This window comes from Poecilia reticulata, chromosome 1 (genome assembly GCF_904066995.2).
Source record: "Poecilia reticulata chromosome 1, P_reticulata-male-v2, whole genome shotgun sequence".
Taxonomy (NCBI): domain Eukaryota; kingdom Metazoa; phylum Chordata; class Actinopteri; order Cyprinodontiformes; family Poeciliidae; genus Poecilia; species Poecilia reticulata.
Window position 1 is genome coordinate 15,992,028 of NC_088830.1, and position 60,691 is coordinate 16,052,718.

A 60,691-nucleotide genomic window follows, 5' to 3' on the forward strand; every position below is an offset into this window, starting at 1 on the left:
GCGCCGATGATTGTTTTCCCATACACTTCGGCGCGCCTTACGCTCCTTCACCTCGCGCACATAACGAGGTAAATGTAGCGAGTTTTACCCTTCACGTATCGTCGGGGGGGGGCGCCGATCTATGTTTTCGCATCCACCTGAATAATGTGTAGTTGCGCCACTGACGCTGAGTGGAGTGGTGGACCCCTCCAAGAAGGCCGCCCTAAATCTCGTCAGCGACAATAGGCGAGCGGTCCATGAGGCGGGGCCCATGATTGTAATCCGTTTTTAAGAACTGTTTGGTTAGTTTTAATGCTGTACAGTTAGATGTCGTATAAATCTTCCAACAGCAATGTAAACTGGTGTGAGATGTATGCACGCACCAGTAGTTCATAGACTAGAACAATGTCACACAAGTCTATAGAGCTATTTGAAACACGTTAAATTGGTAAGACAATATATTTATATACTCAGTTCACTGTGTTCATTTAGCTGTGACCAGACAGGAAAGAAGTTTTGCTGTTGCACAGCAAACACTCTTTCTCTGCAGACTGCTGACTCAGCCAAGTAGCTATTTCTCAATTCTTCTTTACAGATAACTTCTCTTGTTATTGAGTTCCAACTTGAAAAGGGGAAGATAACATCCAGAACAGAAGCCCAGCTTTAATTCATTCTGCCCGCCCTCCCCCTTCAAACACGCCCACGCACTGAAAGAGTTTAGCCTCCGCTAGCTTTTTTCCACATCTTGAAAACAAGATTAAAATGTTATCGTTTGTACCACCTGCACGGAGCTGCTCCGACTCCCGCCACAGATAAACCATCAGGCTTAATCCTGAGCTCGAGCTACACACACTAGATCAGGCACAAAGATTGGCTAAAACAGCACCAAGAGATACTTGTTACCACAAATTCTTTTCTTTGGTGGGTTGTTTTTCTTTTTTTTCTTTTAATAGCTGCACTGTATGAAGCAATACAAGGAGATAAGCAATCGTCTGAAAAGCTCCATTAAGCCATTGTTGGGTGGAAGAAGCGGAAAGGGTGACATCTAGTGTCCAAAAAAGTATGGTGCAGTACAGCTGTCGTCTTTTTTAATACATCTCACATTTGTGAATTCAACCAGTAAATTTTTGTTTCTTTTTTTGTCACAGAAAGCTGAATTTTTAACAGGGTATGTAGACTTTTGGGTGCCACTGCATAAGTTTTCCTTCTTGAAATTATTAATGCAATAAACTAACTTTTGAATGCTAGTCTAATTAATTGAAATGCACCTGCAAATCTGACTTAAAAACATATTTAGCATAGATTCAACAATGTGTCAAGCTCAGAAGTTCAAATCTCTCCAATACTTTTTGACTAACATGGCAAGCAGACTGCTCCTTGCAAGTCAGCTGTCGAATTGATAAGAAATATCGTTAATACTGCGAGACCTGGTGCCAGGAACACTTGTCACACACATAATTGTACATATAATACGTACTCACACACACATCTTTCATGTAAACTAGTTAAGAAACAATTGTTCAATGTTTATAATTTAATAAGATAATAAAAATATTTTAAAATATTACAATGTGAGACATGTATATATATCAAGACAATTTTACATCATATAACAATGCTGGAATTTTAATTTGGGATTAAAACAAAGTTGAGCTAACAATTATCAGTCACTAGTGATCATTCAGAATAACTTGTGTAAGAAACTGCTCTAGCTCATGAGTGCTGCGGTCATTAATACCATAAGAATCAATATTAAATAAGAGATGGTTTTAGGCCAACTCATTTTTCCTGACGGGAAAAAATTAAGTTAGAATCCTTTTTCACTTTGATAAAAAACGGGATGCATCTGCTTTTCCTTTCTAGTCACACTTTAATGTTTGAAATTAAACAAATACCAGACCACCATAACCTGAGAAAACACAAAAAGTTTTCAAATTATGATTTTATGCATAAAGAGAAGAAAGTAAAAGGTTGTGTCATATGCAGCAGTATTTCAACCACATTTAGGTCTGAACTTTGACCTAAAGTTCCTGACAGCAAAGTTCAGACCTTGGGGTGGTGACTATACCACCCCCAAAACCTTCATGATGCTATTTTGAGCCTTAGGATTTGGACATATTAGCACACCTTGGATCATTGTCCAGCTGTACAAATGTGCTTGAGCTGAAGGTCATAAACTGATGGCTGGACATTTTCTAATGGAAGTAAAAGGACACAGAACATTTACAGAATCTTTTCCCAAAATTCAAAGTAATGGGTTCAAAGTGATGTTAGCAACAGTTTTGGCCTTGAAACTCTCCCATGGATGACTCTGCTGCCCAGCTTCTCTTTGTTTGAATGGTGCAACGTCATACACAAGGTATGGTGTCGCCTTTCCTTTTTAGTGTTTAATCATGAACACTGCTTTTCACCCGAAGTAAGGCTGGCAGTGCTTTTAGATGTTGGTCTTTTGTATTCTATTGGTAGACCGACTACACCTGGGAAAGTTCACTACTATTCCACATTTTCCCGCTTTGTGTGGATCAAGACTGAATTTTGTTTCTCTGGACTCCAGAAACTCTAGAAATGACTTTGTAATCCTTTCCAGGCTGTTGAGTACTATTTCTCATCTGCTAAGTTTGTGCAGACAAGGGAATAATGTGTTGCTTTTTGAAATCCAAGAAATTATTTCATGTTATCAGACAAGTTCCATTTGATTATCTTGATTGTTGACATCACTTATCAAAAATATAGGCAATTCCTGTCAGCAATAAGTTGTGACTATTCAACCAAATCAATCCAAATCAACCTGGGATAAGGTTGCTTTTGATTGGTTTTAGTCTGATATTAAAGTTGATTTGAAACATGAAACTGCTTCATCATAGCAAACATTTTTAAGGGAGCAAACACTTTTTCATGGCACTGCATTTATAAATAACTTGCGGTCCACATAAGAAATAACTCTAAACATTTAATTTCTGGTATGACTTATTAGCTGGTTCATCTAACAATATGAAACACACACCACACACAGTGTTTGTCATCCTACAGTGAGCCCAGCACACCTGTAGAGATTAGCAGGTGAGCTTCATAGGAGTGCACAGAACTAATCAAATCTAGAGGTGTAGTCTCGTGATGCAGCCCACCAACTGTGCTGCACTGCAACATGAGCTCCGACCGTCTCAAGCTAAAAACACAAAACACTCATGAATTTTCTTTCTCCTCCAGACCTCTGAGGTCAAACGTCCAGATGGATCCTCTGGTGGCGTTTCAGGTTGCATTTCTGGGTGAAGCGTTTGCCGCATGCCAAGCAGCAGTAAGGTCTCTCGCCTGTGTGGACGCGCCGGTGGGCTTTGAGGTTGCTGAGCTTGGTGAAGCTGCGGCCGCAGAGCGGGCAGCAAAACGGCCGTTCGCCTGTGTGAATCTGCATGTGGGCCTTCAGGTTGCTGGGGTGGGGAAAGCTCTTGTCACACTCCTCGCAGCGCAGGAAGGGCCTGTAAAGCGGAGAATCGGGAAGGGAGACGGGGTTGCGGGCCGACTGATGGCAGTTTGCAGGGTGATGGTGGGATTTGATGCCGACCCACGAGGCGCTGGCGCGATGCAGAGCTGCAGTCTGCTTGTCACCCAGGTGAACGCGCTGCAGTGGCTGCAAAGACGAAGCAGCTTTGGATGTGGAGGAAACCCTGTTAGGGTTATTCGAAGGTGCAACCTGAGAGCGAGGGTCGGAAAGCGCTGCCGTTGTCATGTTGGACAGTCTGTGTGGAGGCCTTTTCGGTGGTCGGTGGAGGTGTTGTATGGCTGCCTGTAGCCTGAGTCCTGAACCCCTGTGAGACTGGAGCTTCACTCCCTCCTGTGCTGAGGATCTGTGGTAAAAGTGGTTTGGTTTGTGTACCAAGTTCACCCTTTGTCCCTGTAACGATCCGGTGAATGATTGTGTCCCAGCTTTCTTTTCTGTACTCGCCCTGTCTGTGAACCCATCAGAATCGATAAGGACTTCTTCTTTAACGATCACGCTCAGAGTGTTGTTGGCTCGCAGTCTGGCTTTGGGAGATTCAGAAAGGGAAACCTGATCTCTGACTGAGGTAAGCTGAACATCTACTCTGGCAGAGCCAGGAAGCTCATGCTCCAGATAATTCACAGAACCTTTAGGTGGGCCTGGAAACTCGGGTTCTGTGCCAAGCTTGTGATTCTGCTGGAGCCCAGCTGCTGTGGCCGGCAAGTCAGCCCACTTGGAATCAAGTTCAAAAGCTTCTGTTTCGTCCTGGGTCTCGGGATACGCACAATCAGTGGACATCTGTGGGTCGCTCTTAATGACATTTCTCTGCAGCTCTTCACCGTTTGCTTGGGCTGGTGTCGGCTGTGCCTCTAGCAAGTCACCTGCATTCTCTGGTCCAGCTTCACCTAGAAGAATTTAAACAGATTTACAATAAGCTGAACAACCAAAAACTTTGAAGTATTTTATTTGGTTATTACCAAAATAATGGCATAATAGTGGGGTGGATGGATAATGATATCTGAATATTTTTCAATAATTATTGCAAAATAAATCTGGAAAAAGTGTAGTGTCCTTGCTCAGGTGGGAGAATTTGTCGACATGACAACTATGAACTACGTACTCCAAAAATCTTTTTGTCATGGTTCATCTCTATGGTGGTGACAGCATTACACTGTGGAAATGCCTTTCTTGACCAGAATTAGAGAAGGTAGCCACAGTGCACCCGTAAACTATTCTTTTTTTTTTTTAAAGTACTGTTCATTTTTTGAATTGGATACTTACGATCAGAAGTACTGCTCCACTCTCTCAAATGCAAAGAACAGGAAGACGGTTTGGTTAGTTCTTCCGCTTTCATTTCAATAGATGCCATGATTTCCTTCTCGCCTGTGACCTGAACAAAGAATATTATGTGTGATGAAAACCAAGACACCGTATGACATCATCTTAGTTAACGTTTTACGATCTGTACATTCTCCTCAAGTTTATTCCGACTGAAACAAGCTTTGTAAGTAACATTTTCGAGCCTTGTTGGGTGCCAAACAAGTTCAACGTTCCACTATAAAAATAAAAACGAACCAAAAACAAATGTGCTGTGCTGACGGTATCAAGATGACAGTTTTAGAGGCTATCCTGCTCCTGCACAGCCGTACCAATATCGGTCAACACCGATATGGAGGCCAAGATATTTCAAGTTAAAAATATTATCCGCATATGACGTGTGCTGCTACAAAAAGCAAGGATGGATTAAAATACCCGACTAATCAACTACTCATTTAACATTTTGATTAATTTATTGACTGCCAAATAAATATTAGCTGTAGCTTTAGAATGTGATGAATAGTGTATATCTGCTCCTTAATTTGTCTCTGTTGGAAGCAAGTTGAAAATCAAATTGGTTGCTTTTCAGCAGCACTGCCTTACTGTCCTCTATTCAAGCCAGTGTTCTCTTTGGTTTCCTCTGAAAGGATTTTAAGCCGTAGAATCTGTGTGAGTGAGTATTTTAGGAGTTCGATTGATGCTGTTTTTGAAAAAAGGCTACACATACACGCTCGTGCACACACACATTTATTTTTTTTATTTTTTATTTTTTTTAAAGCTGCCAACCTCCAGTCAGCCGAGTGACATCTCTACTTCAACAGTCATGTGCCTCACCTTTGACCCTCTTCCAGGGCTCTGGATCGGTTCTGGATTGTCTGCTGACCCCGTCTTGGATTCTTCGCTGCCATTTGACAACCAATGTTCAACTGCACCGTCTGGATTCTTCACCTCGCAGTCACTCATTGTGTCTGCAATAAAAAGGGAACTGTAATGCAACCCAGAGTAACCCATAACCTTCTTTGAAACTCTTGCTGTACGTTCTTACCATGCTCCTCCGTTTTTGCTTTTACCACGACAGGACTCTGATCCGCTTCACTGCTCTCCAACTCAACAGACCCGTCGGTCCGTCCTGCATCCCCGCCGTGTTTGCTCCCAGTCCACTGCAGCTGCAGCCTCAGAGAGTCCACCTCCAGTTTGCTGCGCCTCACCTCCATCATGAAGACATCCTCCACCAGCCTGGTCACCTCGAACATCGCCGTCTTCACTACGGCCTCCATCACGTCGGAGAGCTGGGTCTGAAAGGTCACGATGAGGGTGTCCAGGTCCGACATGATCCACTGTGTCCTGACACCCTGCGAGTCTGTCCTTTAGTGTCCACTTTCAAAGACTGTTTGGGGGAAATCTTTAAGAGTGCTTTTGGTTTGGATCAGCCAGTCATCTGTTTGTCGGTATCAGATTCCCTGGTTAGCAGGAGGTGGCGTGACGTGATTTAGCGCTAAATATTATTACTGATTACTGCTGACATCAAATATTCACCTCGTGATATTAGCATGACGCTAGCGTCCCGTTAGCTAAATCTTGTTAGTAAAATAAGCGAGAGGCAACAAACCATGGAGCGCAAACGCTAAAACGCAAACGACCCGAACGTTCCGACGTTTTAAATGGGATAATCTGTAATTAGGAGCAGATGTTGGGATGAAGAAGGCAATCAAAACCCACTTTGTGAACCTTGTTTTTGCTAATGACGTCACAGCTGACGCAGTACGGTGGCCTGAGGTTAGAAAATGATTGCGAAACGTTTTCGGAAATCTCTAGATGCAATAATGTTTATATTTAATTTAGAATACGCTTCACGAGCTTTTTTTTATTGTTTATTCAATGTTACATGATTGTGTTTTTGTTTTTAATTATGTAAAGCACTTTGAAATGCCTTGCTGCTGAAATGTGCTATACAAATAAAATTTGATTGATTGATTGAAACAAAAATTATGGTCTAGTTTATTTCTAGATCATGGTGGGAGTTTTGCTAAATAGGGTGTCTAATGCCAAAAGCTTTCATACGTCTTAAACATATTTTCAAATTTTGATACATAAAATAAAAACTAAAAACGAGTCAAAAAAAATTCATACATAAAAAATATAAATAGTACTAATACATAGAATTAAAAAATATATATTCTACATATTTCCACTGTTTAGAAGTCTTATCGCAGGAGAGATGAAGCTGTATTTTCTGAATTTGAAGCTGCTGAATCTTTTGCCAGAGGTCAGCAAGGAGAACAAACAATGGTGAGGGCTGAAGGGGTCTTTTGTGAGGCAGTGACTGTGAGCTGTGTCAAAGATGGAAACCAGTCCTGATTATTCTCTCAGCTGTCCTCACCACTCTCTCTACATAATGCCAATCTGAGGCATTCCACGTCCCAAACCAGACAGAGATGCCGTTGTTCTCTCTAGTGCCTCTGTAGATAGTGGTGAGAATGGGAAGGGAGAGGTTTGCTCTTCTCATCCAACACAAAATGTGCAGACGTTGTTGTTCTCTTGTCAGCTGACCAAAGGTATGGAGGGACCAGGTCAAGGTGTCTGTGATCTGTATCACAGACACATAATCCTGCCGACCCGCTCGACAGCATCAATGCTAAGGGAGGAGGGAGTGACTTGGTTGATTTTTTTTCTAAAATTGACAATTTCTTTTGTTGACATTCAGGATTAGATTGCTTGCATCACACTAGACTAGTCCATGAGGCGTCTCACCTCCTCTCAGCAAGCCAGTTCATTGTTGTCCTGGCATAGCAGTCATGGTTCATCAAGGAGAAGAGCAGTGGGCTCAGTACATAGAAGGAGCCAGTGCTGAGAGAGATGACCCGTGAGATATTTTTGCCAACCCCCACAGACTGGGGTCTGTTTGTGAGGGAATCAGACAGCCAGTTCCACAAGGGGGGGGTGGGGAGTTGAGTCCAAGGGGAGCTAGACCATATCCTAGACCATTAGCATTACACATTGGGATGTGTGTAATGCTGACACACATCCCACAGTCCAGACCCTCACCTACTTCTAAATGGGGTTTCCTCTAGTAAACAGGGGCTAGCATGCAGGAATTATCATTACAGAATGATGGTCTGATAAACCAAGGCGAGGGCTGTCATGAATGCTGCTTTAATATTTGTGAAAACTAATATTTTGTTGGTTTATATAAAATCATATTTGTGTGGCAGAATGACCCACTCATACCTCAAGTTACTTGCAGCAGTAAGTCCACCAAAATATATTTCTATAAGAATCAGGGAGGCTGAATTCAAATGCAACCTACAGTTAAGTATTTGGAAAATGTCTTGAAAGCCATGTATTCTTTCTTTCTTCTTCACAATAACGTGCCACTTTGCTTTGGTATATTCTATACACCACAATAGATGTTTGTGGTTCTAATGTGACAAAATGTAAAAATGTTCACTGTAAATGCAACGTAATTGTGCAGAACATCAAGCAAAATCAAGTAAAATCACAGTAATAGCATCAAAATGAAAAAGAATTCCACAAATAAAAAATGTTGATCAGCATTTCAGAGTCTATTTCCTTCTTTAAGAAAATGAACTTACTATAAAGACAAATGACAAATTAGTTGTGGAATACAAAACAACTAATCTTAAATGCACCAATAAATCTGTAATATATCAATTAGACAAAATATATAAACAGAATCAGATCTACTCATGCCTTAGTGATACTTCATGTTCCATGATAGTGATTGACGATCTTCTCAATTTGAAATGCCTTGTTGCTGAAATGTGCTATAGAAATAAAATTTGATTGACTTTATAATCCACTTAAAAAAGGTCGTTTATTCTGAGTCAAAAAAAAGTTTAATTTATAAATACTTGATTAAAGCAGTTTTGATTGCTACGGTTAACTAAAGAAAATAACCAAATCATGTTCCTGTATATGTCAAAAACCTCAGTTTCAGGATACACAACACACCTACCTGATCAAACAAGTTGAATTACGAAAACATGTACCACAAGCTTCTCTTGAACTGGCAAGAAAAGCATTCAGTTCAGCTCAAAAATACTTTAATAATCCCAGAAGGAAATTAAATAAAATGCCATGATTGGCTGCCATATATTAGGTTGATTGTTCTATTTTGGAAGCAAGAAGAAGAAAATAGCCAAGCAATGACATCCAAAGCCAGTTTTAATTTTTATGCAGTCGAGAATTCACATTGAGTACATTCTAATCAAATACAGTGAATTAAATATACAAAGTGTGCAGGTGTTAAGTTGAAGACATCAATTTAAACTTGAAAAATATTACATTTTGTAATTTATTTTCATAATAAAACATACTTAAATAATTGCATTAAATAAATGCAACCGACAACTGAAGAGTTTGAAATTTAGCAGTGCAAGCGTTCATTCGTAGATTACCAGATTGAAAGACGGAGAGCACCATTAAACCCAAACTCGCTCGCTGTAGTCCTACAGGTCTGTCACATGTTTGCGCTGATGTGACTTGAGGTGGTCCAGGCGTTTGAAGCTGTGGCCGCAAATGGCGCAGCAGTATGGTCTTTCCCCCGTGTGGGTGCGCTGGTGCACTTTCAGGATGTCTGCCCTAGTGAAGCTCTTGTCACACATGCTGCACTGGTGAGGTTTTTCCTGCGTGTGAATCCTTTGGTGCAGCTTCAGGTTCCAAAGGCGGCTAAACTTGTTCCCACAAACAGCGCAGCAATAAGGTTTGTTGCCTGTTTGGCCACACTTGTGAGTTTTTAAGTTGGCAAAGGATGGGAATCCTTTTCCGCAGTGGCTGCACAGATGGAGGCCCTGCCCCAAATGGATCCTCTGGTGGACTTTCAGATTACAGGCTTGAGTGAAGGTCTTTCCACACTGGTTGCAGATGTATGAGGATCCTTGTCCTGTGCCTTTATGAGACTGTTTGTGGGGCTTAAAAGAAACCGAATTAGGCAACGTGGTAAAACAATGGTTGTGGGTGCTGCTCCTTGCTTCATTTTCTGAGTTTTGATGATGTAATCTTTGTTGCATGTTTAAAGTGTCACTGTATGAAGCCGAGGATTCATATGATGCAGTGGGGAACTGAACTTCCTGCCCACGGAAGCTCATTCTGCTGCCCAAATCACCAGATATCTGCTCGGAGTATCTGATATTTGGTTCCTGCAGATATCCTTCTTCATCAATAAGCAAGCCGCTGAATTCCCCGCTCACATCACTGTTAGTCCTAACAGGGGAGCTCTCCTCAGTTCCTCTGTTCTGTGGAGACCCTGCTGTATAACACTGGTGCTCAGCTCCTTCGGGATTTTTCCTGTTCTCGTTAAATTGATTAACATAACTAAGGCCGTCAGGTAGATGGGTTGGAGAATCTTGTAGCCCATCATAGTTATCCATCTCTCCATATCCAGGTTTGCCAAAGCTACCCAAGTCGTTCAAGATGTACCTGTTCTGGAAATTTGATTCAGAGAGGACCTCCGATTGTCTGTCTTGGCTCAAGGCCGGTCTCTGGTCAAAGCCAGGTTCCCAGTTCACATGGCAAGCTGGGTTATTCTGTTCACTGAAATGCTTACTTGGTCCTGGTAGACTTGACTCTGAAATAAGATAAACAAACTGTCAAGTTGGTCTCAGTAACACACCTAGCATATGAATAATGTAGTCAGCTTCCAATGTGGATCATGTTAAATTTTCTAACACAAAGATCGCAAGACGTGTTTTTCTCTATTTTTTGTAGTCTTTTCATAAATAAATACTGTTTTCATCACCAACTTGCATAGAAACTCACCTTCTTTGCAGACACTCCACCTGTGGGATTCCTCGTCTCCTGGCTGGATGTTCTGAGGAGTTTCTTCTTTGAGTTGTCTCTCACATGTGTCCTGCTGTACACTTACACCCTAGAAGATAAGCAATAATACAAAAGTTGCATTTAGGGTTTTTTTTGTTTGTTTTTTTTATCAGTGGCTGGAGTCTTAAAGGATATCTCTACTTGAGTTATTTTGCCAAGTGAGATTCAGAAATTTGCCATTGTTTCAAAATGGTTCAACTTGAACTATTTTTTACTGATATACATTTTTTAAAAATATTTTAATGAATAATAATTAATATCGTTTTTTTCTTTTATTTACAAATTTGATAATGACAGAAACAACTAAAGAAATTAGTATGTTTTTTTGTTTTTTGATGCCCCCAACAGCTGTCCAGGTCAATTGAGAACTTGTGTACTATCTATATATTCCCTGCAATTTACAAAAATAAGATCTCTCTAAATAATAATTTCTTTATCAGTAGCTCATCATTGCCAATCCAAAACTATTTTTGAGTTTTTCTGCTGCTCTGGATCAGCCTTAAAAGAAGAAGTTCATGATATCATATTTTGTGGGGCTTGAATCCAACAACTCTTTTGACAGCAAGACTCTGTATAAGCGGCTCCTAGAATGAAACTTTATTGCCCAGTAAATTAAATTATTTCTCAAGTCATAATACAAATCTGACTGATCTTATTGTCTGCGATAGGTAGATGTTCCAAACGTGCATCCCAATACACAAGAATGAATCCCCAAACCAAATACACACATGACTGAAATGTGTGTACTGAAACTGAAATGTCATACCGACATTTCGGTTGCATTTGTAAATAATACTGGGATCTGGATGCTGCACATGCAGATTGTTATGAGTGTTAATAGAATGTGACTAAAACAATTACCTAAAAAGTAGCTACAATTAATGTTTTATATCATTCTGATTCTAAAGCAGGTTCTGATGCTATTTAGTTTCATTTTGATTCATTTGAGTATAAAACACATCAGCCTTTTTTGGGAATTAGAAGTCTTACATTAAAAGCTGACTCCCAGTTGAGCTACGGCATATCTGTTGTACACACCCAAGAAAGTGTGACATAATTTTTAGCCTAACATTTGGTAGGACATCATTAGCATAACAGACAACATTTAAGACATAAAGTGTCTTTTGTGCATCATTAATCTTAGGGTGTTATATTGTCACTTTAAAATCTGTCTAAAGTCTTTTGTTCTATCAATGATAAAAAAAAAAAGTAGCATCAGATTGTAAACTGAAATCTAAAATGCCTTTAGGCTGCGCAGGTCATTTATAGATGTCCATCTATTTGAATTCTGACTCTTTTAACAGTTTGACTTTGTGGGTTCCAATAAGTGTATTTGTACCTCACAGGATGATGTAATCATGTGGGGTGACTCTTATGAAAGCCAGCAATAATTAGATCTAATATGAACGCCTGGAAAATAACTACTGTCAGCACGATTTTACGTTTTATTCCACCTGCTAATACGGCAAGGTCATTTTGTTTGTGTCTTATTTGTAGCATAAGCCCATATTAATTTATGTAGATATATTTGTATGTGTGTCTTTAGTTTTCATAGTGATCCAGAAGATCCATTACAACTGTGGTGATGGGAGATGTTGAAATAAACAAACTTTAAATCACCCGTCAAGGCCATGCTAAGCTTGGTATCTGCTGAAAATTAGCTGTGCGTATGTGAATAACTGTTTCCAGCTGTCTGAATTATCAACACCTATTGTTCATACTCTAGTATTAGCTACTATGCTCACCATTTTATAAAATCCCACAAGGAATATGACCTGCGATTATTACTGCTCCCAAAGCTACATTACTATGCAAGTTTGTTGCGTTCAGAAAAAAGAAACTCAGTAAAGTATAAAATGGCATGCAACAAACACAAGCCAGTCATACAAGACTAAACCTAACAAAAACGATCTTTGAAAAAAAAATATCTTCAATATCTTTTTCAAAGTTTCCAGGTACAAGCTTGAATCACATTAGCAATACAAGAAGAAGGTGGTCCGTGGAAAGAACTGAAGGTTAAAACCGAAGCTTTTACAATAAATTCTGAAATTAAAAGGTAGCTAAAGCTCTATTCGACCATGTCGGGAGTCTCCGTGTAGAGTCCTGGACTACCTGAAGATAAACTAGCCCTTTCATTATGAGATAGATTAGTGTGGAGACAAAATCATTAATAAAAATCCAAAATCTATGTATTTCTAGATAAATTAGGTCCAATGTAATCTCAGGACTCTTAGACTAACAGCACACAGACTGTCAGATTAATAAGGGCCAGTTAACATCTGTAACCAGCAGTGCTAAGTGTGATCACCATGTGAAGATAAGTCAACTCAAAGTGGGACGGAGCAATGTCTAGCAGTCTGGTGTGAGGATTCCAACCTGAACTGTAACATCCAAATAAAAACAAAGGGATTGTGGAGAATTTACTATTGTGCAAATTTAGGATTCACATATGCAGTTCAACTTTGTGAAGCTTTGAAAGACATCAACTCATCTCTCACCCAGAGAAGTTTTTTTTTTCTTTTTCTACTGCGTAAGAATATAACTTGCACCTGTAACAAAGGGCAACTTATCTGCTGAACTGAATGAATTTAGATCAGTTGCTTTTACTTCACAATTAGTGAAGTATTTTGAATAAGATTTTGTTCTACAATACCTACGATGGTTTTAAAGAACAAAGTATCGGGTTTACTTGACCCAGTGCAGTTTGCCTCGTGCCTAATTTGAACGATGGAAGACAGCTCTACTGGAAAAAAAAATTTTTTATTAAGTTTTTATGTTGAATCCTGAAAGCCCATTTGGATCACTAATATTTATCAAAGAACAGTTCTGAGTACTGTAATAAGTCTGATTAATCCCAAATTTATCAGCTCAAAAGCACAGAAAAACTTTGCATAGATAGCACACCAGTGTGAGTTCTTAAAAAAACCCACCTGTGCCTCACTGCTCGTCTCTTGCGTCGCCTTTTCAGCGTTCTTATACAGTCTCTTTCCAACAGTGCTTTGGTAACTGTGTGCCTCTTCTTGTGTCACTCTCTCCTGTTTCAGGCTTTTGTCTGTGTAGAAGACAGAAAAAATACACCTCACTCAATGCACAAAGGGCCAAATAGTTTTGATTATTAATATAAGAACGATCTAAAGATCTTAAAACACTTTTAAATCAATTATGAAGTTAGAAACATGTTTAGATATCATGCACATCATGCAGAAAGGTTTGCATCCCTCCATGATGTTTTGTTAGTTACCACACAGTAACATCTGAGGTATACCTCTCTCTGTAGGACTTTTTATTTTTCTTAACCAGACAAACTAATCAACTAGAATACGTATTTATACTTGTGACTGACTTGTGAAGCCGACTTTCCCCATGTTCATAATATCTAGATTATGATGGAAACAATTACTGAAATGGTTCTTGCATTATGTGTAGCATAAGGTGTAAGCAATAACTCATAAATTCCCCAATAAGCAGTCCAGCCAAACGATTCAGAATCGCTGAACTATTTTTCTTGAAAACTACAGCTGTGCCACAGTTTCACCAAGAGTAAGTAAGTAAAAGTAAGGTTGCCAGTGCCTTAACCAAAACGACCAAAGTGGCATCATTTCCAACAATTCCATCTAAGCATGGATTAATATTTAGGAATTAATAATGTGAAAAAGAGATTTGAATGTCTCAATTTATCATACTGCCTTGCAAAGCAGTAGATGAGGATCCTTGACACACCTATAGATTGAAGCAGAAATCATTATTAGTAATTGTTTCGAATCGAAAATCGATTTTGAATAAAACCGTGGTCCCCAAACGTAGAATGGAATAATGAGATGGTAAAAAATCCCCATGTTTGAATGAAAGGCAATGAAGGAGCAGCCAATTTAGCACATCCTATAATCACTTATTTTAGATATTTGTGAGCAACCTGTGAAGATAGCTTTCCTTCTGTGAACGTTTCTAATTTTTGAGAAACTACAGTGGGGTGATTGATTGGGTTTATTTACCATGATGCATAAGACCTAGTGATAAAATAACTAAAATGATGACGTAGTTTTCGAGGGACATGAGAAATCACCCACCTGTCAGGCTTTTGTCCTCTCCAGCAGTTCTGGCTCTCCCGCAGTCAACACACATCTCCTTCCCGTTGTCTTGCCTATCTTTCCGTCGGCTCTCTGCCGACTTCAGCCTCTTCTCCAGGGATTCCACCTGCTCTCTACACCGCAGCACTTCCTCCACAAAGCTCTCCTCCACCAGCCGGGTGATCTCGTAGATGGCAGCCTTGAACACCGTTTCCATCACTCCAGAAAGCTGGGACTGAAAAGACTGAATAGTCTCTGTCATTGTGGCGACCATGTGTTAAAATTTATAGCGGCTTTAACGCTGAGCGAGAAGGAAATGTCCAAATTAAACTTCAAAGCTCACTGGAAAAAATTGCTCATACCCAAGTAAAAAAAAAAGGGAGGGAACTACTACAAATTAGTTTATTAAGCCACACAAAAAGGCCGTAAAGGTTTAATGTTCAGCTGATTTCCATGTCAGTAAAGCACAGCTAAATAAATTATCAGGGTAAATATGAATTGTTAGCCACCTAGCTTTTTACACTAACTTTAGTTTATCGCAAACCCACCGTTATCTGAAATATCTCTTACCCTTTCCATTCTTTATGCGGTCTACTTTCAACCGATACATTGGTGTAAAGGGTTACCTAATAACTTAACAGCTATCTTATCCCTTAATAGAAACTGTTTATAATCGCAACTGTTATATTTCCCAGCATAACAGCCTGACTTCCTGCTTTAAAAAAATAAAAATAAAAAAATACGACTTCTTCGTCTATTTTTATGGCGGCTGGCAAACAACTTAATGTGCTATACCGCCACCTTCCAGATTGGAGTATGGATCATATTTTCTATTACTACCATACATGTACAATTTTACTATACACTTATTTATTTTTTTTACATTCAAATCAACAGTATTCTTTTTTGCAGCACTTTTAGCAAAATTGCCAGCCAACTAATTACGATTCCGATATGGGGAGTGATCCATACTAATTTGAAAACTGAGTGAGTTATATCCAATATAATATATAGCCTTGAATACTTGTATGTAATCCCACTTAGTTTAAATACTTTAGATCAACATTATATCATTTTTCTTTTTTTCTTTTTGCTCTTTCTTTTAGTTTGTTATTTTGTTTGTAATTTCTTTTAATTCCTGTAAAGCACTTTGTATTGCCTTGTTGCTGAAAATGTGCTATGTAACTAAAATTACCTTTACCTTTGTTAATGTGGTATTTGAGTCTGAACAAATCACAACCGTCTTTTCTCTAACTTCCCCCAATCCACTGGAAAATTAAATTGCCATTAATGTATCTGTAATTATTTTTGTTTTTCATAATATTTAAATTTGGAATTATAATAGACATATCTGTTTTATTATTTATCATTTTAGAGGCATCTGTATAGATCTGTATATACTCTGAATATGTCCTTCCTACTTATATATTCCATCTCATTTCTTACTAATTATTCTGGCGGAGGAAATAAATGCGCGCATTACCGCCCCCAACTGGTTGAGTGTGAATTAGATCGACAGTCGACTTCTAATTTTCATTTTATCCTTAAAATATATTTCATATTCTCTGCTTTCCTTGTATTTTATCATAACAGAATGTTATTCCCTCTGGGTGATATGCAAGGTAAAAAAAAATACTAAAAACCTTTCTAGAGCATAAAAAATATAATGCGGTTACGTTTTAAATTACTTCCTGGTAAATGTGTTGTAAATTAGTGTGGTCATGTTCACGGTTAAACAGAAAAGTCCAATAAGTTAGTGTGATAAACATGAAACTCTTCAAGACTAGATTTTTAGGGAAAGATAAAAAGTTTCACAAATGTCTTTGGATTACAATTCTCTTGAGACGAATCAGAATTTTTTCCAATTTTTAAATTTGACAATGATAAATAAATAGATAAACTAATAAATAAATACTTATTTCACGTTTAATTTTAACTAATAATGTCCACATATTTTAATATGTATTTATCACTTTTATCAACAACATATGTTTTTTAATTGAAGATTTTCCATATGTAATTTCCGGGTGTTTGCATTAATAGGCTTGACTGAGTTGCTGTCGTTGAATTTATAAGCTTTCGGAAAATTTAAAATTAAAAGAAAATCTCGTTATTCTGATGTTTTTCACGGTCCCACACTGGTGTCCACTAGGTGGCAGAAGACGGGATTATTTTCATTCACCAAAGAAGAAGAAGAAATAGGCGGAAGTAGACACGTTTTAGCCACATTGTGGCATTGTGTGTGTCACGGAATGGCGCGTCTGTAGTTCCGGAGGTTTACGTAAACTGAAAGGTAATTTGCTGCTAATATTGGTTTTAATTTATTCTGGTGGTTTAGGTAATTTAAAATTACAAATAAGGATGAGAGTTCGTGACCGGATATTAGCTCAACTCCAACCGTCATTTGATGTGCGTCACACAAAGCGGAGTCCGCGTCCTGTGCGTGTGAAGGAGCCATATTGGGTCAGCCGTTAATACCCTGTTTTTAATGCTTTCGTTCCACAGCTGAACTCGTCTGGGCACAAACGGAGGGGCCTTTAGGTTTTATCAAGATGTCGGCGGATGATTTTCAGTCGAAGTATGCCTCCGTCATGGAGAGTATGTTGAAGAGCGCCATCGCGGAGACGACTAAACTTTTTGAAAACATGGTGGATGAGCTGAAAGAAGAAATATCCAAGATCAAGAAGGAGAACGAGGACCTGAAAACGAGATGTTTCCAATATGAGACTGCCAAAAGCAAACCGGTTTCTCACACAGGAGAAAGTCACTCTGTTACAGAACCAGGCGATGCCTCTGAGAAATGCGACACTGCTATACAGTGTGGTGAGTAGGTATCTTTATTACATTAAGCATAGCGCAGGACTAGTATTATTGACTGTGTTTTTGTCATTTAGATTTTATAATAAGGCGCGGCAGAATTTCCACGTTATTTTGCTGGGTAACATAAGCTCACGACCGTTACGTAATCGCGGCGTAAGGCCAATCTTATCAGGAGGGTGGGATACGTAAAAGGAGGGAAACCGTACTGTGGTCTTTCGGTGGAAGGAACAGGTGAAAGCAAAAGCGATTCTGCAGCAGTCTTATGGCGCTATAGCTACTTTTACTAAATTACATGACAAATTTCCTCATACGTTACACATTGACATTTTCTGTCCTTCTCAGTTTCTTTTTTTTTTTTTTGTCTAGAGCGTAAAGAGATTAACCAACTAAAGGGCCAAGAACACATTAAAAAGTTGTTGGATATAGTGTTAGACGCTGGTTGTTTCTCAATTTCCAACTTTATTATTATTGTTGTTCGTTTGGTATCCGACTGCATCTAAGTACTAAAGTCAAAGCAAACGAGCAGTCTGGTACAGGACGTCTTGTACCGTTTTCTTACCCGCCTCGAGGACGTTTTGTGCCCACAGTAACAACCACTAATTAAAGTAGTTTCTTAAAATTGGCTGTTGGCAAGGAAGCGTTAGGGGCCTCAAATATTTATCTGCAAAGGGTTTCTTCGCTATTAACTGGCCATAACCGGCATAAGAACCACAATCGAAGGAAGTGAGTTGTATACAACCTTCAAAAATAATACAGTATTACGTTAAATTGTATTACATTATACCTTTGATTATTCCTCTGCAAGTCATCAAAGTACTTAACAAAGAAGATAAACTCACACATTGTTTTGTTTTTCATGGGTACTAGTTATGGTCTTAAAAAGATGTATTATTATTATTGTTTAGTTTTATGTCATGGTATGTTATTCCCTCATCAAAAACAGTCACTTGATTGTGCTGTGGAATGGAAAAATATATAATTCCAGCCTTTAAAATTTGTCTACTATAATATATTTTTGTCAATTATAAAATTTCAAGTTTAACAGAAAAAGATTCCAAATATATTTCAAATAAATTACATTTAAAATTATGTGCTTAAGAACATTTAACTCTTCAGTGTTTTAGAAATATTCTTGCTAAACCTGCAGCAGGTAACTTTTTAAATATGTTTTTTTTTTACACATTTGTTAAAACGTTCATTGACTGGATTAGACAGCACCTGACTGTTGTCATACATGTGCCATCGCTATGCACTGAATCAGGAATATTGGTGATCAGGAAAAAGTCACAATCATACAGAAAAATCTGAAAAAGGATGCACTGTTTTGCCATTAACTGTCAACACTATAACTAGATAACATCCAAGGGTATCACTTTTAACACAGATCAGTAAAAAGTTTTAATTAAAAAATGGGAAGGAAGTGGGAAGTAGTTACAGTTGTTTGCTTTTTGACATGTGCTGCATTATTTAGTGTTTATCTTTATGTTTTGTGCAAATTTTGACATTTTGTGTAAATTTGTTTACATCTACATTATTTTTGCCTGAAACTGTCTCACTGCTGCCCCTCTTTCAGTCAAATGATGATTAAGTTTGTAAATTTTCCTATTGGTTACAGCAGTACAGCTTGGTACAACTTTGTCACAGAACAGGTTGAGGTATTAAAGCTTCTCACCCACACACACAGTCCCACCAGTGCTTGGTGGTAAATCACTAGTTGCCACCAGGCAAGCTCCCCGCTGTGAATGCACAGACTAAAAAATATGGACACTGATGATGATGGGTAAAAAGTTTCCCCTTAATGTTAAGATGTTTCTCCACCATTAGCTTACATGTTGTGCGGAAGAGGCTGTGAGCAGGGCATACACGAGTGTGATTGAAAGTGCTAAGACCCTCCTCCTGTCTCTTATTGGTTGTTTCTGACCAGGAGCTGTGCATTTTCCACAAATCGCAGTAGAATCACTTAGGAAGAGTCAGAGTAGATTTTTTTTATCTATCTTTTAATTTACAGTCAGGACATGGTAACGGTTGTAACAAGTATGTTTTAAAAAAGAAAGTAGGTACTGTGTATTAACTACAAAGTTTCACACTTGTTTCATATGAGAATGAGAAACAGACCCTTTTGTCAAAACTAAGTACTTTTAAACTATATACTTAAAATGCACACTATATTTCAACTGTCTGGTTAAGTGTAAGGGACAGCGTTCCTGCTGTTATTTTTGCTTACTTTTTTTGCTAAAATTTTATATTCCTACTGTTGCCATATTGGGACTTTTAAAAAGGTGATGTTTTACTCTTAACACCTCTCCTTTGTCGTTCATTTTCCATTATTTACTTCTAAACCACTCCCTCTATTGTTACAAATGGTTTTGAAGTCTCATAAAAATGTGTCAGACTTCTGCTGTCGATCTTGGATGGTAGAGAAGGAATATGACAAACTACATGTTTTTTGTAGCTACTCCAGTTAGTCATGTGCTGAGTAAAACTTATGCAATACGTGAATTGTGTTCCTGTTTCATATACTAAGCACTTTTCTCTGAACACTATAACAATTAATGGAAAGCGCTAAGCAACATGCTTGGTAGGCCTACATTCCTCCTGACTATTAACCAATCAAAAATACAGTATGCTGTTGCAGACATTTTTGAATTTGAAATGAGAAAATATGAGCAGTTTTGGGGCTTTGAATTATATTACTCAGTTCTTCTAAAAATTAAGATATTCTAAAGGCAGTAATGCATATTAACTGTTATTCAAAAATTTCCCAATTTTACTATTAATTTCAGTCTACCATGTGAAATTGTGTTTGAGTGTGAAACAAATTATTTTTACTGACGTTTTTATTCATGTTTACAGATCTTGTTCCTTGCCGAACAATTCTGGTGGAGGAATGTGAACCATTAATGCGCACAGAACTGGAAAGCCATGGTCAGCAATGCAGCTATAAGTGGAACAACTACAGTTTACAAGAGCACAACTATGTCAGTTACAGAGACAGAAATTCTCAGATGGAGTTTGTAGTTGTCAAGGAAGAGGTGTGTTTTAGACTTGGTGCTTAAGATAATTCCCATATTTTTCTTGGAAAATGTATTATTTGTTAAATTCCTGCAATAATCTCACTGCCATTCTTCTCTGCAGTCCCAGTTCAAGCAAGAAGATGATGACCCTGAATTTGAATCAGGTGGGGTGTGGGAATTGGAGCCTGCATTTTTTTATGTTGCATTCTCTAATTTTTAAGTACATTGTACATTTTTTTAAACTAAATTCCCTTTCTCATTTATCATTTTTGTGTTAACCAGGTTCATTTGGGGCTTCTGTTGGTGGAGCTCCAACTGGAAGACCTAACGTAAATAATTCTTCAACTGCCCAAATAACAGTACCTCAAAAAACAAACAACCCAGTGGTTTTACAGTTACCCTGTTTAGAAACTGAAAGTTCACAGGTAACACACAACCAGTCCACTGACATGCAGCATTCCTTGGTTATTTCACTTAAAGATGCCCTGAGGGATGATATTAAGGAAGAGTTGGAAATAGTGGAAGTGGCAAAACAAGGGCTTGCAACATCTGAGGGCAAACAAATCGTTCCTCAAGTATGTCACATGGACAGTGCCACAACACATAAAGAGCAAATCCATTTAGAGTCTGCATCAGTCAACTCAAACATGGCAGGTGAAGAATTAAACAAAGAAGCCCTTAAAATGGAAGATAATTCCAAGCCCAAATCTTTAACGGGTCGCAAAAGAGGACGCCCACCAAAGAAAACTAGGCAAAAACGAGCTCTTCCTACAACAGATAAAGATCCAAAACACCAGGTGGAGTCAACACATCCTTTGGTGACTTCATCTGTGATGAGTTTATCAATCAAAGAAAGTGCAGATACTTCTTTGAAAGACGACATCATAGATGTTGAATCTTTGAGTTGCAGTTTTTCCTCTGGAGAGCAACCCACATTTGGATTGCAAGATCTTTGCCCAGAAGTTGAAAAAGATGTGACAGCAGATAAAACACCAGCCACCTCATTGGGTGTACCACTACAAGCATCTTCAAGTTTGCTCAAAGCTTGCCAGACTTCAGTTAGCCTTCAGGATGCCTTGCTGCTCGTTGAAGCTATGAATCAGACAACTTTGGAAAAGAATGATCTCCCATTAAAAGTCACATCACAGCCTCAGATCACCTCCAGTCCTGTTTCTTCTTTGGGTTCCTTCAAAGCAGTAGTTGAGACCCCAGCAGTGCAACAGATGGCTCCTGTTGAAACTCTGACCTCATCTGCATCTGCCGATTTAATGGCTGTCTCTTCATCAAAAGTCGTAGACCTTAAAAATGTTGTCACACTACAACCGTCACATTTGCCTCCAAGCCGTACCGCATCATCTTCTTTGTCATCGGCTTCTGCTACTCAGACTGTCATTAAGTCACTTCCACTTCCTCTGATCCATAGACCAGCACCCAATAAAGGACCTCGTACAATAATTATTCTCCCAAGACCTTCTCTTATATCTGATATTGCCAAAGCAGGGTCTCAAACCCTATGTTCTCCTGTTAACCCAGCAACTTTGAACAAAAGTTATCTACCTCCTTCATCTACATCAGCTACGCCTCCCCTTTCTTCAGTTTCTAAAAAAACTATTAAAGTTGTCTACAGGAAACAGGATCCTGTCATGTCTTTACAGTCAAGCACCATCTTTACAGATCATCAGTATGTGGCACCTCAAACAATAACTATTGTTTCAAAAACAATGCCATCTGGAGTCTCCAGAGAACCTGAGACGATTGCTCTTGCAGCAAGCCTGGATGACAAGGAACTCGTAGCTGCTGTTCATCCAGAATCATCAGAACGCCTGATGTCGGAGTTACAAGAATCAAGTTCATCTTATTCAGGTCATGCAACATCATCTGAAAAATTACACAACACAACTGACGACCTCAACTCTTCTGGACAAATTAGCTCTAATGCTGAAAGTACAATAACTTCCATTCAAGAACATTCAGGTTCAGAATTTCCAGCTGATGGAGTACCACCATCAGTGTCTTCGGCATTAACCCAAGGTTCTGAGCGCAAACTCAGAGCAGTGGTCAGATTAACTCGACTCCCGTTGTCCATTTCCACCAAAGAATCTGTCTTAATCTCAACGTTAGTATCAAAGGGTATCATCCAAGAAAAGTCATATGTTCATGTCTCAGATGAGGCAGATCTACTAACTCCTGATTTGGAACAGGACATTTTATGCAGTGATATGGAGGACGAACAAGAAGGTGCATTCATAACACAGGAGGATACATCTGACCCTCATGTTCAAATGAGTAAAGCTCAGTTTCTGGCCAAACTCTCTGTGTCACCTTTGGAAAATGAGGTAAGCTGTGCAATTCCATAAATATAGTGAAGTATTTCTATTTTCTTTTTGGATTGTACTAAATTCATATTTTCTTTTTTACAGTCCAATATTAATGAAAGTTCAAATGCCAAAGGAACCAAATCCATTGTTTCCCGTCTACGTAGTCATCTGCAGGCTCATTTGGATGCAAAAAGAAGTTCGACAAAACAAGCTGCAGGAGAAGAAATGCGGACTGAGAACAAAAACAACAAGAAACCACGACTAATTGCTCAAGATTCAACCAAAATACCAGCTCAAGCTCTTTATATTGTCTCTCCAAGTAAGCTTGCTTGTATGCAGAGTTTAGGACTGCACAAGGGCGGTGGTGAACTAAGTGATGCTTTTAGAATGTCAGTATCTACAAAAGAATCACCTAATGTAGGTTTCAAGAAGCCTTGTTCAGGTAGACATAGTGTTACAAAATCTATATCTGAAATTCCAAGGCAGTCGAGCTCTCCAAAAGAAAGTACAAGCATAAATGTAACTAAATCAACTTCTGTAAGCCCAAAGAAGTCCCCTTCAGATGAAAATTATACAATTTCAGGAATCAAAAGGTCCAGTTCTGTCAGTCCCAGGAGACCCACTTATATAAGTTTTAAAATAACAGGAGATGATTCCACCCCTAAAAGTACAAAATCCAGTTCACTGAGTCCTAAGAGGTTAACCAAAGTAGCTTCTAGTCCTGAAAAGACAAAATCTAGTCCAGGTGAAAGCAGCTCAAGCCCTGAGATGTCGAGCACTCGAAATTGGTCTACATCACCTAAATCCAACCCCAAGACAAAACCCATGAAAAGAGAATACAGTTCTTTCACTCCTAGGAGGTATATCGTTACTGCAGACAGTTCTATTACTGAGATAACTAAGAGTGAACCTGAATCCCCCAGTCCAAAGGGTTTTAAAATGGCAAAAAATGATCCCAGTCCACCAATGACTGTAGAATCCAGTCCTAAGAAACCTCAAGGCCATCGTGGTCGGAAAACAAACCATAAAGTTGCAAGTGCCAAGAAATTGACCAATGCAGCTAAAGGTAGGAGAAGAGTTGGGAAGAAACGAGGTAGCTATAAAAAGAAAAAGCTGGAGTTACCAGTGATTTCATCAGGGGTTGTGAAGAAGTGGAGAGCTAAAGTGTGGTATCCTCCTACACTTCCGCCCAATGAAAAACCTATGACGGATATAATAAGGCCGCCACCTCTAAAGGTTGAATACAGGATTCCAGATATACCCCTTAGTGCACCACCTATTGTGTCACCCTTACAGCCATTGGCTGTCATTGGCAGGCATCTGCTGAGGAACCAGTGTGGAGAATGTGGCCGTGTTTTTAGCAACAGCAATGCACTCGAGAGCCATGTCAGTCTCCATAAAATATACCGGCCTTTCTCCTGTAAACTCTGTGGGAAGTACTTCCCAGACTCAAAGACTTTTAAACGTCACGATCGGGTACATCGCAACGGCAGGATTCATGTGTGCCAGCATTGCGGGAAGGGCTTTGTTTATCGTTTCGGTTTAAGCAAACACATCCAAATGGTCCATGGCAGGATAAGACCTTTTATCTGCCAGGTATGCGGCAACGGCTTCTACACCAAACGGGATGTAGAAATCCACATACGGATCCACACCGGAGAGAAACCTTTCCAATGCCACATCTGTGAAAGGAGATTTACAAGGAAAGTGGAATTGAATGTGCATTTGCGGTGGCACAATGGAGAAAAGAGACACTGGTGTCAATATTGTGGTAAAGGATTTTTAGATTACAATAACCTGAAGAGACACAAATATACCCACACCGGGGAGAAACCATATTCCTGCCCACACTGCCCCAAGAATTTCTCTCAGACTGGTCACCTGAAAAAGCATGTTAAAACTGTGCATAAAAAATAAAACTGGAATAATTTTTTTAAAAATAAGGGCCCACCCTGTTCCTCTCGGTGCTTGCACTGTAAGAGATAAAATCACCTAATTGTACATGTTTATTCAAAAGTAATTTTTTCTCTTTGTTTTGTTTTAGTAATGACTTGATGCAAGCTGTACAAAAGTTTACTGCTTTAGGAACTGGTTTTATTTTTATTTTGAAAAAGAAAAGTAATTATCTTGTTTTATGCATGTAAGAGTTTAAGAAAATAAAACCAAAATGGCAAAGTGTATAATGTGAATATAGTTGCATTGACGAGCCCTAAAATTTCAATAGAATTTGCACAAAATAGATGCAACTTTTAGAAGATGGGTCGATGTCTTTTATTTTTTTAAAACTGTTATGTAACTGGCACAGTGTGCTTTTTATAGTGTAGCAAGAAAAAAAACATTTGTTGGTATATTTGCTGTTTAAAATAATTCATCTGGAATTTAAAGACAACGTTATGCAAACTTGTGCTTTTTTTTTTATATTTTAAGGTGGGAAAGTAGTTGGCTTTACTTAATTTGTGAGTAACAATTACCAGATTAGTGGTAACCTGTATTTTCATTGCTTGCCATATCTTTTGAGGAGTATGTTATAGAAAAATTATCTTACATACTGAATGCTTTGTAAATTTCCAAGAGTCTGCATGTTGTAGCTCTTAGACACTTGTTTTAAATTATCCAGTGATGCAAGTATTTGACTCACTTTCCCGTAACCTCACAGTTAAAATATTTAACGAGAATTAAAGCTACATTGGAATTTGAACCAGCAGTGAACACATTGTTTATCTAAATATAATTATTATTTAAAATAATTTTTTAAATATTGTAATTTGTTTCATTATGTAACTTTGTCCGACTTATTGTTTGACCGTTGAATTGACTTGCTTTTACAGTTTTTCAACACAAGTATGTAAGCACTTAATGTATCGACATCAGAAGAGCTGTAAATGTTTTTTGCTTTATTTCCCGTTTACACTGCTTATGGCAAGGATTTTTCATCAACAGCTTATAATTCACATAGATATCAGGATTTGAGCAGAAACAAAGTGTTCTGACATCAGTGTGTGATTTTTGTGCATGCTTTTAGTTTGTTTTGATTTCATTTCATGCCTTGGTTAAACCTTTTTGTCAAATAGGAAAAAGAATAACTTTGACGATGCTTCAGTGTCTGCTGACTGAGTTAAAGAAGAAAGCAGAAAAGTATTACATTTAATGATTACTGTTGCTTTGTAAAAGTAATATTTACTAATTGCCTAAGTTTTTTTTTCAGTGCACAAGATATTAAAATGTTTTAGCAAAACGAACTTGATATGTAAGTTATGAAAGACTGCTGTATATATTGTAAAGTTACTGATTTCTGTCAATTTCAGATGGATATTTTGTTTGAAGAAATAAATGAAACATTCTAAAGTCTTGTTTTTATGTTGTTGGAATTAAAATGTATCCTATAGACTTGGATTTATGCTACTAGGTGATATAAAACTTAGAGCTGTGAAATGACTTCAGATAGTTTAGTAGATATTTTGGACATGTCTCACTAACAAGATATTAGGGGAAGTCCAGATCTGTCCATACTGACTCTTCTTACCTGGAACGTTATTAGTGTGTCCTCGGAAAGAGCTGCTTTCCGAGGAAAGCAGCAACACCGAGAGCTGTTGCTGCTTAAAACATTTAGGCTCACCGCCTAGACCTGCTTCTGCTGTTATTTGACTTTGGACAAGCTTACAAGAACAGTACCTGTCATTTAGTCTATAATAAACACTCAAAAAACAGAAATAGTGAAATGATCCATTTTATTTGGTAATGCATCAGTTTTTTGATGCCTTAACCTTCGACGTATGTGGATTTGAATACATGTGCGCTGTATTTCACTTGTATGTATAATGTACAAGATGTGGCATCTGATTCTCAAAAACAGATTAAAACATTTTTGAAGAGGTTTTTTGTTCACTAATCTAAATGGACACAAAAGTGTCCAGATATCTAGTACTTGACTCTTGAGCATTAAAAACCAAGTTGCAGCGTTGTATTTAATTCTGCTTAGTAGCAATGACCTAACCTATCCAGTAAGTTATTGTTTGCTGGTGCTATTGCAGCACCAACAAAGTGTGCAATGAATGTCATCACAATAGTCAAAAGCAAATAGCTTTAAGTTACCAAACTGCATTAAATATTTATTAAGAGGGACAGAGCTTTTTTCAAGCAGAACATTTTATCATGTAAACTTCTTTAAGGCCCTACCACAAAAATAGATGCCAAAAGGCAAAGCCACAGTGGCAACGACAGAGTTGTAGCAGGAAAACTGTGTGAACGAATGATCGAGTGGTAGCATTTGCCCACATTGCCAGCCTTATCCACAGCTACAATCTCGACGATCTGTGAACAGCAGGAGGCGCTGTAGTACGCTTGGACGACGGAAGCATTCAGAGGGGTGTGTGTAAAATTCCCATTGCCTTGAATCAAGGAAATGCTTTGAATCCCAGTGCCGTTTTCATCAGTGAAGTTGGCAGAGAGCTCCCACTGGAAAGGTCCACATTTTGAGACGTCATGGGGGCAATTTGCCACTACAGCCGTCACTTCACACTTTGGCGGAATAAAGTCTGTGATCTGTGCAAAATGCAGAAAGAAAGGTGACTATTACATACAGTGGTTCTTCGTCATGTCCACAAAGCCCTAATAAAACTGGGTTTTTATGATTGATCATTTTACTTTGGAAATAAAATGCCACAGTGACAGTCTTAATCTTGAAATTAAAAAGGCACAGGACAGTGATTGGTCCAGAGGAAGCTGGTTCTATATGCCGTGACCTAGAAAAAATAGTCCCAATGTTTATATTTAGTTCTTGATATATTATAAAATAACTCAGACTCAGTGTTTTATCTGAGACACAAAAACTCAATAACTCAGAAATATAGGGTGGGGCAAAGCCAATAGGAGCTACTCTATTCTAAAATGGACTGGCAGCCAGCGGAGGGAGGTCATAATGAGATGTGCTCACTTCTGGGAGTGCCAGTTCAAAGACCTGGATCAACTGAAATTTTAACACTGCTTTGTGGACTTTTAAGAACTGGAGTGGCCTTTCAAATCAGTACAGTATTCTAACAAATCACTTTTTGGTTAGGTCTAAAAGTTTATTTCTAGAGCTAATGCAAATGCTTGGTGTGTTTGGTAATCCATGCAAGGTAATAGTAAAACTCAAGACAAACCAACATGACCTAAAAGTATTTCAGTTCAGTATTTTATAATGAAAAATTCCCCAAAATGAAATTTAAAATAGAATGTGAAGAAAGTCCCTCCAAACACAGGAGATCGATGGACATCTTTCTCTGGCCAATTAAAGTTTGCCAGTCTTTATTTAGCAAAGATAAAATGTTGAAAATGTGACTTTTTGGCCTATAGTTCTGTTCAAATTTGATCTAAGCCTTGACTTTGAAAATCATGTTTGCTTTGATCAGCCGAAAGCAACTTTTGACCTACTGACATTAGTTGTCATTTTTAGCGTGGATGTCTTCGTTTTTTACTTATACACCACACTTTCCATTTGTAAGAAAGTTGGAGACACGTGTTCTTTGCAGATGTTATTAGAATAACATAAATCAGAATAAAATCCTGTCTTGTTCTACCACATTTTCTTGGAGATCCTAATGAGAATATGTCGTTTACCTTATTGACGACAGACAGTCTCAGAACGGCGTAATTGGAGTCAACGCCACTTGATGATTTGGCTTCAATAGTCAGAGTGACATCAGTGCCTGACTCTGTGTCAGCAGTTGGTGTAATAGTCAGTGTAGCATTAGCATATACTCCACTTAGCAAACTGAGCCTGTTAAAAGATGTAAAAATGAGTTTTAAAATCATGTTGGAAGAATTTGTGAACTGCAAGAAAGATAATTCATCATAGCATGGATGTACTCCAACTAAAAAGAGAATTTACATTATCATTATTATCATTTTTACAATTATCAGTTAATTTTATATATATATATATATATATATATATATATATATATATATATATATATATATATATATATATATATATATATATATATATATATATATATATATATATATATATGTCTGTTTTGCAATATTTAGGCAAAATGTTGCTGCTCATTAATTCAGTAGATTCCCATGAGTCTTACATAGATGCTTGATGTCACATTAGAAATGTTATCCTCCCACCCTAAATCCATCATGTCAGTTTTATACAGGGACATTTGGAAAGAAACCATATGAAACAGATTTTTCTCACGTCTTTGGGTATGACAAAGGAAAGTCTCTGTCGTTTCGGGCGCTGATGGTGTATGTACCTCCTTCACCTTGGGTCATCACACTGAAGGGAAGTTTAAAAGTTTCCCCTGGCTCAACACTGCTTTCCACTGCAGCCTTGAGAAAGAAGAATCACGGCACATTGTTAGGGAGGACCGGTTTCTATCTTTACACACCAAAATATATTTTAATGTTCTTACATACAATACTAGACACAGAGTGTATGTTTTTTATTCAATTGTGGAAACTTGGTATACTACATATGATCAGGAGGATGCATTTCTGCAGTTCAGTGTCAAATCGTAGCTGACACTGAACTGGCAACGGCTTCCAGACATTGCTTAATAGCTTTTAAAGGCCTTCTGTTGTTCTAAGAATGTTCACTTACCAATTTTTTTTATTTGCAGAATATGTTGCCATGGTTAAATACAAGTATGTCTACTAAGAAGAAAATGGGCTAAAAATGTCTAAAGGAAAACTGTAAATGGCCTTGTATAATATTTTGCATAAACACTTTAAAACATTAAAAAGTTGATTTGCTTGCTTGAAGCAACATTTTAAGATATATATTATTGAAAACTTTCACATTTCACACTTCACATAACCTCATCCTTTTAATCTGAATTTACTCTCCTTTTTACTGATGCCATCAGTCACACGGATGTATTTGGAGGATGTGAAGAGATACTGCAAGAACAGACCTGGATATTAACTTTGGAGACAGACATCTGGGTGGTAGACTGTCTCTGAAAATCGCTGCTAGACACTGTGTCCTTTCCTTTCAGGATGAGCACAAACTCCCCCTCAGGAACGGCAGCGACCGTGACCAGGATCTCTCCATTCCCCATGTCAGTCATTGTGCCATTGGTTACAACCTCTGGACCAGACATTGTTACCAAGCCAACCTCTTTGATAGTTGTTGACGTTGGACCTTTTCTTCCTATTACTGAGAGCATCAGGGTGGCAGGCTGATCTGTTATTTTATTTGAAAAGAAATTTGTTTTAGTTTTGTTTTACTTGTAGGAAATTATTATTATTTCCTACATTTGTAAAAATACAAGATAGAGATTACAAATTTATCTCAGGAAGAACTCTAAACTTCAATAAATACATTTTAATATTTCACTTTAGATGACTGCACATACAATAAATGCGGAACTGTGCGGTGTACCTGCTCGTGGACGTCCGCTGAGTACTGCATAGCCTGAGTGAGGTCCTGCGAACTTTTCGACAAAGTCATAGATAAAGGTAATTGTGCTCTGGCCTGGAAACAAAAAGAAAAAAAATTCAGAATAGATCTGGTGCTTTAACTTCATTTAGGAGTAAAAAAAGAAAGATGAACAAGTATACGGTGTGTGACCTGTGACTTTGAGTGTGTATGGCTGACTGGATTTGATGTTGATCTGCCAGGTTCCTGACTGCTTGTCAGCATACAGACGGATTCTCCTGAGGTTACCGACTGTGTTGATGGTTCCCAGTTTACCACTGGCTTCAGTGTCAGTCTGGGTAACACCTATAAATGTGAAACATGCAACATTAGTCAGTGTGGTTACTCTCAGAGAACAGACAGGCACTCTTTTAGTTTTATCTGAGATTTTCTTTAAAAGTGAGTTACCAGCAGGATTGGTCAATGTGAAAGTTAGTGATGTTCCTGTGATGTAGATAGTGATGTTTTTCAGAGATTCATCCAACGCAAAAGGGAAAGTCTCTTGCCCTGCAACAGCAGCTCTCTGAAGCACTGTTACCTGCCAAAAGGATGGATAATTCATCTCATAATTCTTTAAACCAGTTCAATCACTTCCAGACTAATACATGTAAATAATCCTACCAGAGCAGAAGTTGAGGTGTCAAGGATAATATCTGTAGCCTGAGGAAGTTGGGACTTGGACACCTGGATAGCCTGGCCTCCAGATGCCAAAGCCAAGTCCTTATAGTCTCCAAAGGAGGAACTTGCTAGAGACCGCCGCCGCCTCCTGCTTGACCCTGTCATAAAGAATGAGACCTATGGAAAGGAGATCATGGAAATATTAGAACCTCCATCTCCCTCACTGTGTAGATTTGCTATGTTTACGTCATCGTTAAGTGCTTTTTGATGTTTACCGTTGACTTGGTGCTCCTCATGAGAGCAATGATTGTGTCTTTCAGGGCAATGTCTTTGGCTATAGCATCAGTGAAAACATAGATGTTGGATGAGGAAGGGGCTCCAGTGAGAGCCAGCTGAAAGAATGAAAAGTACAAAGTGACCATTCACAGTTTCTTTTAATGCTTCCAATAGGAGTGCACCGATTACAGTTTTTTGACTGATCGCTGATTACCGATCTTTAAAAAGCCTCACCTGCTGATTACGATTTTGGCCGATACCAATGAAATGTTGCTAAAATTAGCAAAAAAGTCACTGAGTTGGCAACAGTGGGGCGAATATTGCAAAGGTGGGCCGGTCTGTCAGTCAAGCCTCTCTCACGGGAGAGCAGGGGAGGACAGTGGCTGATTTTTGCTGAGGTAGATAAACTCGGAGGATAAGATCGGCTCTTCATATTTAAGTATCAGCCTATCATTCATCCCCCAAAATTAAGAAAATCGCCACAGATAAATCAGCTGGCCGATAAATAGGTGCACTGCTATCTCCCAGTTGAAATTTTAAAACGTCACAGTCAGTTCATGTACCTGAAGTCCTGATAGGCACATCTCTGGTGTGTCTCCACCACCTGCTGCTTTAAGCTTGGAGATTTCTCTTTTCATTTTGTCAGCATCAGTTGTCCTGATCATAGGTCCAAACTCTACAAATACACGCATAATTGAGCGAAGCACAGAGACTAATCTGAAAGCATCTCCATTTAGGATTAGTAAGGTAAAATTGCTCATACCTGGGTCATTAAAGGGCACGAGGATGTACTCAGATGGTTCATCCTGTGTTCCCTTTTTGCTGTCAATGATTTTATACATAACCGACCTAGCTGCTTCAATATCATCTGACATGCTGCCGGTGGTGTCGATGACAAAGCACACCACAGATGAACGAGCAATCCCCATCATTCTATGAGAAAAGACAAGCATATTTTTTTAATTGCAAAATTTTCTTTCAGGCAGTTTTGTACGCTGACATACCATAATAACTACCTGCCTAATGTGTTCATTCACCATTTGCTGCCAAAACAGCTCTAATCAGTCAAGGCATGGGTTCCTATAGAGCCCAGAAAGACAGCTGTGATTTGAGGCTCCAAGATGTTAATAGCCAATCCTCTATGTTCTCCAAGTCTGAAGGTGAAGCCTGCATGTATTGGACTTGTCTATATAGTCAAACTCAGATGTTTGATTGAACATCTGAGTATGTAGACAGGAAGTCAACTTTCAAGCTTCCCAAAGCATTTCTGAGCTATATTTACTCATCTTGAAGAATGGACCAAGCGGGCCATCCATATCCCTTGGCTGCTCACGACTCTGAATTTTTGCTTGGGTTCTGACATACTCTACTGACTAATACGTAGGATTAAGTGTTACTTACTTCCCCAGTCAGTGATTCTAAGGTTATGTCTGTTTAGTGTATTATGTCATTTTTTTTATCTTTAAATCTTGCAATACCTCAAAAAGTCATGGTTGCCTGAAGCCAAACGAATGTCTTCTAGCAGCTGGAGGCTGGCGGCTACTGCTGCATTTACAGCAGCATCATGAAATTCCTTATTGTCAGAGCGGCGCTCGTCTTTGCTGATGCCTCCTCGAGGAACTGTGGTGCTGGTGAGATCAGATTCACCTCCATGGCTACATTTCCCTAAAACAGAACAGGAGGGAAAAGATAAACTGGGTCATAATAAACACTTATCTGCGGAGTATTGAAATAACTTTTAAACATTAATAGTGTCTTCAAGAATTTAGATACAATTTGACTTGGAGAAAAGACTGCACATTAGTTTTTCATGCTAAGTGAAGAAAGGAATAAAATTCTGTGCTGCATTTTAAGATTTCTCTTCTTTTTTGCAGGACCATGTCAAAAAGACAGCATTCAGACTTCTATAAGATTTTGCATGGTTGTATTCAGACAGAGTACTTAACAGTGAATCAGTGGATGTTCCACATTTTGCTGGAGTTGCTAAACAACAAACTTTGATAAATCTTTGTTTAACTTTGTTACTACTCTTGGACTGGATGATTGTGCTGTTTTAGATTTGTTGTAAATATGAGATAATATACCTTTAGGTTTTTGAGAAGAAAAGATTCCCATGTAGCCTGATGTGAGTTTCTTCTCTTTCAGGATGTTGGGGAGAATCTGATTAGGACATTTTTTATTGGCACAGTCACTGCAGGTTGGAGTGTTCACATCTGCACAAAAGAAAAAAAAAGATGGCTGTGGAATTTCACAATTTTTAAATTCAATTTTGTCAGATGAATAATTGCAAAAACACTTGCTAATTTACTTCATTGGCTAAATGGTTCTGAAGACTTCCTAAGCCACAAGTAAGCAATCTTTGCACTTTGGACACCTGAGTGTTTTTCAGGAGAGGATGACGCAGTTTGTTCTCTTTAAGACACTTCACCCAACCCTTCACTCAAATACCATAAAGAAAATGCCCTTCTTTATGGTATTTCAACACTTTTACCTGCCAGGTTCTCTAGAGGCAGATCTGGTCTTATGAGGTTGACATATGGTTCTGTGTATCCCAGTTCCACCCAGTTGCTGTGGCTGTAGAAATCCTGAGAATCAACATAAATATTCATGCCATGTAAAATCAGCTGGCCCATAAAAAATTGCATCTCATTTACACTCATATTATAGCATCCTTTTGAACTATCTTTAAAGCATTTAAACCTTTTTCCTCTTCTGAATATGTTTTTTTTTATATGTTACACATGAAACAATTGAAAAAAAAAGTACTATAGACATTAGACATACGGTATATGTACTAGCCTGTCTTATGTTATCATTTTGAGCTATTTATTTTTAATATTTAGTGTCATTTGACCCCTCTCACCTGTACTGTGTGCAGGACTCTGCCAAGTGTTTCCCTGGCAGCCTTGAAGTTCTCCTTCTGAATGTTGGCCTTGATGGCCACTACGCCCTCAGTGATTAGTCCACGTCCCTCTAAGAAAGCTTCAGAGTTGAAGTGATGTGGCGGACTGGAGTTTGGAGAAATGTTCAATGCAAATATTTTACTGGATGCGTACATTTTAATTCAAACTTCTTTCCACGGTATTTTTCTTCCCACTGTACCTGTTCACCAAGTCACGGTCCACCAGGCCGTTCTGGGTGTAGATCTCTTGAAGAGCTGAGTGGAACTTGGCACCAGAGACATCTCCTGGTGCGGTGGGACCCAGACAGGCCTGCACTAACTCTCCTGGAGAAGAACCCTAAAGTTCAGAAGAAGTCAAAAGATAATAATTAAGAGAGTGGATAACAACAATGCAAGAAGTTAAATAGTCATTTCTCCTCTTCTTCATTACACAATTTTCATAATGTAAAAATGTAACTTTTGGGGAGAAGCAAAGGAACACCCTGTTACATTAACTCCTGCTATTTGCATTGCAGTTAGTCATGATTGGAGTTAAGTTTCTCTTTGCTGTCAAATGGGAGGTAAGATTCTGAGACGTCACAAAATGTAACAGAGACAGTTGTAAAGTGACTGAAATAGACTTTGAATAGTTTTATAACGCTTTACGCTGTATTACTTGTGGCCAGGATTGAGTAAGAGATGTTCCTGAACAATTACACATTAACCTGAATCTTTCTTTTACAAGATGATTGTCAGTCATGATCTTACAGATTGCTAGTTTGAAACAGGCATCTTGATTTCGTCTTTACTGAGTCAGGCACAAATGTTGTAACCATCCTCTTAAATGCTCAGTGAGATTTTTAGGAACTTTTTCAAGTCTAAACTGTGATGCACAATGAAACAACCAAAGATCTCAGAGATAAAAGTGGAGATTTTTATCGAAGCAGAGACAAGGATATTTGTTGTTTTCATGACTGGAATCAAAATAGTGAAAATGATCAAGAGTGCATGTTTAAAGTGAAGGATAAATTAATACAAAGACATTAAAGAAAATAACACATGCAAAAGAACTGTGACTAAACTAAAATAAGGAGTTAGTTTATTGAGTCACTTAAAAGAACATCAATAAGCCTTCATGAATATTTATAATTGTTGTCATAAAGCGTCATTCGGTAAATTATGACACTTTTAATACAAAGTTGACATTATTCAAAATGTCTTTGTTATGACAACTGGACATTCCGTCCCACCGGGAGGAGGCCTCGGGGAAGACCCAGGACACGCTGGAGGGATTATGTCTCTGGCTGGGGAGAGGGAAGTCTGGGCCTCCCTTCTGAAGCTGCTGCCCTCGCGACCCGACCCCGGATAAGCGGAAGAAAATGGATGGATGGATGGATGGATGAACTTGACATTTACCAAGAAATGATTACTGGTATAAATTTGTTATAAATTATTACTGATTACACTTTAAAAATTAGGTAACTTTATGTTATTAAAGGTAAAGTTTAAACAATAATGATTTCAAACAGTAATGGGTGTGTTCTCTTATTTTTACTGCCTATAAAATGGACAATAAAATGTGATGTCAGAGTCCTCAGTTTCTATATGTTGGCTAACAGTTTTAGTGTTATTGCATGTGCTTTTTCTTCCTTCCTACCGTAGGTTTGAACTCATGACCGGCTGCATCAGCCACCGCCCGGCACGTCTCTGCTACTTTTTGCAGCAGGGCCGTCCCAGTAATGCTGACGTGAGTGGATGCCCCTCCCCCGATCGGAACAAAGGCCAAGGCAGGGGACATGAGAGTCAAAGTCAGCAAGACTGCACCCAGCAGTGAAGTCATGATGATTCTAGAGAGATGAATAGAAACCATTTAATTATTAAATAGGACAGGAGTAAGTCTGAATTCTGTAAGTCTGAATAATATTTCCTCATGTTGAATATAGGGAAGTAAAATTTTTCAGAAGAATAAATGCAACAGTTCAATATCATTATGCAAGGAACTGTGACAGGAAAAATAAGCAAGTCAATAGATCTCTTTACATGAACAATATATGTATATAGCCCTGTCTCAGTAACACATATTGCTCAATGACGATTTGTCCCAGAATTTATTGCAATAAACAATATAGTTGATTTGAGACCATTTTCAAGTAATATATCGGTAATGGCATTATAATGCAAGAGCACATTCTGAAATATCAACAAACTTTAAATTCTAATAAACATTTAACACTGGAACATTTTAAAATAAACAAAACAACAGAACAGCAAATAAAATGAATTGTGAAGTCTTTGTAAAAGCTTGTCCTTCAAATAAAGGGCTAGTTAAGACCAATGCATCAGACTTAAGTTTTTTGTCTGCAAGAGAAAAAGAGGAATACAATAAATCATGCAAATGCAAATTATTGAGCTTGTTTTAATTTGTCATGCAATTAATTGATTTATTGTCTATTGTGACAGGCCTAATTATATATTTTATTTCCACAACACTGAAAGCTGTTCAGTTCAGAAATGTGAGATAAAAAAGAGACAGATACAGAAAATCATTCAACCAGTTTCTGCTCACAGCCAACCTGGTATCCTGGTCCTTCGCTCATTTTATCCTGTACTAGTTACTAACAAGTGTCTCAATAAACATGACCTTGAATAGGAAAAGAGCCACATAGGCAAAGTGATTATAATTATTCTAAATGTTTCAAATAGATATGAAAAACAAATACTTAAAATACATATATGATTGGGTGAAATACTTCATCCTTCATACCTTAAAGTAAAAAAAGTTATAAGACTGAAGACTAAATTAGACGCTGTTCCTGTAGACTTGTGACAAATTATACACTCTAAAATATCACATTACTAAAATAACTTTGGTTATTAGTATTATTGAGAAAAAGCAAGAGGCTATGAAAAGGCACATATTACTACAGAATCAATAAATTTTAGCTCATACCTGAATAATTTCCAACAGCTTCCTCCCCCCCAAAACGTAAAGCAGAGTTTCACTGTTCACAGCTTTATATATACAGAATTTTGCAATGACAGGGTGGAGATTGGCTCACACCTACATGACTAAAATCAGACTTCCAGGAAGCTGTTAAGTTTGACTTCCTGACTTAACAAAACTTGATTCTGTCATCAAACTATTACAGCTTTAGGAATATTTTCAGTGTCGTGTAAAAAATAATGATTGAATAACTGTGTACCCTTTGATTCATTAAATTAATGTTGTGAGTAAATATGTCTTCATGCAAAGCTTGAGACAAATGTGGGGCATGTCAGATATGGCTGATTTACCAAGGCATGCAGAAAACTGAATTGTTAATTTATTTGGTTCACATTGGATTATATATGGAAGGCTGTTACTTATATTAGGCTTTGCCATGCTGTTTTGATTTGAAACAAATTTTAAAAACCAAAAAAAAAAAGTGAATAAAACAAAATCTATTTTGGTGTTAATAACCATTAAGTGTCAATGTCTGCTATGCTCTAATAAATTATAGGATAGAGAAGACTGGATAAGATTAATTTAAATAAAATAAGATAAGCTTAAAAACGTTTATCTCCATAAAAATTGACATTTGGTTTTGGAGATCCTATATGCAATTTTTAACTATCTAGTTTAAATAAAATTTTATGTAACCTATATTCTTGTTTTGTTACATAATTTAACCCATTGGTTTCATTTAATTTTGGAAAGCTTTAATATATTTTTTATGAGGCTACTTCACTTGTTCTTCGCCTTTAGCTTTTCCCTCCAGGGATTATTGCAGTGAAGCATCTGTCTCCATTTAGACCTTTGCACCCTCAACTAACATTATGTCCTCTTGCACCACAAAAATTCCATTTCCGATCAGTTTTTATTTATCTTGTTTGGTTGCAAAATCCAGATAGTCTTTACAGTTTTATAATGTTCTGGGAAATGCAAAACTTCTTTCCGTGACCTAAAAATCTTTGGACAACAAGATAACAAGAAAATTACATCCATCACAATTTTCTCCTCCTTGGCTTGTTATTCCAAAGTGCAATTCAGCAATAGGTACAAGTACCCAGCAAAAGGGAGTGGAGCATGACTAATGGTTTGTAAGATAAAGACATATGTGCCAGAAATTATATAAGTCACAATTCAATTCAAACACAGTTCCAAAATATTTAATTGATCCAAAAATAAAATGTTAGATCTGGAAACACAGACAAAGAACAGAGAAGATGTGAGTAAGTTTTATCTCGCGAGGAGAGCGTTGAGGGAGGATTGCCCAGTTACAATCAATCAATCAAGACTCTGGGGCTTTCCCTGTGCTTCAACCTCTTTTGTTGTCATCAACTGCCTGAGGGGTGGGGAATGTGCAGTTTCAAGCATATTCCAGTTAACACAGATCAAGTCAACCCAAAACAATAAGAACACTGTATGCGTTGAGCCAAGCTTATCAGGAAATAAGCAGACAGCGTCTGGCTGGAGCGTCCACTCCCTGCACCAGCAATCACCTCTGCTGCTTTCTTTCCGAGTCTTCTGCACACAGTAACACGGTTAAATGGAAAGAAACACAAAGCATATATAATGTCTTAGTAAGCAGAGTATATCTAAGATAGATCCAACATGGAATTAAATGTTGTTGTAGCTCATATTGCTGGGTTGAAGACATGTGACCCGGATAACACGCAAAATTCAGATGGGGGTCAGGAAGTGGATTTTTCCAGTTCGAAATAGAGCAAAATGGATCATAGTGAGTATGCTGGTGCCTTAAACAGGCTGGCACAGGGGAGGGCTCTCAAAAAAATACACATTTAGGATTTGATCTATATTGCCTCCCAAAGCCTGGAAGCATACAATTATTTTATTTCAGGTTGGGTCAACCATTTAGGATCAGAAGAAGCATGGCTGTCGACTTGTTTCTGCCAGGGTGAAAAGTGAGTTGTGCTATTTTAAGTAATTAGTCTATGACAACAATGCTACTGCTAACGCAAACAATAAGCTAACCCTTCTTATTTCTATGTGCTTGGATCTACTTGTAAAAAATGTATTTAGCTTCTATAAACCCAAATTCATGCTGGAGTTGCATGTTGTACTGTATTTCTACAGTGTTGGTCAACCATTCGTACTTAGTAATACTTGGCTTTCTAAGTTACCATCCAATAAAATATATATATATATATATATATATATATATATATATATATATATATATATATATATATATATATATATATTTTTTTTTTATTTGAATACAAAATCAGACAATTTGAAAGCCATTTATGTTTTATAAATTCCTGAGAACCAACTACGTATCTTGATGCATAGTGTGTTCAAACAGACTTTGCTCCCATTTGTCTGATTTCACAGAATGAAAGAGGATTTAAATTGACTTTCATTTAATTGATGAGAGTCTTTTTGTTGCCTTTAGAAGCTTTCAGGGTTGGACATGCTGTTGTGCTTTGGATCATTTTTCTGCTCTATAACTCAAATCCATTTAAGATAAACTCTCAATGTAATGACTTGTAATTCCTTTTCAAAAATGTCTTATACAAAGCAGAATTCAGTGTTTTTTTCCCATGGATGTCATTTTTTATCTGTGTCTTGTTATGGAATGGTAAACACTGACCTTAAATGAGGCAATTGAGGCCTACTCTTATGTTGTTCTGGGGTTTTCTCATTCTGAATAAGTCACTGATAGACTGTTTGAGTAAATAATACTCCTGGGAAAGTTCCCCACTGTATTTTATTTGTGGATAATACGTGGATAATGATGTTGTTATCATTATCAACATCATTATGTTGATAATGATGTGGAATTATTAAAGCAGTAGAAATTTGTTTATAACACATTCCCGACTGAAAGATGCAAATTACTTTGTTTTATTTATTCTGCATATCTGGCAGTAATTCGCCAGGGGCGTTAACTTGCCAGTGAACTGGAACACAACTTTCCCATCATAGGGTTAGCAACAATCAATTCATGATTTAACAAGGAGGGTAAATAGCTCTGCACATAGCTAGTTATGATCGCTTTATCTACTCAACATAACAAGTTGTTTGTATCCACTAAGGTTACATTTGTTTTATGGTAAAATGTGTTTGCTATTCTTGAACAAAAACAGAAAATAACATGTCTGTGAAATGTCATATACTTTTTTACAGTATTATATGATAGAGCAGATACATAGACAACTACAAATTACAAAGGGGAATTTTTGTAGTCAAAAATGAAAACCATGTCACTTTTAAAGCAATTATAAAGAATTTTAATATCAAATTGAAATGTAATAAAAGGCAAAAGGTTTCTTTACTACTACACAAACACTGTTATATCCAAGTATTTAGGAAATACTTGGATTTCTCAATTTTTGTAGGTAAACTTTCTGTACAGCTACAGAAAGTTTAGTCAAAACTTTACATTGTCACAGCCATGCTTTTTTTTGCAGAATAATAATAAAGGAAAATGTACTTTTCCGTAACTGACCTATGAAAAACAAACTGGAGCAGAGTATCCTAACAACAAAAATACAATCGTATGGTGAGTCACATTCACACAAGCCCTGTCTTGTTGAGAGACTCTATGATGTCAGACTGACAGAAAACCAGTGCAGATACTATATTTCAGTATTTCCCCCTTTTAGCAGTTTTGCATGAGCTTTTTGGTTTGTTTGCATTTCTCCTCACCAGTTGCTGCCTGCATTAAAATTTCAGTGTAATTTGCATCTGTGCCGTTCAGCTTCTGTTGGGAGGAGCCAGCCGAGGTATGTGCATCTGTGTGAATCAGAGGGTGGGCGTCTCCAGCACAGGAGGGCAGCAGAAAAGCAATAGAATTGGAGAAATGAGTGTATGCGGGCGACAAAAAGAAGAAGCACGGGAGAGGATTTAATGCTTTATGCTCCCGTCTTACAAGCGAGGTGAGTATTGAACTTATAAAGATTAGTTTATCTTATAGAATGAGATGCTAAGCTGTTAATTTAGTATAATAACAATAGATTGATGAATATAATAATGTAGCATCATGTGCTCCTGCTGGAATTCTCTGTTGATAAAGATTTCTATGACATTCTGTTCATATAATACACTTTAAGCTATTATGGTTTGGAGTACTTTTTAACAGACATTTTAGATGGGTATCACCTTTAAATTACATGAACATTATACAATCAGTCAGTTCAGCTAATATATAAAAACCTTTTCATGTGAGCTTGTTTAAATTAGACTGAATACCAAAATAAATCATCTTTTAATATATTGACACTTGTTAACTGGTAAAAAATTGTTCCAGTTTTACAGTCAGTGTAGAGGTTCTATTGTGTGGAACTTTGTGACTGTGAGGAATCCAAAATATTACTTTCATAAATCTTGTCAATAGTTATTTGTCCATATTATGTATTGGAAATCAAGAAAGTGAGTGTGAGAGGTATTTTATTTCAAATGTTCTACTGTTCAAGACATTTAAACTCAATTAGTCAGTCTGCTCTTACTGGACGTCTGACGAATGTTTGCTCAAGTCTTTTCGTGTGCTGACTTGGAATAATAATTTATATCTACGTCTCCTCCAGTCGGCAGGATGTGACTAAGTGTGAGACTTTGGTGGTGAGGAATATTTCAAACCATGAAACACTAAAGCTTTCATGTTCAAACTTTAATTGGAAAAGTATAACAGAGGAGTTGATCAGTGCTGTCCTTTAAATGTACTGTTATCCCAAAATTATGCATGCATGTAGTCACTAATAAATTGGTTCACAGCAGGAAATGACAAGCGTCTTTCAAATGATAACAAAACAATGCAAATGAGCATAATTTTTAAAAAAGCAGCTGTTTTTATTGACATTTTGTTGAATACTTTTAAAATGCTTTTATACCCTTGACAATAATCATTGTAATATCTGAACTGGCATTACACCAATCAAACGTGTTGTATCACCGTTGATTAAACATTAATTTATTGTATTTTGAAGCAAGAAAACAACAAATAGTCCTTATGGTGCTGGGTAAAATAAAACATTTAAATAGAGCCTTAAACACTCACTGTTGTTCTCACGTGTTTCTTAACAGGTAAATGTAAATTAGTAACTCAATAACTACTAATTATTGAGTTACTAATTTACATTAGTAAAATTAGTAACTAATTTTACTAATTAGTTCCCTACATTAGCATGGACTTCTAAGTGTGCTAGAAGTCCATGCTAATGTAGGGAAAGTTGAGTGTAATCCCTGAGTGTGTAGTGGTTAACAGTGGTGGGAAGTAACGAAGTACAAGTACAACGAAGTACAAGTACTTCATTACTGTACTTAAGTACAATTTTCGTGTATCTGTACTTTACTTAAGTAGATTTAATAATGGATACTTTCCACTTTTACTCCACTACATTTTACAGTAAGTATCTGTACTTTCTACTTCACTACATTTCTACAAAACTGTTGCGTTACTCGTTACATCCAAGTTTCGTTGCTCTTTTTTTCCGTTAAAATGTGAAGTTCAGGGACGTAAGGTGGCGCCGTAAAATCCGAGCAATATCGTAACTTACGTGTCTGTTGTCACCCATCGCCTCCACCTTTACTCGCACGCGAAGCTCCAGACATGCGCAGTGGTTTCCTCTGAGCGAGTCTAATCATCAGTAATATAATAGCGCTACATAAATTGATATGGCTACATGTAAAACCAGCAGCGCTTCGCTTTTACAGACGGTGGGGACTTCGTCCAACTTTTAGCGTCACTTGGAAGGAAAGCTTAAAGAAAGCTAAGATCTGTGGACGTGATGCTAGCAAAGCTAGCTGTACTGACGTAGACACACATGTTGCATCTGCGATGAAAAAAAGTTGTCATTCATGCCCTGAATTATTGTGTGGAGGTGTTGACTGAGGTGTTGCAAATATGGGACAACGCTGGTACAATCAGGAACGATCCGATTCTTCTGGACGGATCTTTACTGATTGCATTTATTTAAGCTCTTAAGTATTTAATAACTAGTTTTTTTATGGGAATGTGGATCTTTCAGATCAATTTGAGAAGCAATTTTGATAAGAAAAAGTTAATTTTTTGTGTCACGTAGCGCGGGGTGCTGGTCTTGACTTGGTCTTGGGTCGGTGACCTTGACTACAACTCTGCTACTGGCTCCTTGGTTGCCTGTCCTCTCCCACCCACCTTCTTTCCATCCACTTTCTGTTGGATTTCTTTAAAAATAAAAGCCACTAGTAGCAAAAAAAAAAAGTGAAGTTTATATTATGTTAGGACAGGAGACAAGATGTTTCTATCCCTGAAAGTATGATGCATAGAATCACATAGTAAGTAATCACATACTGTAAACATAATAAAAACATGCTTTATCTGTGGCATTGTTCATTAAAATGGCACATTTCTAATGTATTAAAATTAAATACGATCGGGACACTTAATGATATTAGCTATTAGGTAATCCATTCAGCAAGCATACTTTTACTTAAGTATAAATGCTAATGTGGTAGTTTTATTTTTACTTGAGTACATTTTTGTCTGTGTATTTGTACTTTTACTTAAGTACATTTTTTGAGTACTTTCTCCACCACTGGTTAAAATAAACTTGAGGGTTATTCTCACCTCAAGTAAATTAGCACACGGGAGACGCAGTCTGTTACTCCAATTTCTCTCAGCTTATGAGAAACTGCAGAGCAACTGGCAGCTCAGAGTTCCCATGCACCACATACCGGTGAAACACCGTTACTGCACCCATCATCTTTAACCCCTGTTAACAAGTAAAATATTATTATTATTATTATTATTATTATTATTATTATTATTATTATTATTATTATTATTATTATTATCATCATAACCCCATAAACATTTAAATGCTCCTTTTTTTACTTTTTTTTCACACACCAGTGGGCATCACAAGAGGTTTGTTTGACTCATAGACCGGCCCAGGTCATGTTGTGGTTCCCCTGACATTTGCTCTATGCCTGTTAGGAGATGGAACCCAAATAACAAATAAAAATGGGTGGGCGGTAAGTGGAGGGGCCAATGGTTCCCTGGCCCCTCCTGTTAAGCTGCGCAAATCACTGCCAGTTCAGACTTGCGGGAATAATGCATTTAGTGGCCACAGATTAATTTTTTTTTCAGAGCGCATGCTCACTGCGTGCTATTTTTACCCTTAGCAACAGTTGCCATGCTGCTGACAATGATGTCATCAGCATGACATCAAATGATGTATGTGTCATGAGGCCCTTCTGAGGATGACTTTATGATGTCATAGAGTCCATGACATCACCAACTGATCAGTTAATTCTCTGATCAGTTACCACAAATCAGTTAACAAGTCAGTCAACTCGAGATTCATTTGGACGTTTTAGCTCAGCACAATAAAGATGAACGACGAAAGCCCACAGAGAGAAATGGATGTGAAACCTAAGGTTTCTTTTTGGACGAAAGTGAAAAAGACATTGTCCAGCAAAGTTCATCCTGGTCAAAGAAGCCCAGATTACAAAAAGAGAAACTTTCTCAGTGAACTTTTGTGGGAAGTGATTGAAAAGGCTGCAGATGGACCAACTCTGCATCTTGTCCGACAAGTCTTTGAGGAACAACATAGCAAAATTTTGATCTTACTTTTGAGAAAAACTGGAGATATAAATGTGAATGTACTCTCTGAGGTTTCAGAAGAGCTTGGTGAAAGGATTTTCCAGAGTCTTGCAAGAGATGCATTCCACTTTGCCAGTGGACTGCATTTAATCGCACTACTGGAACACCCAGAAGGACACCAAGTCATCGTGGAAAAATTCAAAAAGCACCTGGAGAATCCTCTTCCTCCAAAGAAAATGTTAGCATCTACCAAAAGAAAGATCCGAAAGACTTTTTTTCCAACTGAAGACTTGTACGCAGATGAAAACTGCCTGAGTGAAGATTATACTCAGGAAACCATGGACCCTGAACAATTTTTGAGGGACGCAAACAGGATGGGATTCAGACATGGAACAGAAGAAGAAAGGAGAGTTATGGTTCAAAATATTCTTTGGAGATTGATTTACAAGTCCAGTTACAGATCTAGCTATGGGCATTACAAAAGGAAGGACACCGAACCGGTCCAGAGAAAGCTTGCTCCAAAAATATGGAAAGAAGTCAAGGATATAGATTTTGTCTTTTATGACAAAATGGAAAAAAAAGCCTGCCGAGACATCCTGCAACTTCTCTGGGGCAATGAAGACGCAGTTAGAGAACTGCTCTTCAAAATGATCAAAAGCAACAACCCACTAGTGATTTACAAGGTTGTGGAATGCTTTAAAAGAACCCTAGCACGACCACGAAAAATCAATCTCAAAGACACCTTTCTTCAAAAGGCATGGGGCCTCATCAAAAAGGCTGCGGGTTGTGGAGACAATCCAGACGAAGAAGAGAGGCAAGAGCCCACCAAGAGTGGATCAAATGTGTTTAGTCCACACTTAGCTGGGCCTCTAAATTTGGTCAGCTCAGAGGTTGGTACTGACTTGGAGGAGTCAGGGCCCGCCTCAGAGTTAGGACCCATCTCCGAGTCAGGACCCATCTCCGAGTCAGGACCCGTCCCCGAGTCAGGACCCGTCTCCGAGTCTGGATCCGCCTCAGAGTCTGGACCCGCCTCAGCGTTAGGACCCGCCTCAGCGTCAGGACCCGCCTCAGAGTCAGGACCCGTCCCCGAGTCAGGAACCGTCTCCGAGTCAGGATCTGCCTCAGCGTCAGGACCCGCCTCAGCGTCAGGACCCGCCTCAGCGTCAGGACCAGCCTCAGTGTCAGGACCTGCCTCAGAGTCAGGGCCTGTCACCGAGTCAGGACAGAACTCTGAGACGGGACCGACCTCTGAGACGGGACCTGCCTCTGAGATGGGACCTGCCTCTGAGATGGGAACTGCCTCTGAGATGGGACCCGTCTCCGAGATGGGACCCGTCCCCGAGTCAGGACCCGTCTCCGAGTCAGGATCTGCCTCAGAGTCAGGACCCGCCTCAGCGTCAGGACCCGCCTCAGCGTCGGGACCCGCCTCAGCGTCGGGACCGACCTCTGAGATGGGACCGACCTCTGAGACGGGACCGGCCTCTGAGACGGGACCTGCCTCTGAGACGGGACCTGCCTCTGAGTCGGGACCCGTCCCCGAGACGGGACCGACCTCTGAGACGGGACCGGCCTCTGAGACGGGACCGGCCTCTGAGACGGGACCGGCCTCAGCGTCAGGACCCGCCTCAGCGTCGGGACCGACCTCTGAGATGGGACCGGCCTCTGAGACGGGACCGGCCTCTGAGACAGGACCTGCCTCTGAGACGGGACCTGCCTCTGAGTCGGGACCCGTCCCCGAGACGGGACCGACCTCTGAGACGGGACCTGCCTCAGAGTCGGGACCTGCCTCAGAGTTATGACCTGTCTCTGAGTCAGGACCTGTCTCCGACTCACGACAGACCTCTGAGTCCTCATGCCTAATCTCACCAACGTAGTGACACCTTGTCAGAAGTGTCAAAACTGTTCCTCAGCAGAACTTCGCTACTTACCAGAGCGGATGATTATGGCCTTAAAGATTGCTTGCAAGTTTTCAATCTGAGAATACCGGAAACCTTTAGTCATCCATTGTTACAGTGAGAGCAAGACAGGTAGATTGACCCGAAGAATCAGAATTGGAGGCCGAGGGAACGATGGCCCACTGGGAGGCTAGAAGGGGTTCGAAGAAGGAGAGAAGGTGGGGGGCTGACGTATCGTTAGAGAGGTGGGGGGCGGGGGAAGCAAAGGATTGAACGAAGGAGAGACATTGAGGGGGGGCTAGTGTACCATGAGAGGAACACTAGCCCACCGTCAATGTAGAGATAGATGTGAGGGGTCAAAGAGGGTGGGGCCGGTCTAGCGTACCGTTGAGTGCTGGGGAGGTGGACGGACAGCAAATTGCAAGAAGGGGGAGGAGGTTTGGCTGTAGAAGGAGGGGGCAAAGGAGAGACATTGGGGGGGCTAGTGTACCATGAAGGTACACTAGCCCCCACTCAATGTAGAGATAGATGTGAGGGGTCAAAGAGGGTGGGGCCGGTCTAGCGTACCGTTGAGTGCTGGGGGGGCAGATGAACGGCAAATTGCAAGAAGGGGAGGAGGTTTGGCTGTAGAAGGAGGGGGCGAAGGAGAGACATTGGGGGGGTTAGTGTACCATGAAGTTACACTAGCCCCCCCTCAATGTAGAGGTAGATGTGAGGGGGCGAAAAGGGTGGGGCCAGTCTAGCGAACCATTAAGTGCTGGGGGGGCAGACGGACGGCAAATTGCACGAAGGGGGAGGAGGTCTGGCTATATGTAGAAAGAGGGGGGCGAAGCAGAGACATTCGGGGGGCTAGTGTACCATGAGAGGTACTCTAGCCCCCCTCAATGTAGAGGTAGATGTGGGGGGTTAAAAAGGGTGGGGCCAGTCTAGCGAACCATTAAGTGCTGGGGGGGGGCAGACGGACTGCGAATTGCAAGAAGGGGGAGGAGGTCTGGCTGTATGTAGAAAGAGGGGGGCGAAGGAGAGACATTCGGGGGGCTAGTGTACCAGGAGAGGTACACTAGTCCCCCCTCAATGTAGAGGTATATGTGAGGGGTCAAAGAGGGTGGGGCCGGTCTAGCGTACCGTTGAGTGCTGGGTGGGGGGGGGGCGGCCGGACAGCGAATTGCAAGAAGGGGGAGGAGGTCTGGGTGTAGAAGGAGGGGGGTGAAGGAGAGAATTAATCCACCCGATCCACCTATAAATTTTTTTGTTGTTTAGAAAACTAACCTGTAATAACAACAACTCGTTTTCTAAGTTAATCTGAGAAAAAGTCATACAAAAATCTAAAATTAATTTCAATTTAATAAAAAGAGGCAGGCTCACAAATACGCTTATTAAAAATATCTATGATATCTATGAAATATCTATGATCCAGCTTTTAGTTTATGTAGTCAGTCAGTAGATGAGCTCTCACGTTGCCCCATACATGTCAAGCTTTGAGTTTGAGAATATGGGAAATGTCACCTGAAGTGGTGGTGGGCCATAATTTAACAGTTTATGTTAAATTATGGGGAAAAAAACTTAAATTATGGAAACATTCTGCTGAAATTCCATAAAAAACGAGAACGTGTACTGACAGAAATTACCAGGACATTTCCCTGTTTTTTTATGGAAAACTTTGAAATAAAATACTGTTAAATTACGGGAAACTTCTGATGGAAATTCTATAAAAAAACACTGAAAATATCATGGCAGAGAATTACCAGGACATTTTCTGTATTTTTTATTTTTATTTATTTTTTTGAGAATTTCCATCAAAAAAATTTCCATAATTTAACAGTTTTTATGTCAAATTTACCAATATTTCGTTAACCCAAAACTGAAATTCTCTTTTTACTTTGTCTTTTGTGATGCATTCACAAACTTTTTTTTTTAAAAAACCTTGGACATTTCCAAATACTTTTGTCCTCCAAACCATTGAAGTCTGTATTCTATACCATATGTTAATTATAGTGTAAAATATATTAAAGTTAATGTATTTAATATATTCTTAACATAATTTTGAAACAAAATTAAATTCTAAGTCCACAGGAAATGTAGTTGTAGAACACAAAACACTTAGTTTGAAAGTAGCTCATGCAAAGTGATGTAAAAATGAAACCATTCTGCAATCAATTTGCAGACTTTATTTTGCAATTTAAGACCATAAATTGACGTCATCTAGTCTTTATAACTAACCTTTACTATTATATATTAAGAGCTAAACATATTCTTGAGCTTGCTATTGTTTATCTTCTGTACATCACAACTAATTTATTGCATTTTACTATACAAATTTTCAACGTATAAATTAAATGTAAAGCAATTTTGACTCTAGTCTTTGAAGTCAAATAAACAGTTTTGTTAAGTTATTTCTATAAGATGGAACATAAAAAATTGCTTTTGAACATGAAAATCATAGTTGTAAACAGGATCAACATACTTCAAAATAAATGCAGAAAGTCTACCATTATTTTTATGAGATACAGGTATAAATATTTTGTTAAAATCAAATGCTACATAAACCCAGCCGGTAACACTTTATTTGAAGGCAGGTGAATAAGACTGACATGACACCGTCATAAACATCTGTCATGGACATGAATAAGTCTTCATAAATATTTATGACTGTTGTCATAAAGCGTCATTCAGTAAATCATGACACTTTTAATACAAAGTTGACATTATTGAAAATGTCTTTGTTTTGACAACTTGACATTAATCTAGACAAAATGATTAATGATTGATTAATAGTATTCAGCAGGTTGTTTTCTAATGTATTAAAATTAAATATGATCGGGACACTTAATGATATTAGCGATTAGGTAATCCATTCAGCAAGCACTTTTACTTTTAATACTTAAGTATTTTTAAAAGCCAGTACTTTTTTACTTTTACTTAAGTACAAATGCTAATGTGGTAGTTTTACTTTTACTTGAGTACATTTGTGTCTGTGTATTTGTACTTTTACTTAAGTACATTTTTTGAGTACTTTCTCCACCACTGGTGGCTAAATGTTATTTATTTGTTAGTTCCAGTAAACTGGCATCTTAATTAACAGTTACTGGTGATGAGACATAAAAATAGTGCCGCTTTAATTGTTTTTGTGCTAGGAGAAGTGAAAAAAGGCGGAATAATCTGTAATTTTAGCAAAAGTTATTCATTTATTTGGGCAAAGTGGTCATTGTTATTTATATGGAGCAGGCAAATGCAATTCAGCTCGGCGACTGTTGATCAACACTTATTGTTGAGACACTTATTGTTGCTCTCGTGTCTGTCTGTTAACAGTGGTCAACAATGGAGAAGCTCTCAATACCACAATGTGCAACTTTAGGTACAATGAGTTGCTAAAACTTGAACATAAATGTTTGTTCAGCAGCAGTGGCCCATCTGACATTTTGCAAAACAAAATCTTTGAAATTTATAAAAACAACTCTATGGATTAAAAAAGTAAGCAAATTATTAACCAAGAGTAAGTTTTCAAAGAGTAAGTTTTCAAATGTTGTTGTTAGCCAAAGTAAGATTTCAGCTGACTCAGTTCCTTCTGTAGAGAACTGGTGGTTTCATCTTTCCTTCTCTTCCTCATTCAGTTTCTGACCATTTTTAAGAACTTTTTGCTGCAAAAACAGTCACTGATCACGTGTGTGCATCTTTAACTGTGAAAGGCTTTATGTTTTAGTGATAGTTTCAAATTGTAAAGTGCAGGATAAATAGTTCAGTCAAGACAGCACTCAGAGTTTGACTATAACATGTCAGCACCTCTGAGGTGTTAATCCCTTCTGTCCAAGCAGTTTTTCTCAATAGGAATGCGGCTAGACGACATTAACATGCTTAAACACGCTATAAGCGTCAAAAGCACAACCTTTTTTTTCTTGTTTTGCTTCTGTAACTCTTAAGAGATGATAACCCCGGAACAGTTGAAAGATTTTACAGAGATTGCTTCACCTGTCCTGTACAATTAAAGGTAGATTTAAATGTGTTTCACTAGAATTGTGTCACAAAATGGTGAGGAGCAGAGAAAAGGCAGAAGGTAGAGTAAGACTATTAACTTAGAAAAATGAGGAATAAAACTAATTTAAAATCAAAGTGAAAACATAACAATCACAAGGTTTAGGAGACATGCAACACTGTAATATTACAAACTAAGATTAAGCTAAACTGAAGAGTAGACAAAAGGGACAGGTTAGAAACCATTTTGCTTTGAAGAAAGGCAAGTGGCTGAACCTTAACTAATATAAAATGGGTGAAAATACTTATAAACAGGGAACGTGGAAGCACATAAACAATAAAATTAAGCAAAACACATAATCAAAGTGCCAAAGATCAACCCAAAATGTAGTCCAAACACAATTTCTTCATCTGTTAAGACTATTACCAGGAGAAAGGGTCATTGTTTCTGTACAGATGGTAATCAATCCCGTGAGATTGTTGATGGAAACAAGTCAGAACAGAACACTTAAGGTGTCTGCTTTCAATAATATTGTTGTAAAAAATGTTATCTCCTGCAATCTCTGTCAGATTGTTTATTTTAGATCTTTTAATGCTAACCTAATTTCATGCAATAACTTTTATTTTGTTGGGGGGTTTTGTTGACAGTGCACTAGGGTTGTAATTTGTCTATAAAAAGTATAGACTAAGTAATGTATAAAAGTGTTTCACCCAGAAAAAACAACAATAATTAGTCAGTTGTCTTCACAACATATTTTACATGTATTATTTCTTGAATCTAATTGGTTCTTTTTGGTAACGTTAATCCTAAAACAAAATCAGTCAGTTTTGCAATAAATGTGCATATGGCTGTATGAACTATTCATATCGCTTGAATTTTCTCTAATTTTAATATTAATACTACATGCATTAATATATATTACAGACATGCGTCAATATATTTTACAGAGATTTTCTGTGATAGACCGACACAAAGTAGTGCATAATTGTTAAGTGGAAAGAATAATAATTTATGGTTTTCCACTTGTTTAAAATCATAAAATTATCAAAATGAGCAGCTAAGTGCCTCTACAGTGACAGTAAACAGCATCCTGTTATATCTAAACTCAGCTGTTCTTCAAAGGCCTTAGAGTTTTTTGGGGTTTTTTTGAGAATATTAAACAGCATCATGAAGACCCATAAACAAAGCAGGTCAGGGTCAACTTGTGGCGAAATTTAAGAAAAGAGTTACCGGTAGATTATAAAATAAAATCTCAAATTTTGGACTCTTCACAGAGCTCTATTCAAGCCATCATTTGAAAATGAAAAGTGTGCGGCTTAGCTGCAAACCTGGCAGACAACTTTCTAATTATAACACGCACTGATTTTAATTTTTTTATTAATCTGACTTATTTCTCGTTTCAGTCATCTGTTATTCAACATGGCGGTCACCCCCAGTGTCCCTGAGGGTCCGTTATACTGCCCACTGCTGGATCGGATGAGAGAAGACCATTTAAACAACAACACACAGGTCAACCTGGCTGTGGTTTGCATCCATGGCATCTTCTCCGCCGTGGGGATTCTAGAAAATGCCTTAATCATTTGGGTTTTGGGATTTCGCCTCAGGCATCGAACCGTGGCCTCCATTTGGATGCTTAACCTCGCCATGTCTGACTTCCTGGCCACGCTGACTCTTCCGCTCTTCACCTTCTACTTTTATTCCTCCCACAGCTGGGAGCTTGGATACCCACTCTGCATAGTTCAAACTTCCATCTTTTTCTTCAACATGTTTGTTTCAGCCTTCCTGCTGGCAGCCATTTCATTGGACCGTCTGCTTCTAGTTTCCAAGCCAGTGTGGAGTAAGAATCACAGGTCAGTGGCAGGAGCTTGGAAGGTGTGCGCGCTGGGCTGGCTGTGGGCAGCGTTAAATACCCTACCTTACTCAATATTTCGTTCAGTGATTGAGAAGGCTGATAGGAGGAATTTATGCTACCATAATTTTGCTTTGTATTTATCCAGTAAGGATTCATTAGAAATGGACTGTAATGTGAGGCAGGGGGCAACAGCCATCTCCAAGTTCCTGTTAGCTTTCTTCTTCCCTCTAGTGGTCATTGCAGGGAGCTACATCAAAATTGCCCTCAGCCTGAGAAACAGACACAGAAGGAGAAAGCAGAGTACCGGGAGACTGGCTGATACGCTGACTCTGCCTGGCTGTGATGCACATTCAGGAATGGTTAAAACAAATGACGTGACTTCTGGTTCTTCATTTAAGTCCAAATTAAACAACCTGTCTCCCGTCATCTCCAGTCCATCATATCAGAGCCTGTTTTCTCAAAGTTTCACCAAAATGGTGACGTCTGTGATTGCAGCATTTGTACTGTGCTGGGCTCCTTATCACATCTTCTGCATCCTAGAAATGGTAGCCCAGTATAATGAAAAGATCTTCAAATTAGTGCAAGTGGGCCTTCCGGTGTCTGCAACGTTTGCTTTTCTGAATCCAGTTTTGAACCCTGTCCTGTACGTCTTCAGCTGCCCCCACTTCTGCGTGAGAATACGACAGAGTCTGGGAGCAGTGTTTGATGGGCTTGTGGAGGAGGGCGGGGGGTTACTGACGACTCCGGCCAGGAACCTGCAAGCTTACATTAAGCGGAGGAACAGTCGAGATGTGAGCTTTGCACCGCCAGGGTCACCAAAGTCATCAAAATCTTCATCCTATCAGTCTCCTGGTGCAGAACTACCATTGCCTGTACTCTCTAAAGACCTTAGAGACAGTCAAACAGATCAAACAGGGAAATAAGTGGAAAATGGGATGGTGACTAGCTAAAACATCACTCTCTCCTTTGAGATCATACTTTTATCATGTATATCATACTATTCTCATTGTGGTACTAAGGTTGAATCCAATTTTACATTTTGTCTACAAAGGATAAAAAGCTTGCTTAACATTTTTCTTTTTTGTTTGCATGATGGCCTATGTCCTATTACAATTTAGCATAAAAATATCAAACAACCATGCACACACCCATACCTAAGGTAGTTTAACCAGTTAACTTGCATGTTTTTGGACTGCGAGTGAGAAGGGAGAGAACCCGAGCCTGCATTAAGAGAACATGCAAATTCCATCTAGAAAGAGCCCAGACCAGGATTGCAATGCTGCTTACCACTGTTACTTCCAGCCACCAGAGGGCAGGACAGGACAGGACCGATGACATGAATAGCAGTGAAGAGAAAGTAGGATTATGCTCTTCAGGTCCTGTTTTCCAGGATCACTTCAAATCTGAGCTGCTGAACGTCTGACCTGCTCTCTGAGTGATTGCATTTCATCCTACCTGATATAAATTTTTATTAACCATCTCATCACCACCAATGTAGTTATGTGGCTTTTTCACACTGGTGGACACAGAGGCTTTTGTACAATGTAGGTCACAGCATGGGATTATCACAAAGGTAGTTCTAATTTAGATAGAATATTAGAGTGAAGATTCGGAGAATAAACACAAACCGGGATTAGGCCTGGGTCAGCTTCTACGTTCCCATGAGCCATTCCCTTAAAACAAACTGTTGTTCTCTTCCTCCTCTCTGGATTCATATTTCCTTCTATAAATTCATTTTGATATTTGTTGGACTCATAATTACAGTTTAGTGGCTTTTTTTTGGAAATCTGGTCAATATTAATTAAGAGAAAGCTTTCACAATTTTCTTTTTTCTTTAGTTTGATGAGGCTAAGCTGATTTGTCTCAATCTTTAGGTAACATTCACAGTCCACAGGTTGTGTTAGCCAACCTTCACACTTATTGGCTCTCCTGGTGAAAAAAGATTTAAAATAAAAGCATATCTTAATCAATTAGAATTCAACCTTTAATTTAAATATATTTAGTCAGTGGAGAAATCATTAAAAAGTTGGAAACAGCAGGAACCGTGACAAACAAACCTGGGTGAAGACTTGTATTTGGCCACCACATTGACATCACAGAGGACACTAAAATAACAACCTCCAAACTGGCCTTAAAGCAACCAATATGGGCACTGTACATTCTCATTGGTTGTTTGGGAGGCATGTAATAAAAAGTCTCCCCTTTTCTGCCATCAGAAACTTAAACATAAGACCAGATCTGGAGTGAAACAAATTTTAAGAAAAATGTCTAATGCCAGCTGTTGAGTGTAGGGAAAGATCTGTCATGCTGTGGGTCTGTTTCTCATCCAACAGAGGTTTATTGCCAAACCTTGTTATGAAGATTTGGCAATAAAAGGCTATTTTAAATCAAACTTTCATGAAAATCCTTTGGTCTTCTATATTTATCTAAAACAGATGGCCCTTAGGTGTAAAAGTCCCCCTGAATTGAAAGAGATGAGCTGAAGAGAAGAGAGCATATGACACAGCGAGAATCTTCAAAGCTGCCAACAGATGTCGCACTAATGTGCCATTTGTTATTTTCTTTTCCTCTATCACTTTGCAAAAGTGCTCAAAATTAACATGTTGGGATTTCTAAAGCTCCTAGTAAGATCCTAGTGTAAGATTCTGCTGATTTGAACTATTTTTTTCAGGCATTTTGCACATTTTCACCAGAGGCCCCACTAACTGAGAAGGCTGCTGTATGAACCAAGATTCAATCCATAATTTTACATCCAAATCAATGGTCCGAGCATGTATTTGTGTAAAAAAAAAGAGAGAGGTCATGATTGGAGTAACACAGATGGAATAAGACACCTAACTGCATGTCTCAGGCGGATTAGGGAAAGATAATAAAACAGCAGAAGAAAAGTGAGAACGTCTGAATGCAGTAGATGCTTAAACTGATTCAACCAGAGAGAGAAAGAGCGATAGATTATGTAAAGTGCTGTAAAAACAGCTGGTGCAGATGAGATATGAGAAAAGTAGGAAAGAGAGGTTAGGCAGAAGGAGTGTTACTTAAAAGGGGTTTAGAGCTCGGCTGCCGTACTTATAGCTGGCAGATGCTGACAAGAGTATTAGAGCTGAATTACGTGGTCGTTATTTATCTTAATCATCATGTATTTAAGAATACGCTCTTCCACACACACACACACACGCACACGCACACACGCATACATACATTCAAAAGAGAGAAGCGGTATTGTTGGAAGGCATCCGTGAATTAAAATCCTGAGAGGAAGGTTATGATACATTTCCATTTAAGGTCAGAGCTTTCCATACCTGAATATTCACATGCCCCTCTAGGTTTTTTCTCTGAACATAATGAAATTTTACAGCATGAGTCAACTCCACCGTAGAACAAATAAGGATACTGTAATAACAATGCTTTCCTTTCTTTAGATAATGGCTGCAAATGCATTTAGTCATTGTTAATTTATCCTTATTTTATGCAATAGTCCTTATGTCTGTTTGCTTTGAGAAATTGTAAAGCAAAGTCAAATTCCTTGTATGTGCAGATAATTTAGGCCAATAAAGCTGGTTCTGATTGAGATTCACCCCAGTCTGAATTGTTGTAAAGCCTAAGAAACTTGTGAAACTTTGTGAAACTGCCCTGCATTTAACACCATCCATCTTTCTGTTAATTCTGACTTGCTTTCCTGTCTCTGCAGAAGAAAAGCCACATGATGCTGATGCCACCATGTCTCACAGTTGAAATAAAGTAATAAATGTGATGTGTCCTGTTAGTTTCCCATCTCAAATAGCTGACCTTTGTCTGCAGTGTTCATGTCCAGTAACGTTCTTTACAAAACCTCTGAGGCCTTAACAAATCTTCTTTATTTATCCCGAGATGAAATGGTGAACTCCATTTACTGACTGGGTGATTTCAGAAGAGAATTTGTTTTATTTAGGGATTTCAGAATAAAACACACTGAACATACATGGCTGCAAAATTTTTCAGAGCTTAAGTTGCAGAACAAAAACAACGAAAAACATGTCTTTCTACTTCACCGTTACAAAGTACTTTGTTTTGTCTGTCACAAAAATATCCCATTAAAATATATTGAAGTATTTGGTTGTTACATGGCAAAACGTACCACATGCAGTGGGTCTGAAAACATTGGAAGGAGATTGAAGTAGCAGGTGTTTACCCAGTTCTTATTTTGGACATTGCTTTATTTATAATTTAAATATTAATTGTTGCATATTTACTGTTATTTGGTGTTATATCATTACTGAGTGATATTTTAGTGCTAACTTCAAGTTTGATCACTGTTGCACAGTGCAATGCATCTTGAATCTGAACCCAATCTGCAAAAGCAGTCGTTTAAGTTCCAGTGTTCATGTCAAATAAAATCCATAGGTCATCCATGAACCGTCTATCAGGGCTATTTGCTTTATACACTGAGCTTAGGGCAGAAGAAATCCTCTAACCATCTTTGCGCTGAAAAACAAGACTATTTATCATGAAGTATTAAAGCTGACTGACATTTCTTAATAGTTTTCCATTTTTGTGGAGTGAGAGAGACTTTCTGGCGGCACTTTTTAACATTTGGACTGATTTATTGCCCAAGTTCCTGGAGGTTGCACGGTAAAGGTCAGAGTGAAAACAGTTCAAGAAGTTCCTCAGTTGATCTACATTGCAAAAGTGTTGCATTTGTGAACTCAACATTTTCCACAACACGTAGACATGATTTTACATACTTTCAAAACAACACGTCTCTCTTATCCACTGCTGGTCAGTTCTTTTTTTTCTTGTGCTAATTCATAGCATTTTTGCAGGAAGTTCAAATAAAAAGTCAATGTCATCAAGTCATGTGGCAAAACTCGTGTTTGCTGACATTTCAGAGGAACTAACATAATGTAAAGCACACAATGATGCATAGGTATTAATTCAATTCATTAATACATTTGCATTAATTTGCATTAACATGAAATATGTGATATCTTATAAGACGTGTTTTGTAAAGAGGAGAGGTCTAATGCGTCATCTGACACTTGAGATGAAACGGCATGTCCTTAATAATGAAGTCATGAATCGTACAAAAAATTTGTAACAACCATATATCTCCAAGCATAAGTCATTCATACAGGTAAACCCAAAAATTTCTTATCCCTGACAGTGACGATCTACCATCTGATTTTGCCAGAAATATGAATAATTTTAGATTTAAGTGCATATTACTTAAAGAATAATAACTCACAATAAAACTGGAGAGAAGTCAGACTTGTACTCACAATTTTGGTCCGCAACTGAGGGACTGAGTTACAATTTCAGGTCCGTTTTTCCCCAAGTTTCTAAAGTAACCGCAATGTAAATTGAAAAAATTAATTGTGAAGACTCTGAAGTACAAAAGCTCCCTCTCCTTCTTGTGGTTCCTCCTTTATGAACTCTAAAAAGGGAAAGAGCACAGTTTTACATAAGTGGTTTTCCAAACTGCCATGTTTCACAACAAGCAAGAAGAAAAAAATGTTGCTGTTGTGACTTGCTCAGTTTTCAAAAGTGGGTGTTTTGCTTCAAGACTTCCTGCCTCTTTGAATGAAGCACTACAATAAGCCTCTTTCATTTCTTCCACTGTAACAGAAAGTGGAAGTATAAAGATGGAGGGCAGGGACAGTTCCAAACTTGAGGATTTGCAAATGATAAATTAATACATTCACTTGTTTTCAGTTATTAGAACATCAGCTGTGTAGTGATATTTCTCTTTTCAGACATTTACATCTATAAATGTCCCCTCATAAATTAACACAACAGTGCTGTATCCCTTTAAAAAAAAACACACACACACAGAGTCCCATTATTCTAGCTCTCTCCTTAAAAGAAAGCCCGTCTTCATCAGTGCAGGAGCCTTTTTTTTATACCCGAGTCACCATTGGATGCATATTCTGTAGAATGGATGCACTTCTTAAAACATATTTGTTTTAAGAAGTGACTAACTGTTGAACCCAGAGCACTTAAACCCATTATTGGGACATTTGAACAACATAAAGGATTGTTGTTGATACAAATTGAACATGACACATTTAGTAAAGCCCAACTGGAGATAGAACAAGCTATTATTATTGAGTGTAATAAGTTGAATTTACAAAGTTGACTCAAATGATTAAAGCATGCCATCAAGTTTGGCAGAGGCCTTGTAACAAGCTATTCATTTGAATCAGGTGGGCTGGAAAAGTGTTGCATCTAAAACCCACACAACAGTGAATCTCAAGGAGTATAGCAGTATAGATTCCTGGCCCATACTTCTGTTTGGTTCTGTTTGTTTCTCTTCAGGGAGTCTCTTTGGTATGTGAGTTCCTTTGTGGGATGGTGGCGTTTGGCCGGGCATCCGGTGTTACCAGTTGGGAGTGAGTCTGTGATTTGGGTAATGGTCTTTTGGTTACGCATGTGGGACGGTGCTTTACTAGCAATACCTTTGTCAGTGAGCCGCTGGCGTCGCGCCACAAAGATGAGTGAGAATGAGTTCCCCGATGAGGTCACAGACTGTGCAATGTCTCATGGTATGGTGCGCTCTCAGTCTGTCTGGGAAAGGAGCTTCAGAACTTTTTTTTTTTTTTGCCTCTCAATGACTTTCCTGCGTATTTGTCTTGTAGTGAGTTGATAGCCAAACAGAAAGCTGATTCTGTTTGGACTGGTGTGTCCTAAAAGTTTGATTATTTTCTCTAACCCCCACTGTTAGTGAGAGCCTTGGTGCCACATTTTGGCTTTGTTGAATATGTTGTTAAAGTTGTTGAGCTTTTCTGGAAATCCTGTTTCTTGGACAGAATTTATGTACTGTATGATGTTGTTATTCTAATTACGTATCAGATCCTTAAAAATGAACAGGAACAAAAGGAATCAGTTTCTCATTAATGCTTTATAAGCCTTCTCTTTAACTCATATTTCTCATGAAATGTCTTGTAAACGAAAGATTAAGATGGGTTGTCCGTTTGTTGCAAGAAGAGGGACAACTTGTCAACAACTTGCTGTCAAGTTGCTGTCTACTTGACAGCCACTATTGCTGTCAAGTAGATGGGCTAAACAACCAATCACAAACTATCATTCCACCATGAGAAAGAAACCATTCAAAACAGATGTCAATCTTTCCAGAAGCAGATGTTTAAGCAAAGTCACTAAAAGTCCATGAATTTAAAATAATTATCAAGACACAACTTGTAAAGGATGTTTTCCGAGTACAACAGGAAAGCACAAAATGGTTGCAACTAAACAGACATTCTTCTTCAGCCAACTGAGACCAAGCACTCTAATATAGAACAGTAGCAGGTTTAGATTCCTGGAGGTTTGTGACTTAATGCAAAAATGACACTAGCAGGTTATTGAATACACCAAAGCATACCTTAAAATTAATAATATATATATTTTTTTAAACTAAAGCAGCATGATCAGCCCTGGTTCTGATGCAATCAGATCTGGCTGTTAATCTGTTGGTGGTTGTTGGTGGATCAAAGCTTCCTGAAAGTTGTGACACTCAAAGACTCTCCAAGACTCATTTTGCTCCCTGGAGCAAGTCAACCAGGACTCATCGCCCTCTCAGAAACATACTTTTAGGCAATGTGGAAGCTGTTACCAAGAGCTTTCTCTTCTCTGACATCAGAGACTTTCACAGATGTGTGATTCTGCACTGAAAAAGAAGAATAGACTTCCAACTTAAAAAAAGTAGCTTGTTACATGATCTTGAATTAAGCTTGTCTAACTTACTGTATTTACATTTGTTTAACATGACAGTGTGTTAAACTAAATGTATTTTGTTGGATGAACTTAACATGGTCACTTGTAACAAATTAACTCAATTCTTTTTAAGTTGAATCACCTGTTCTCTATTTTCAGTGTGGCCACAAAATGTTTTCTTATATCAAACAAACTTTCTGCCAAATATTGCTTTGTATATTTAAGGTATTTAAAACACAACCACTACTGAATAGAAGCAATTTCTCAATCTGAATTTTGACATAATGAATGTTGAAAGAGGGCGTTAAAAGAAAACTTCTGATCTATTTTAATAAAAAGAAAATAAGATGGTTAACCTTTTGATGTTCCTTTGTCTCATAAGCTTGATGAACCTGTAAATGGCTTTCATATGAAGACTTGGCTTGTTAATGAGACATGACAATAATATGATGACAACAGCAATTTGAATTTATGAATACCATGTTTTACAGTTGTGGCATTTAAATGTCATTGCTTAATTTTTTTCTATGTAACTGCCTGATGTGAAAGACATTAACAGAGTCTACTCGAAGTTCTTAGTAGAATTAAAATTTCTTTGTTGTAAAAACTTTATCAAGACTGATGTCTTTTTTTTTTGGCATGAAACAAATGAGATTATTTTTGAAGCAATATTTTTTTGTGACTATTTAAGCATAGGCTCTATTGCATAAACAGTTTTTTTTGTCTTCCACAAGGTTTAGCT

General features: G+C 38.3%; 5 protein-coding genes and 1 long non-coding RNA gene across 8 annotated transcripts; 3 read left to right on the top strand and 3 right to left on the bottom strand.

Annotated features, from left to right (window-relative positions):
* Positions 1-2,916: 2,916 nt before the first annotated feature.
* LOC103464124 (uncharacterized) lies at positions 2,917-6,584 on the bottom strand. The gene is made up of 4 exons (XM_008407991.3): positions 5,817-6,584; positions 5,606-5,739; positions 4,736-4,844; positions 2,917-4,359 (listed from the first exon to the last, which is right to left on the bottom strand). The coding sequence occupies exons 1-4, from the start codon at positions 6,100-6,102 to the stop codon at positions 3,197-3,199; spliced, it is 1,692 nt and encodes a 563-aa protein (XP_008406213.1). The 5' UTR covers positions 6,103-6,584; the 3' UTR covers positions 2,917-3,196.
* A 2,354-nt stretch (positions 6,585-8,938) lies between these two features.
* On the bottom strand, positions 8,939-15,417 carry LOC103464106 (uncharacterized). Of its 3 annotated transcripts, none has more exons than XM_008407978.3 (5): positions 15,247-15,417; positions 14,677-14,911; positions 13,540-13,661; positions 10,550-10,658; positions 8,939-10,358 (listed from the first exon to the last, which is right to left on the bottom strand). In XM_008407978.3, exons 1-5 carry the CDS (start codon positions 15,253-15,255, stop codon positions 9,241-9,243), a joined length of 1,593 nt encoding a protein of 530 aa, XP_008406200.1. In that variant the 5' UTR covers positions 15,256-15,417; the 3' UTR covers positions 8,939-9,240. The 3 variants fall into 3 exon arrangements, with proteins under 3 accessions (XP_008406200.1, XP_008406190.1, XP_008406181.1); XM_008407968.3 differs by having other exon boundaries at positions 14,677-14,920; XM_008407959.3 differs by having other exon boundaries at positions 14,677-15,417.
* A 1,434-nt stretch (positions 15,418-16,851) lies between these two features.
* LOC103464097 (uncharacterized) lies at positions 16,852-26,173 on the top strand. The gene is made up of 6 exons (XM_008407940.3): positions 16,852-16,969; positions 17,182-17,499; positions 20,350-20,528; positions 20,632-20,674; positions 20,793-22,846; positions 22,931-26,173. The coding sequence occupies exons 2-6, from the start codon at positions 17,229-17,231 to the stop codon at positions 24,743-24,745; spliced, it is 4,362 nt and encodes a 1,453-aa protein (XP_008406162.1). The 5' UTR covers positions 16,852-16,969; positions 17,182-17,228; the 3' UTR covers positions 24,746-26,173.
* Positions 26,174-26,539: 366 nt separating this feature from the next.
* On the bottom strand, positions 26,540-58,309 carry vwa11 (von Willebrand factor A domain containing 11). The gene is made up of 18 exons (XM_008407907.3): positions 57,519-58,309; positions 35,675-35,864; positions 34,239-34,375; positions 34,000-34,144; positions 33,628-33,721; positions 33,221-33,349; positions 32,615-32,801; positions 31,900-32,069; positions 31,700-31,812; positions 31,136-31,252; positions 30,864-31,037; positions 30,651-30,780; positions 30,396-30,548; positions 30,207-30,299; positions 29,737-30,008; positions 29,019-29,152; positions 28,427-28,586; positions 26,540-27,370 (listed from the first exon to the last, which is right to left on the bottom strand). Exons 2-18 carry the CDS (start codon positions 35,855-35,857, stop codon positions 26,993-26,995), a joined length of 2,769 nt encoding a protein of 922 aa, XP_008406129.1. The 5' UTR covers positions 35,858-35,864; positions 57,519-58,309; the 3' UTR covers positions 26,540-26,992.
* On the top strand, positions 35,275-35,920 carry LOC145551694 (uncharacterized). Its single transcript, XR_014087588.1, has 2 exons — positions 35,275-35,449; positions 35,680-35,920. It is a non-coding gene; the product is annotated as an uncharacterized LOC145551694 (long non-coding RNA).
* LOC103464092 (prostaglandin D2 receptor 2-like) lies at positions 40,691-55,833 on the top strand. Its single transcript, XM_008407927.2, has 2 exons — positions 40,691-40,902; positions 51,815-55,833. The coding sequence occupies exons 1-2, from the start codon at positions 40,835-40,837 to the stop codon at positions 53,184-53,186; spliced, it is 1,440 nt and encodes a 479-aa protein (XP_008406149.1). The 5' UTR covers positions 40,691-40,834; the 3' UTR covers positions 53,187-55,833.
* Positions 58,310-60,691: the final 2,382 nt, after the last annotated feature.

Excerpts from the sequence above, each read along its gene's own strand:
- LOC103464106 (XM_008407959.3), bottom strand. The coding sequence starts at position 14,950 with ATGGTCGCCACAATGACAGAGACTATTCAGTCTTTTCAGTCCCAGCTT. Across the intron at positions 10,659-13,539 it reads AGACGAGCAGTGAGGCACAG|GGTGTAAGTGTACAGCAGGA; the intron begins GTGGGTTTTTTT and ends CTTATCTTCTAG. Across the intron at positions 10,359-10,549 it reads GTGGAGTGTCTGCAAAGAAG|AGTCAAGTCTACCAGGACCA; the intron begins GTGAGTTTCTAT and ends ATCTTATTTCAG.
- LOC103464124 (XM_008407991.3), bottom strand. The coding sequence starts at position 6,102 with ATGTCGGACCTGGACACCCTCATCGTGACCTTTCAGACCCAGCTCTCC. Across the intron at positions 4,845-5,605 it reads GCCCTGGAAGAGGGTCAAAG|GTCACAGGCGAGAAGGAAAT; the intron begins GTGAGGCACATG and ends TTCTTTGTTCAG. Across the intron at positions 4,360-4,735 it reads GTGGAGCAGTACTTCTGATC|GTGAAGCTGGACCAGAGAAT; the intron begins GTAAGTATCCAA and ends AAATTCTTCTAG.
- LOC103464097 (XM_008407940.3), top strand. The coding sequence starts at position 17,229 with ATGTCGGCGGATGATTTTCAGTCGAAGTATGCCTCCGTCATGGAGAGT. Across the intron at positions 17,500-20,349 it reads CGACACTGCTATACAGTGTG|ATCTTGTTCCTTGCCGAACA; the intron begins GTGAGTAGGTAT and ends TCATGTTTACAG. Across the intron at positions 20,529-20,631 it reads TTGTAGTTGTCAAGGAAGAG|TCCCAGTTCAAGCAAGAAGA; the intron begins GTGTGTTTTAGA and ends TCTTCTCTGCAG.
- LOC103464092 (XM_008407927.2), top strand. The coding sequence starts at position 40,835 with ATGCGGGCGACAAAAAGAAGAAGCACGGGAGAGGATTTAATGCTTTAT. Across the intron at positions 40,903-51,814 it reads GCTCCCGTCTTACAAGCGAG|TCATCTGTTATTCAACATGG; the intron begins GTGAGTATTGAA and ends TTCTCGTTTCAG.
- vwa11 (XM_008407907.3), bottom strand. The coding sequence starts at position 35,857 with ATGACTTCACTGCTGGGTGCAGTCTTGCTGACTTTGACTCTCATGTCC. Across the intron at positions 31,813-31,899 it reads CGTGCCCTTTAATGACCCAG|AGTTTGGACCTATGATCAGG; the intron begins GTATGAGCAATT and ends GTGTATTTGTAG. Across the intron at positions 30,549-30,650 it reads CACATTGACCAATCCTGCTG|GTGTTACCCAGACTGACACT; the intron begins GTAACTCACTTT and ends TCACATTTATAG.